The sequence below is a fragment of the Lolium perenne genome, chromosome 5 (genome assembly GCF_019359855.2).
Source record: "Lolium perenne isolate Kyuss_39 chromosome 5, Kyuss_2.0, whole genome shotgun sequence".
NCBI lineage: Eukaryota > Viridiplantae > Streptophyta > Magnoliopsida > Poales > Poaceae > Lolium > Lolium perenne.
Window position 1 is genome coordinate 58,856,263 of NC_067248.2, and position 69,208 is coordinate 58,925,470.

General features: G+C 46.2%; 7 protein-coding genes and 1 long non-coding RNA gene across 9 annotated transcripts; 4 read left to right on the top strand and 4 right to left on the bottom strand.

The window, feature by feature from the left end:
* Nucleotides 1-12,964: 12,964 nt before the first annotated feature.
* Nucleotides 12,965-18,266, top strand: LOC127299264 (DNA replication licensing factor MCM7). Its single transcript, XM_051329210.2, has 15 exons — nucleotides 12,965-13,063; nucleotides 13,188-13,255; nucleotides 13,380-13,439; nucleotides 13,528-13,757; nucleotides 14,405-14,582; nucleotides 14,842-14,964; nucleotides 15,088-15,177; nucleotides 15,673-15,815; nucleotides 15,900-16,077; nucleotides 16,160-16,351; nucleotides 16,580-16,752; nucleotides 16,838-17,041; nucleotides 17,275-17,440; nucleotides 17,530-17,751; nucleotides 17,841-18,266. The coding sequence occupies exons 1-15, from the start codon at nucleotides 13,021-13,023 to the stop codon at nucleotides 17,943-17,945; spliced, it is 2,175 nt and encodes a 724-aa protein (XP_051185170.1). The 5' UTR covers nucleotides 12,965-13,020; the 3' UTR covers nucleotides 17,946-18,266.
* Nucleotides 18,267-21,229: 2,963 nt separating this feature from the next.
* On the bottom strand, nucleotides 21,230-24,671 carry LOC127299265 (uncharacterized). The gene is made up of 2 exons (XR_011744804.1): nucleotides 24,359-24,671; nucleotides 21,230-22,482 (listed from the first exon to the last, which is right to left on the bottom strand). It is a non-coding gene; the product is annotated as an uncharacterized lncRNA (long non-coding RNA).
* A 710-nt stretch (nucleotides 24,672-25,381) lies between these two features.
* LOC127304659 (putative cyclin-dependent kinase F-2) lies at nucleotides 25,382-26,563 on the top strand. Its single transcript, XM_051335279.2, has one exon. It carries the CDS (start codon nucleotides 25,409-25,411, stop codon nucleotides 26,498-26,500), a length of 1,092 nt encoding a protein of 363 aa, XP_051191239.1. The 5' UTR covers nucleotides 25,382-25,408; the 3' UTR covers nucleotides 26,501-26,563.
* Nucleotides 26,564-40,464: 13,901 nt separating this feature from the next.
* LOC127303359 (putative cyclin-dependent kinase F-2) lies at nucleotides 40,465-41,586 on the top strand. Its single transcript, XM_071820779.1, has 2 exons — nucleotides 40,465-41,277; nucleotides 41,320-41,586. Exons 1-2 carry the CDS (start codon nucleotides 40,465-40,467, stop codon nucleotides 41,584-41,586), a joined length of 1,080 nt encoding a protein of 359 aa, XP_071676880.1.
* Nucleotides 41,587-43,067: 1,481 nt separating this feature from the next.
* On the bottom strand, nucleotides 43,068-45,043 carry LOC127299268 (uncharacterized). Its single transcript, XM_051329214.2, has 3 exons — nucleotides 44,764-45,043; nucleotides 44,188-44,303; nucleotides 43,068-43,666 (listed from the first exon to the last, which is right to left on the bottom strand). Exons 1-3 carry the CDS (start codon nucleotides 44,872-44,874, stop codon nucleotides 43,342-43,344), a joined length of 552 nt encoding a protein of 183 aa, XP_051185174.1. The 5' UTR covers nucleotides 44,875-45,043; the 3' UTR covers nucleotides 43,068-43,341.
* An 82-nt stretch (nucleotides 45,044-45,125) lies between these two features.
* Nucleotides 45,126-48,113, top strand: LOC127299267 (RNA pseudouridine synthase 1). Of its 2 annotated transcripts, none has more exons than XM_051329212.1 (2): nucleotides 45,126-45,468; nucleotides 47,149-48,113. In XM_051329212.1, the coding sequence occupies exons 1-2, from the start codon at nucleotides 45,126-45,128 to the stop codon at nucleotides 47,829-47,831; spliced, it is 1,026 nt and encodes a 341-aa protein (XP_051185172.1). In that variant the 3' UTR covers nucleotides 47,832-48,113. The 2 variants fall into 2 exon arrangements, with proteins under 2 accessions (XP_051185172.1, XP_051185173.1); XM_051329213.1 differs by having other exon boundaries at nucleotides 45,338-45,468; nucleotides 47,189-48,113.
* Nucleotides 48,114-49,085: 972 nt separating this feature from the next.
* On the bottom strand, nucleotides 49,086-50,420 carry LOC127299269 (DNA-directed RNA polymerases II, IV and V subunit 9B). Its single transcript, XM_051329215.2, has 4 exons — nucleotides 50,347-50,420; nucleotides 50,184-50,259; nucleotides 49,552-49,710; nucleotides 49,086-49,462 (listed from the first exon to the last, which is right to left on the bottom strand). The coding sequence occupies exons 1-4, from the start codon at nucleotides 50,373-50,375 to the stop codon at nucleotides 49,382-49,384; spliced, it is 345 nt and encodes a 114-aa protein (XP_051185175.1). The 5' UTR covers nucleotides 50,376-50,420; the 3' UTR covers nucleotides 49,086-49,381.
* Nucleotides 50,421-56,881: 6,461 nt separating this feature from the next.
* LOC127299270 (aspartyl protease family protein 1) lies at nucleotides 56,882-59,265 on the bottom strand. Its single transcript, XM_051329217.2, has 5 exons — nucleotides 58,858-59,265; nucleotides 58,158-58,766; nucleotides 57,644-58,032; nucleotides 57,491-57,562; nucleotides 56,882-57,359 (listed from the first exon to the last, which is right to left on the bottom strand). The coding sequence occupies exons 1-5, from the start codon at nucleotides 59,163-59,165 to the stop codon at nucleotides 57,157-57,159; spliced, it is 1,581 nt and encodes a 526-aa protein (XP_051185177.1). The 5' UTR covers nucleotides 59,166-59,265; the 3' UTR covers nucleotides 56,882-57,156.
* Between the last annotated feature and the right edge of the window lie 9,943 nt (nucleotides 59,266-69,208).

Here is a 69,208-nt window from a genome sequence, read left to right on the forward strand (position 1 = left end):
TCTTTTTGCAAAATTATTGGATAAGCGGATGTGCCACTAGTCCATATGAGAGTCCGTCAAAAGTAAATGACAAGGTCGAAAGCTAAACACCACATACTTCCTCATGAGCTATGAAACATTAACACAAATTGAGAAGCATTTTGAAGGTTTTAAAGGTAGCGCATGAGAATTTACTTGGAATGGTTTGAAATGCCATGCATAGGTATTTATGGTGGACACTTTTGGAACAACTTGGTTTTCAGGTGTTTGGAAGCACGAGCGGCGTCACCGCTCAGTACAAGTGAAGGCTAGCAAAAGACTAGGGAGCGACAAATCAAGAGAGCAGTAACTGTCATAATCATGCTTGCGGCAAAATAAATTAACGTAAGCATAAAAGTGATACAAGAACTCTGAAGCAATATAAATCATCGAGGCTTAATTGACTTTTTGTTCAGTCATATGCATGCGTGAGCATGTGCCAAGTCGATATAAATGAATTATTCAGAGGAGGATACCACAATGCCATACTTACTTATGAATAAAACAATGCAAGCAAACATCCATGACATGCTACTCATATTAATAAATTGAAACTAAACATGAGAGATCATGAGCTACTAGACTTTCTCAAATAACATATACCTCACATGAACCAACTAAGCATGCTCATATGGATGAATATATGTACAAAAATGAAAGCAAATAGAGTTCATACCAGCCTCTCACCACAATCAGATTGTCGTAGATCGTCATTATTGCCCTTTTCACTTGTGTAGCTTGGATAATATGAAATGAAAACCACGCTCCAGCCACCGAAGACCATTGAACTCATAATGAACTTTACAAACCAAAGAAGAACAGCAAATATTTTTGGTGTTTTTGAATTAGAAACAAGCACGAAAGAAAACAAGCAAACAAAGCAAAATCTTTTTGGGTTTTCTTATAGCAAACTAATGATAGCAAATAAAGCAAACTAAGCGCAAGGTACCAAATAAACAAATGGTGAAGAGAAACAACAGAAATATTTTTGGTCTTTTTGTGTTTTAGGAAAGAAACAAAGCGAAAACAAAAGAATGCAAACTAACAGAAACACAGAAAAGCAGGATGACAGAAATCTGCCAAATCCTGACAGCAGTACAGAAATCGAAAATAACAAAAATCTTCCATTGCTCAGACCAAAAAGTGTTCAACTAATGAAAGTTAGATAACAACCTGGGGAACATGCTCAAAAATTGGCAACTCAAAATAACGTTCTGGCTGTGCGTACGATTTTTTTTGGTAACAGCACAGAATCTGTTTTTGGACAGCACTTCCCCAAATATCATCTCCCTCTCATTAGAAAACCACTTTAAGAGACTAAACAAGTATGTACAAGTATCCAGCAACCATAATATGCAAAGAATGAGTGATGCCGGTATACCTCCCCCCAAGCTTAGGCTTTTGGCTCTTCTTGATCATATATCATCCTCCTCTCTTGACCCTTGAAAACTTCCTTTACACCAAACTTCTCATAAACTTCATTAGAGGGGTTAGTACTCAAAAAAAACATTAATCCACCTTGGCCCTGTAGTGACACATTGCAATAACTCAATAAAACATTAGTTACAGCTCTCCACGTCTAGAAAGCCTCACTTAAAGTCCACAAGAGACAATGCAAAAAAAACAGAGACAGAATCTGCCAAAACAGAACAGCCAGTAAAGACGAATTTTAAAATGGTACTTCCGTTGCTCAAATCAGAAAACTCAAAACTAATGAAAGTTGCGTACATATCTGAGGATCACGCACGTAAATTGGCAGATTTTTCTGAGTTACCTACAGAGAAATATGCCCAGATTCGTGACAGATAGAAATCTGTTTCTGCGCAGAAATCCAAATCTAGCATCAACCTTCTACTAGAGACTTTACTTGGCACAACAATGCAATAAAATAAAGATAAGGAGAGGTTGCTACAGTAGTAAAACAAATGGAGGGAGAAAGAAAGAAAGAAATGTTGTTTAGCTCTTTTATGCAATAAAAATATACTTGTTAACAAGGTTGATCAAGTCTTGCTACCAAATAAATTTTATATGACATAAGAAGAAATAAACCTCAAATCAATCATGTTACCTTATATTGAATTGATATGGATCCAATCGCAAGAGTTTGATATTCTTCTTTAGGCTCATATATAGGACAATCAATGGATCCCACTTTGATAGTTTTCACATTAAAAATTGTATTGACTCCACATACTTTATCAATCCTCTTGGGAAAATAGACAGTGTGTTCCTTATCATCAACATTGAAAGTAACCATGCCTTTATTGCAATCAATAACAGCCCCTGCAGTATTAAGAAAGGGTCTTCCAAGAATAATGGACATATTATCATCTTCAGGCATTTCCAACACAACAAAATCAGTTAATATCAAGCAATGCTGAGTAACTTGAACAGGAACATTTTCACATAAACCAACAGGAATAGCAGTAGATTTATCAGCCATTTGCAAAGATATATCAGTTGGTATCAATTTATCTAAATCAAGTCTCTTATAAAGAGAAAAAGGCATTACACTCACACCTGCTCCCAAATCACATAGAGCAGTTCTAACATAATTATTCTTGATGGAACAAGGAATAGTCGGTATACCTGGGTCGCCCAACTTCTTTGGAATCTTACCATTGAAGGAGTAATTAGCAAGCATAGTTGAAATTTCCTCATTGGGGACTTTCCTTTTGTTAGTAACAATATCTTTCATATACTTTGAATAAGGAGGCAATTTAATAGCATCAGTCAAAGGAATTTGCAAAAATAAAGGTTTCATCCAATCACAAAATTTATTATAATGTTCCTCTTCCTTTGATTTTAGTTTCTTAGCAGGAAAAGGCATTTGCTTTTGAACCCAAGGTTCTCTTTCATTACCATGCTTCTCAGTAATAAAGTCTTCTTTAGTGTACTTTTTATTTTTAGCAGGCTTTTCAGGTTCCTTTTCAATTTCTTCTTTATCAGGAGTATCATTCTTATCATTATCTTCCTCATGTTCATTACCACTTTTAGTTTCAGCATCAGAAATAGAAATACTATTAGGATCATTAACAGGTTCAGAGGATTCTACAACATTCTTATGTTTCTTTTTCTTTTTCTTAGATGGAGCACTAGTTTTAATTAGTTGAGAATCTTGTTCAACTATTTTGGGATGCCCTTCAGGATATAGAGGATCCTGGGTAGAAGCACCGCCTCTAGTTGTTACCTCACAAGCATGTTTTTCTTTAGAATTATTTCCCAACAAGTCATTTTGCACTTTAGTAAGTTGATCAATTTGAGTTTGAACCATTTGAAAATGTTTAACAAGTATCTTAACATCATTGGAGGTTCTCTCCACAATACCATGCAATTCACTAATAGCTCGAGAATTTTCCATTAAATGATTCTCTACTCTCATATTAAAGTTTTCTTGTTTAACAATATAATTATCAAATTCATCTAAGCATTGAGCAGGAGATTTTGAATACGGAATATCTTCCCTAGTAAAGTGTTGAAGCGAGTGTACCTCAATCATGGATGAAGGGGGAATTGTCTCACATATATCTTCTATAGGAGGTAAATTCTTCACATCTTCAGGTTTAATACCCTTCTCCTTAAGAGACTTCTTGGCTTCCCTCATATCTTCATCATTTAATTTAATCATACCCCTCTTCTTCACTATCGGTGTCGGGGTTGGTTCAGGTGTAGACCAATCATCATGATTCCGGCCTATTTTAGCCAATAATTCTTCAGCGTCATCTGGAGTTCTTTTCCTGAAAACACAACCAGCACAACTATCCAGGTATGCCCTAGACTCAATAGTTAGTCCACTATAAAATATATCAAGTAAATCATGCTTTTCCAAATCATGGTCGCTGAGCTCTAATAAGAGAGCAAAATCTCGCCCAAGCCTCGTGCAATTTCTCTCCATCTTCCTGGTCAAAATTATAAATTCTCTGCAAAGCGACATGTTGAGCACTAGCAGAAAGTATTTTCGAAAGAAAACATCACGCAAGTCGGTTGGACTTTTAATAGAACCAGGAGGCAAATTATTATACCAAGTTTTAGCATCATCCTTTAATGAGAACGGAAAAATTTTAGCGACAAAATAAGTACGCATCTTGACATCATCGTAAAACACGCCACTAAGAGTAGATAACTCGCCAAGTGTTCAACAAAGACTTTCTTTTTCAACACCACAAAAGGGTGTTTTCTCAACAATAGCTATATGAGATAGATCAAGAGAAAAATCATAATCTTTATCTCTAATGTTTATAGGAGATGTGGCAAATTTAGGATCGGAGATGGTTTATATCTAACAAAGATGTTCTCGCAAGCAACTTTTTAATTTTTCTTGCATCAGTAGTAGCCTTGCATTTTTCAATAAAATCATTATCAAGCTCTACATAATCTTCATCAAGATCATCACTAGAATATTCAACAGACTCAGGTGAATTAACAGGTGTAGCAGCATTTTCATTAGGAGTTTCAGTATTTTCAATTTGTCTAGACCTAGCAATCGTAGCATCTAGAAAAGATCCCAATGAACCACTATCATCAAGCACCGCAGAAACATTATCAATATTATGAGAATTTTCAGATTCAGCGAAGTACCAAGACGCGAAGCATGTGGCGGTGAAACAAGTTTATCAATCACAGTATGGTGAATCAAGAGCAAACAGAGGTACTCATAGTTGTACCTTTTCTTGTAGTGGATGGTAATATGGCGATCTTAGTATCGCGAGTTTTACCCATGATGGAGAATTTGCAGCAAACAATATCAATCCAAGTGAACTTCCAAATAAAGCTATGCTCCCCGGCAACGGCGCCAGAAAATAGTCTTGATGACCCACAAGTATAGGGGATCGCAATGTCTTCGAGGGAAGTATTACCCAATTTATTGATTCGACACAAGGGGAGACAAAGAATACTTGTAAGCCTTAACAAATGAATTGTCAATTCAGCTGCACTGAAACAGACTTGCTCGCAAGAGTTTATCAATAGTAACAGTTTTATGGCAAAGGAAATAGCGAAATAACAATGGCAAATAAATAAAGACAAAGCAGTAGTGATTATAGTAAATAGCAGATTAAAATACCGTAGGCACAGGGACGGATTTAACGGGCGTTGCATGGATGAGAGAAACTCATGTAACAATCAAAGCATGGGCATTTGCAGATAATAATAAAACGGTATCCAAGTACTAATCAATCAATAGGCATGTGTTCCATATTTAGTCGTACGTGCTCGCAATGAGAAACTTGCACAACATCTTCTGTCCTACCAGCCTGGCAGCCAGGCCTCTAGGGAAACTATCGGATATTAAGGTACTCCTTTTAATAGAGTACCGGAGCAAAGCATTAACACTCCGTGAACACATGTGATCCTCACATCACCGCCATCCTCCCGGTTGTCCCGATTTGTCACTTCGGGGCCATTGGTTCCGACAATGACATGTGTATACAACTTGCAGGTAAGATCATAAACAACGAATATCTTCATGAATCAATAACATGTTCAGATCTGAGATCGTGGCACTCGGGCCCTAGTGACAAGCATTAAGCATAACAAGTTGCAACAATATCATAAAAGTGACATCTACGGATACTAGGCACTATGCCCTAACAATCTTATGACTATTACATGACCAATCTCATCCAATCCCTACCATCCCCTTCAGCCTACAGCGGGGGAATTACTCACACATGGATGGGGGAAACATTGCTGGTTGATGGAGAGGCGTTGGCGGTGATGGCGGTGAAGATCTCCTCCAATTCCCCGTCCCGGCGGAGTGCCAGAACGGAGACTTCTGGCTCCCGCGACGGAGTTTCGCGATGTGGCGGCTCTCTGGAGGGTTTCTGGCGACTTCGACTTCTCCCTGTGCGTTTTTAGGTCGAACCCGATAAGTAGTCCGAAGGGGGGCGTCGGAGGCCGGCCGAGGGGGCCAGACCACATGGCCGCGCGGCCCCCCCTGGGCCGCGCCGCCATGTGGTGTGGGGCCCTCGGGCCTCCACCTCCTTTGCCCTTCTGGCTCCGTCAATATTTTGGTAAAATAGGGCCATCTGAAGAAATTCCGAGGATTTTCCCGAAAGTTGGATTTCTGCACAAAAACGAGACACCAGAGCAGTTCTGCTGAAAACAGCGTTAGTCCGTGTTAGTTGTATCCAAAATACACAAATTAGAGGCAAAACAATAGCAAAAGTGTTCGGGAAAGTAGATACGTTTTGGACGTATCACCCACTTGCTTTAAGGTGGACCCCACCCACTACTGGGCCGGCCCACTAATTAGTTGGGCCAGCCGATTTGCTTTTGTGGTGGACCCCACATACTAAACGGGCCGGCCCATCAAGAGAAAAGTGGGACCCACCTGTGTTTTTGGCCCGGCCCACTATCTTGTTGGGCCGGCCCACTTGCAATATTGTGGACCCCACATACTTATTGGGCCGGCCCTTTAACAAGAAAGTGGGGCCCACCGGTGCTTTTGGCCCGGCCCACTATCTTGTTGGGCCAGCCCACTTGCTATATGGTGGCCCCACATGGTAAATGGGCCGACCCTTTAATAGGAAGGTGGGACCCCCCTGTGTTTTTGGCCCGGACCACTAGCTTGTTGGGCCGGCCCACTTTCTATATGGTGGACCCCACATACCAAATGGGCCGGCCCATTAACAGGATAATGGGACCCACCTGTGTTTTTGGCCCGGCCCACTATTTTGTTGGGCCGGCCCACTTGCTATATGGTGGACCCCACGTACTAAATGGGCCGGCCCTTTAACAGGATAATGGGACCCACCTGTGTTTTTGGCCCGGCCCACTATTTTGTTGGGCCGGCCCACTTGCTATATGGTGGACCCCACAAACTAAACGGGCCGACCCTTTAACTGGAAAGTGGGACCCACCTGTGTTTTTGGCCCGGTCCACTTGCTTCTTGGACCGGCCCAGTTGCTGTACGGTGGACCCCACATGTTAAATGGGCCGGCCTTTTAACAGGAAAGTGGGACCCACCTGTGTTTTTGGCCCGGCCCACTTGCTTCTTGGGCCGGCCCAGTTGCTGTAAGGTGGACCCCACACGTTAAATGGGCCAGCCCATTTAAGTTTTGACCAGTCAACATTAGAGGTTAGGCCCGGCCCACGTAACTAATGGACCAGCCCAGCTATATAGTTGACCGGTCAAACTATGTCATCTGGCCCGGCCCGCTTAAGACGTGGCAGGCCTCGTGTGGGCCTACCATCTACCACGGGGTTTCAGCCGGTTAACGCCGTTAATCGCAAGCAATCTGCGTCTGCCACGTGTCAGTTTGCATGACGTCAGCAGTCAACGGGCTCCCGAAAACACTTCCGCAACGGTCCGATTTTCCGTGGCGGAAGGGCGCCCAAGCGCGACGGACCGAAAAAATCGTCGTTGGACTTTGCCTGACGTAGTTTCGACAACGGAACCCATATCGTCGGGTTAGGCCCATAGGCGACGAAAAATGCCCCTTAGTTGACGATTTTGGGACGTTGTCTATCAGAACTTTTCTTGTAGTGATCATAGATCTTGCCATATCCATAAGAGTCCGGTTCTTCCTCTCCGCAACACCATTTTGTTGAGGGGTGTAAGGAGCGAATATTGATGACGAATCCCCTCATCACTAAGAAAATCATTGAGTGTATAGTTCTTGAACTCGGAACCGTTGTCACTTCTTATTGCCATAATGAGGAGGTTGTGTTGGCGTTGCACCTCGGTAGCAAAGTCAATGAATATTTGTTGAGTCTCATCTTTCGTCTTGAGAAAGTAGACCCAAGTGTATCTTGAGTAATCATCAACAATCACCAAGCAATGTTTCTTCGCACCAAGACTTGCATGAGTCACGGGACCAAAGAGATCCACATGAAGGAGCTCCAAGATCCTCTTGGAAGAGATGATAGTCTTGCTTGGGTGCGGAGAGTCATGCATTTTGCCTTCAACACAAGCCCTACAAACACGATCTTTGGCAAAAGAAACATTTTCCATTAGTCCCACAATATGGTTCCCCTTGTGAAGACTTTGCAAAGTTCTCATGTTGACATGGGCTAGGCGGCGATGCCACAACCAACCCACATCCGCCTTTCCGAATAGGCACATCGCACTTGAAGTGGTGGTCCCCGAAAAGTCCACCACATACAAGTTATGTTCGCGATACCCAACGAAAGCGACTTTTAGAGTCTTGCTCCACAAGAGGACCACAATATCATTATCAATAAAGACGACGAAACCCATCTTGCCAAGGGTGGAAACGGAAAGCAAATTGTAACCAAGGGTTTTGACAAGCATGACATCCACAAGTGTTATGTTGTGTGCAACCACAACCTTGCCAAAACCCATTACCTCGGATGTAGAATTATCGCCAAAGGAGACGGTGATATTGTTTATGTTGGGCCTCAACTCCTTGACGAGGTTCTTGCCGCCGGTCATATGACTTGTACATCCACTATCAAGTACCCATTTTGAACCTCCGGCGGCATAGTCCTACATGAGATCAATTATTGGATTTAGGTACCCATTTCTCAATGGGTCCTCTTTTGTTAGCAACAAGGGTCTTTGGGACCCAAATAGACGAAGCAACATAACCATCATATGAGCCAACATATTTAGCATAGACATCACCATAGTAATCTTTAAATAGAACATAGTTAGGGTTAGCATTTCCCGCATCATCATTATTGATGGTGTTTTCCTTAGGAGCTTCACCATTGGTGATAGCTTTCTTGTTCTCTTGTGCGGGCTTGGCTTTTTGCTTGTTTGCCTTCTTTGCCTTGGCATTATAACCTAGGCCCTCCTTCCCATTGTTTGATCTTTGCTTACTCAAAAGATCATCCAAAGAAAGTTTACTTTGGGGAGGGGAGGCCTTAGCAAGTTCATCCTTCAACCTAGCATTTTCCTCAATAATATTTGCATGATCACATGAAGGGGTAGAGGAACTAGGCACATCATATGAAGCAAGCCTAATTTGAAGTTGCTCATTTGACTTGGATAGGAGAGAGTATTCACTCTTCAAAGCTTTGTGAGCTTTGTCTAGTTCATCTAGATCCTTCACAAGTTTCTCATGATCAACACCAAATTGGGCCATTTCCTTTTTAAGCAATTTAGTCTTAGCCCTAGCATGATCTCTAGCTTTAGTGAGCTTGTTAATTTCATCTTGAGGCTCTTCAAGATTTTCTAGCCTCTCCTCAAGAGAAGCTATAGTTTCTTGACTTTCCTCAAGGGCATTTTTAAGAGCATGGATTTCAAGAGAGTCTTCTCTCTCTATTTGACCCTTTTTCTCAAGCATATCATTTTGTTGAGCTAAACGAGCCATGAGATTTGAAACATGCTTTTTGTTGATACCTTGTAGGTTAAACATGAATTCATCAAATTCTAGCATTTCTTGTTTCACTTTTAGACTAGCATCATCAACCCCTAGATCACTTGATATGTTAGGCATAGAGGGGCTAGGAGATGATACCTCGGAGGATTTGGCCATGAGACAACTTTCTTCCTCCACATGAATGATCTCATTGGGGGATTCACTTGGTGATGAAGAGTTAGTGGAGAGGGAGGCAAGAGCGACCAATCCATTAGAGGTTGCATCTTCTTCATCATCAACATCATCATCTCCGGAGGAATATTCTTCTTGAGTTGATAGCACAATAGATGTGTCCAAGGAGGACGTTGCCATGAAGCAATGTGCATTCTTGATATGAGGATTCTCATTGGGGGATTCAAAGAGAGATGAAGAGGGAATGTTGGTAGTGACAATGGCGGCCACTTCCTTTGAGCTTTCTCCTTCATCATCACTAGAGCTTTCAACTTCATCGGAAGAATATTCTTCCCTAGTCACTAGCACAACTCTTGGGGGCCTCTTGCCCTTCTTGGTCTTGTTGTTGTAGAACTTCTTGTTGGGGGCTTTTGAATATTTGCCCTTTGATTCTTTGTTCTTGTCCTTGGGAATGAGCCTTCCATTATGAAGCTCTCTATTCTCATAGGGGCATTCGGCAATGAAGTGGCGCTTGTCATCACAATTGTAGCATGATCTAGTCTTTGGACCAAAGCTAGTGAACCCACTCTTGTGGTTCCTCTTGATGTTGTCTTCCTTGGCCTTGGAGGGATCAACCCAAAATGACTTTGCATGGAAGGCCATGTGATCATGATAGTGGCATTCCAAATCTTCCGGATAGGACATACTCCAAGATGCCCTATATTGTTCTTGAGGGTGCACTTCTTCTATGGAGTTGACCGTCAAGGTAAGATTGTTCCCTTTCGCCATACCAATGGCACGATTGCGAGAGTCATGGGAGTTTTGCTCGAGCACCTTGAGGGCTTGCATCTCGTGCACGACATCTTGAGATGAGAGAGAGGAATAGCATTCTCTCCCAACAAGGGTCTTGACATCAATGGGTACAAATGGCATCATGCATTCAATGTACTTCTCCTTGATCCAAGAGTCATTGATGTGGGTGGCACCACTAAGCCGGAAGGCATCGGCAACGATGAGAAGTCTTCCATACATGACTTGATGATCTTCATCCGGTAGCCTCATGAATCCTTCGGCTTGATTCCGAAGAGCATTATACTTGTTCCTTCTCGTGCTCTCACTTCCAATGCAACTAGCGGCCAACCCATCCCAAGCTTCCTTGGCGGTGGTGTAATTCCGAACACGAGGCAACTCTTGTGTCCCCACACTAGTTTGAATCATGTGCAAGGCGGTGTTGTTGAGTTGACTATCAACCGCTTCTCTTCTAGTCAACTTGTCGGGGTTGTAGGGCTTGAAGCCTTCCAAGATGATTCTCCAAAGTTCATTGGAGGCACTGCAAACATGAGAGCGAAACTCAAATTGCCAAGTATCGAAATTCTCAACGGAAAACTTAGGTGGGTCTCCACGAATGTTCAAATGGGGATGGGGAACCGGTATATCGGGAGATTGAAAAGGTGGGGCTACTCGATTGTAGCTCTCACCTCCACTAGTTCCACTAGGAGATGCAATGGGAGATTTGATAGTGTTTAAGTTATCACCTTCCACGGGTTTGGTAGAGGAGGGTAGTGCCGAAACACCTCCCTCTTCTAACACACCCGTGTCCTCTATGGCGGGAGCCCTAGGAGGGACCGGAGTCAAAAGCTCGAAAATCATTTTTCTCATGCTTTCCATTTGAGCGTCCATGGAGGATCTCAACGAATTGATTTCCTCCATGATGACCAACTTATCGGACTCTTTCAAAGGCGTCTCGTCCGGCATACTCTTAGGCGGTTAAGCCCGAAATAAGAGCCGAGGCTCTGATACCAATTGAAAGGATCGTATGCCGCACCTAGAGGGGGGGGGGTGAATAGGTGCTAACCAATTTTTAGTTCTTCTTCAATTTAGGTTTGACACAAAGGTAAATTCTCTAGATATGCAACTAAGTGAATTTACCTATATGACAAGGTTATCAACTAAGCAAGATATAGCTACGCAATATATAGGAGATAGAGTGGGATAGAGGTAACCGAGAGTGTAGCACACGTTGACACGGAGATGATTCCCGTAGTTCCCTTCCTTTGCAAGAAGGTACGTCTACGTTTGGAGGAGTGTGGTTGCTACGCAAGCCAAACCAACAGCCACAAAGGCTTCACTCAGATCTCCTGTGAGCAACGCCACGAAGGCCTAGCCCACTTCCACTAAGGGATTTCCTCGAGGCGGAAACCGGGCCTTTACAAGGTTCTTGGGGCACACATCCACAACTGAATTGGAGGCTCCCAAATCTGTAACAATACAACAATCAACAACAACACATCAACACAAATCAACTAGGGAACCAAATAGGAACACTAGCATGAGATCCCTCAAACAAATGAGGGGGAAATGAAAAACGCTTCGGTGAGGATGTAGATCGGTGGCTTCTCCTTCGAATCTCTAAAGATCAAGAGATTTGGTTGGGGGAGGAAGGAGATCTTGCAAATCTTGTGTTTCTTGAGGTGGCTCTAATGGTGGTGTAGCTTGGCAGAATTCTTGAGCAATGATTGAGCAAAGGGGTAAGGAAGAAGAAGAGGGGTATAAATACCCCTCTCCAAAATCCAACCGTTGAGCCTTCCGGGGGGCCGGATAATCCGACCTAAGTTAGGGCCGGATAATCCGCCCCCCCCGGATAATCCGGCCTCCAGGTACAAAACCATGACAATGTCCGGTCAAATGTCCGGCCCCATACCAGAGCCACTTTTCTTCAGGTCCTTAGCCGTTTTCGAGGGGGCCGGATATTCTTGAAATGTCCGGCCCGGATAATCCGGCCCTGGGACAAAACCAGGACAATATCCGGGCAAATGTCCGGCCCCCATACTGAGCTGATTTCCCTCAGGTCCTTAGCCGAAATCCTGGGGGCCGGATATTTTGGAAATATCCGGTCCGGATTATCCGGCCTGATGAACTTTTTCTGATTTTCTTTGACAGCACTGACCACATCCAACACACACACAAATGTATCTATATAATCCCTGTACCACTTAACCAAACATTAGTATATCACGTACATTGACATCAAACACTCAAAACATAATATGAGAGATGTTCTTTCAGATGTCCTCCTCACAAAATGACACCGTGCTCCGGAGCTGCAAAACACCAGGGCCATTTCATCAACATTTGCATGCTATGTGTCTGCAAATGCTTCGAGCAAGAGATGAAACGATATAATTGAAGCAAGAAAAACTCTTGTAAAAGGAAACATAATCACAACGTGTAATTCCCGCCACTAAACTACATCCACTTTTATGTAGGTTTCTATTCCTTTTTTTTTTCCAACGGAGAATAGGCTGAACGAAATAGCCAACTAACGGGCTGGTAGGCGGCCCAACCTATGCTCACCACACTTGCAACCAGAAAAAACCTAAATCCGAGCCCACCTAATCTAGGCCCACTTAATATTTCCCGCCACGCGACCCCTCGCTGTTCCCGCCAAACCCCCTCCTCTTATCCCCCTCTTCCCGCCATTCCCCGAAACCCTCCCCATTTCCCTCCCTCAGCCCGCCCGCGTCTCTATCCCGCCCGCCTGCCCGCCGCCGCCGCCGACGACGCCATGGCCCCCGGGGCGAAGACCGTCGACTACGCCGGCGAAAGAGGTACGTCTCCCCACGCCCCTCCATACCAGAATCTGGAACCCGAGCTCTTCACTCGCGTCACTTGAACTTCTAGAACGAGTTCTGACGGACGCGTCGGTTCCTTTCTTTGTTTCTCTCCCTGCAGCGCTCGCCAAGGACTTCCTCACCAACTTCGCCGGCCCGCACGGCGAGCCCAAGTACCAGAACATCCTGGTAAGTAATGACCTCTTGCCCCGTGTTCCAAGGCCTGGAAGATCTGAAAGTCTTTCTTAGTTTCTTCACACCCACCGATTTGCTGCTAATCCAAGTTTCGTCCACCTGCTCCCTCGAATTTCAGCAAGACATCGCGAACCGGAAGATCCGCGCGGTCCAGATCGAGCTGGACGACCTGTTCCATGTAAGAATTCCCCGCCCGCCTCGACGAGATCTAATTCTTTCGAGATACATGTCTAACTGTTCTGATTCTGGTCCTGCTGCGTGCGCAGTACAAGGATGTGGACGAGGAGTTCCTGCAGAGGGTCACCGAGAACACCAAGCGCTACATCGGCATTTTTGCGGAGGCCGTGGACGAGCTCATGCCGGAGCCCACGGAGGCGTTCACCGTCGACGAGGACAGGGACATCTTGATGACCCAGCGCGTGGACGAGGGGGCCGATGGAGGTTCTGACGGCACCGACCCTCTACAGAGGATGCCGCCGGAAATCAAACGCTTCTTGTGAGTATTAGTGTACTGACTGCCCCTACAAGTTTCTAATTCTAATGCAACTAGGTTTCAGTTAATTTGCCTTAACAAATTGGGATAGTATCCATGATTCCCATGGTATGAAGTTGGACAAGCACATTATTTGCTGATTTTGCAGAATTTAAACCACTTTGACCACATATGCTGTATTTGGGAGATGCCCTGAGCTGTTCAGGCATACTTTAGGAACAGATAGAAGTAATCTAGTTTCTCAGAACATGTTAACAATAAGCTGACCAATGCAAATAATCCAAACATGTCCAGAAAGAGTGTCTTCTTGCATGCCTATTGTTATATGTTGCATATTTAACTGTGCTTTGAACATTTTGCCATATTGCATTCTTACATTGCCTTCGTGATCTCATAGATATATGTAGGTATCCAGTAATTTCCTGGCTAATGAAATTGTTTTGTGCTAATTCAATAATATATCTAGGTAATTCAATACTGATTAGATATATGTAGGCATCCAGTAATTCCCTGACTAATGATTTTTTTGTGCTAATTCAGTTATATATCTAGATAATTCAATACCGATTACCCATTGGAACAAGTGTCTAATCTTTTGTTTCGTCCTATACAGTAAGTTCCTTACTAATGAAATTGTTTTCACATGGTAGTGAGGTATACATCAAGGCCTTCTCGAAGGTGACTCCACTCACCCTTAGGCAAGTGAAGGCATCCAACATTGGGCAGCTTGTGAAAATATCTGGAATTGTCACTCGCTGCTCAGATGTGAAGCCTCTGATGCAGGTGGCAGTTTATACATGTGAAGAATGTGGTTTTGAGATATACCAGGTACTTCATCTCGTTTTGGGTTTTCATTTATGGTATGTGTATATGTCAAACCCTTGTGGACAGACCTCTGATACTAGTTTAGTATGTGTTACTCCTGTGAATTTGGATAGTATTCTTTTGAAGTACATATAATGAAATGTACTACATAGTATCTCAATGTAGTATGTAGGTATTTTGTGGAGAGTGTTTATTTGTCGGAGGCTCCTAGAGGAAAATCGTTATAATGCTAATTCAAATTGCTATTTTGGTGATCTGACAGGAAGTGACTGCTAGAGTCTTTATGCCTCTCTTTGAATGCCCATCTCAACGATGCAAGCTGAACAAAGCTAAGGGAAATCTAATCCTTCAACTACGAGCATCAAAGTTTCTTAAATTTCAGGAGGTAATAATGTCCCTCTGCAATCTTGTGAACATAGCAAACTCTATTCAGTGGAGAAATGCTCGTCCATATTAAATCATATTTCAAAATCCCACTCAATCTCAAAACTGTAACCTTTTCTTGCAGGTAAAGCTCCAAGAACTAGCAGAGCATGTACCAAAAGGCCACATCCCACGTTCTCTAACTGCTCATCTCAGAGGAGAGCTGACTAGAAAGGTAAAGCAAGTCATAACTTTTCTCTCACTTCAAGCAGTTCTGTTTTTTTTACTTAAGGTCATGAAAGTCACTATTTTGATAGTTCCATGTTGATTTCACTTGATTTTTGTTTCTAAGTTACTGTATGTCCAGCAACTTATAGTTTTTACTCCTGCATGAGTATTAAAAGTTAAAACAGAAAACCTAACATGGAGTTCAGTTATCTTTCGTAGTACTCCCTCCGTCTAAAAAAAAAGCTGCTCAACTTTTTCTAGACACGGATAAGGAACTGCGCGGAGAATAGTGAAACCAAGTTTCCTGCTCCTTCTATCAAAAAATGCGGGTCCTTCCTCCTTTGGCCTTGTTTTTTTTCTAGATATGGATGTATCTATAACTAAAATGTGTCTATATACCTCTGTATCTAGACAAAAGTTGAGCAGCTTTTTTTTTTGCGATGGAGGGAGTACTAGTTTTTTGAAATCCTGTGATATTTACTAAGTACTGTGTCATTATCAGGTTGCACCTGGAGATGTGGTTGAGATGTCAGGTGTTTTCCTGCCTATGCCTTATCATGGATTCCGAGCCATGCGTGCTGGATTGGTTGCTGATACTTACTTGGAAGCAATGTCCATTACCCATTTCAAGAAAAAATACGAAGAGTAAAGCCTCTCGTCCTATTGCCACAAACCCTATTAAGCTAGCCTCCAGCACTATTTAATGATAGAAATTTGCTATAATTGCAGATATGAACTTAAGGGTGATGAACAAGAACAAATTGACCGATTGGCTGAGGATGGTGATATCTACAGTAAGCTGTCAAAATCACTGGCGCCTGAAATATTTGGACATGAAGATGTCAAGAAAGCACTGCTATTGCTACTTGTTGGTGCACCTCATCGAAAGCTTGCGGATGGCATGAAGGTACATTCTGTTGCCAGTTGGAATAACGTGCATTTACCAATAAGTTTTCCTCTTCTGGTTGCTCACGTGTTCAAAGTTGCAGATCAGAGGAGACCTGCACATCTGCCTGATGGGAGATCCTGGTGTTGCAAAGAGTCAACTTCTGAAGCATATTATCAATGTTGCTCCAAGAGGAGTATATACCACAGGACGTGGGAGCAGCGGTGTTGGTCTTACTGCTGCTGTCCAGAAAGATCCAATTACAAATGAGTTTGTCCTTGAGGGAGGGGCACTGGTAAGATTTTAATCTTATGATGATTATGTTTGGACTGTTTCTATTTTAGTTGTCAGTCAGCTGTTCAAAGTTCATATTATTGAAGTTTCTTAACAGTGAGCGTCTCCTTCCAACCATGCCTGAATTGCTTTCTAACACTAAAACTGCTAGGACAAACACTTTATTTTGGTGCATATCCATTATGCAGTTCTACTAGTGATTATCCTCATAATTGCTCTTGGGTTTCAGGTACTGGCTGATATGGGTATTTGTGCAATAGACGAGTTTGACAAGATGGAAGAGTCTGACAGGACAGCCATTCATGAGGTGATGGAGCAGCAAACAGTTAGCATTGCCAAGGCTGGCATCACCACCTCTCTTAATGCAAGAACTGCAGTTATTGCTGCTGCAAATCCAGCATGGTAAGAGTTGATCTGAACATTCTCTCGTCAAGAAAATAGCTTAGAAAACTATGATTGTAACGAGGCAATTGTTTTCAATATTCAGGGGAAGGTACGATATGAGGAGGACTCCAGCTGAGAACATAAATCTTCCTCCGGCACTTCTGTCACGTTTTGACCTCCTCTGGTTGATCCTGGATCGTGCAGACATGGAAACTGATCTTGAGATGGCAAGACATGTTGTTCATGTACATCAAAATCTTGAATCACCCGCACTTGGGTTCACAGCACTTGAACCATCTGTTCTTAGGCAAGTAGTCTTTCTAGAGCTCCTTTTGAGATTGAGTCTTCCTAGAGCTGTCACCTAAAATGTGCTAATCCAGAAAAAAATACACCCTAGTTACAGGAATCTTTACCTTCCTTGAATGTTGAAGTCAATGTACCATATTTCAGGAAACTATAAAATCTATCTAGCAAGCTAAAATAAAACATTACCATCTTTGCCTTCTGGTTCATGATTTAATGATCTTGATCTGATTACAGAGCATACATATCTGCTGCAAGAAGAGTCACTCCCTCTGTTCCTCGAGATCTTGAGGAATACATTGCAACTGCCTATTCAAGCATCCGCCAAGAGGAAGCCAAATCAAATGCACCACATTCTTACACAACCATCAGGACTCTTCTGAGCATAGTTCGTATTTCAATTGTAAGTGAACTTTAAACTATGCTCCTGTGTACTGCACACACCACGTTACCAAAAGCTCTATTTTTAAACACGACTCTTGCTTGTTTCAGGCCTTGGCAAGACTTCGGTTCTCAGAAACTGTTGCTCAGAGCGATGTCGATGAAGCACTGCGTCTGATGCAGATGTCAAAGTACTCGCTCTACTCTGATGATCGCCAGCGGTCTGGCCTCGATGCGATCTCGGACATATACTCCATCCTGAGGGACGAAGCAGCCAGGACAAGCAGCATGGATGTGAAATTTGCTCATGCTCTTAACCTGATCTCCAGAAAGGTACAATCTCTACCAACATTAACTAGTGCCACCAGTGCTGGGCCCTGATTCCTAACAGAAAACCCTCTCCTGCTTCTATGTAAAAACAGGGTTATAGCGAGGCTCAGCTGAAGGAATGCCTGGAGGAGTATGCATCCTTGAATGTGTGGCAGATCCACCAAAGCACCTTCGACATCCACTTCATCGATGCCTAATCTGAACGCAAACATTACATCACATTCAGATGATGGAGAAGATCACTTATTTGATGCATTAGTAGGGTCTGACACCACTATTTGGGACCTAACAAGATTGAAAGTTGAATGTGAGCAATGTACTAGTCTAGCAGAGCCATTGTTATTTGTTCCTGTGCACCTTGGAGGAGGTTTTCTCCCTTTTCTGCAATCTCATTGGTTGGCACTGGATTGTATATGTAACTCTGTTCTGTTTCTTTACCCATTATTCACAAGTTTCCTGAACTTATGAATTTCTGCTGTTTTCTCAGTGCTGAAAGACTATTAAACCTGATTCTTAAATTGTTTTGTGGTAGGATTTTTAGTTTGTCATCAGCATTTTGAGTTAAAAGTTATAGGCTTCTTGTGGAAATTTCCGAGTCTTTGCTCTTGCCAGCTACAGGCATCATTACATATATACTATACACTGTATCACCTTTCCTTCATCACTTGCAACAAACAAATGCTAGAGCAGTTTCCTGGTCCCAAACCTCCTTTGACTTGTCCCCTCCTCAATTTTATAATTGTATCGGTTAACAATTACTTGACAATCAATATTGTGAAGAAACGAGAGAAGCGAGAGAGTGTGAAGTGAAAATGGATGATCTCATTGATGTACTGTTCAGGCCTTATATAGTATCTGAACAGGTGTCTTTTACAATGTTGGTTACAGTACGCGTCCCTTCCGAATAGGCATAGCAACCCTTCGGAGAAGTTGGCGTTTGGACAACGCTAGAATAAGGCAACTGCTGGCAGTTATTACTAACACAATCCTAACTGCTCACTTAGCCTAAATATGACGCTAACTTATTCCTAACACTCCCCCTTGGACAAACGCTGTCCATTATAATCTTGAGAGCTGGAATTCCCTTGTCTGATCTTGATGTTCTCCGATCTTGAAATCTTGAGAATCTTTGATCTTGTATAGTCTTATATCTTCCTAAATCCTGTGGGAAAATATAAGAAGAAAATATAGAAATTTTGATATACCATGGGTATATTATTGTCTCATTAAAACCTATATGAGTAATCCGTTGGAAAACTCATAAGGAAGAGAGTACAATATTTTTTTATATCAGATGATAATTAATAAGTTCAGTTATAGGAGTTTTCTCCCCCTGAACTTTGCATTCATTTTCAATATTGTTCTATATAGAGATCATATGCATTTGAGTAATACAAATGCTATTATCTTGATAGATAATGGTAGATGATTCTGTTGAATCTGAACTACATAATATCCGTCTAGATATGATTGCGAACACATTATGTATTGAATAGACTCTGATGATAAAATCATCGGCATATACATAGGTCATGTAGAATCCAGGGAGGGATTTTCTTAACAACTAAATGTATGCAATCTTATCCGAGTATCCTTTTGAATAGGGAACTCTCATAGTCGATTGTACCACACAATCTTCGACTTTCTTAATTCATGGAGTGACTTTTGAATTTTTTTTTTACACAATATATGTTGTGATTGTTCTTGGACATTCATATAGATATCCAAGATGAGTGATCCATATGAGTATGAAATCACCGCGTCTATCAACTGCATGGATAGTTTATTTGAACTGCCAATAATATTGATATCGAAACGTAATTCCACTTATACCAAGAGGGTATGTTACATCATAATCGATGTCGGGTCTCTGTGTGAACCCTTTGTGCTACAAGCCTCGCTTTCTCACCACCTCATTGTTTTCGTTATGAACGAAAAGTCACTTGTCTTCCAAGAGGGAAGATGACTATGAGGAGAGTCTATTACTGTGGTAAATACCTCTCTCTTGTTGAGCGAGTGCTATTCTTATTTAATTGCCTCCTTCTAGTTGAACCAATATATGAGTGCATGAGGCACTCTACCATGGATTTTGGTTCAGGGCCCTAAAGGTTTAGCAATCTAAGAATAAATATTTGTCGACAAATGTAGTCTTTATGTTATATGATTCTGTTGAATCAAGAAAAATTGTGGAAATAATATTTACATCTTTTTAACTCCGCGTGATTTCCCATAACAATGGAGTCAAGGTGTTTCGATTTTCCAACATTTCAAATAGTGTGCACATTTATGTTGGGTTTGGATGATGAGCATCCGTTATGTTTTATTTAACTTGAGGTTGAACTACATTTACTAGTTGAGGAGATAATTTCCTCTATTTCCGCGGATACATATGAGAACTCATTTCTCATGTGACCATGTTTCTCCCCCTAATGCTCTCATTTGGGGATAATAGTGGTGGTACGAGATACTTCCACTATTTTATGGCACATTGCATGCATGCATAATGTAATTTCATGACGTCTTTGTCATAAGTAAATGTATGTGGCAAATTTGCAATGTGTTGCAAATATATTGAACTTTTTATGTTCAGTTTTTAAGTACGTGAATATGAGGACTGAATGTCTGATGGCATTTGTAATTTAACGGCATTCTTTGTGGTACGAATCTCCCCCTAATGCTGAAAATGTCCTTATATTAAGTGTAATCAGCGTACGGGTTATAAGCTATTCTCCTGATAGGAGCTTGAGATATTCATGATTGACGGATAATAAATAAATAATAATATCTCACATAGATCCTATACGCTGGAGTGGTGATATTGGTAAGAACCAAAATATCGCAGATAGGAAATACTTGTTTCATTTCCACGTACTTACTGCAAGGGGAAGCAGTATGATATGCAGTTGGAATGATCTAGAATAGATCTGCGCATGTAATACCGCAGGTCTACAACAAGATGTTGGTATATTAAGAATATGTATAAGTGGCCATTGTAATTTTAAGGTGAGAGAGCTTTAAAATTATTTTTCTCATGGCACATGTGGTGCACATAAAGTCTGATGACTTGAGATTTGCAACTTTTAAGTTGTGACCAACATAATTGTTAATAATTTTCTTATCATACCTATTCCAGGATGATCAAGGCAATCTTGCCAAGTCTTGAATTTATCAAGGTTTTGAAAATTATCTTGTAACATAAGGTACGGGTTTTATGTATGTATAACATAATCCGAATAAAGGTATAATCAGAACACAAGAGTGCATTCTGAACTACAATAATAGTACATATAGGGAGTATGAATATGGTTCTTTAGGAACCAATAATTGTTCTGTTATGCCTATTTACGGTCATAACATCGTCCTTACTCTTAGTAAGAGTTTGGAAATGTTTTGTTTCCCTTAAAAATGATAGTAGTGGTGGTACCACTCACTTAAATAGGATTTTTTTTATCGGATTGTTACCCGTAAATAAAATAGAATGTATAGAATATATATTTATTCATATTCATCAACATAGTATTTATGTTACAAATATCAAATATAAATACATTACAGTATTATGTCTGATTCACATAATACAATATACATAGTCTGATAGACTTTTTACATAGTCTGATAGACTTTATTCTACTTATTGTTATACAATATAACATTTTGTAGTAATTTAATGGCTAAATGACATCAAGTGTTTATGGAGTTTAATTGAGGTCTCCAAAAACATCTTGGGTGTAGTCCACAAGCATGTCTTCATCGAGGATGATATCGTCCTTTGGCTTGAATTCTTCAATAGAACTTTGAGATGGACCAACTTGAGAGTTGTCTTGTATGTCGTTGAAGTGAGCTTCAGCTTTGTTTCCATAAACTTGTTTGACTTCTTTGCCATACTTCATGTATAGTTCCACGAGGTGTTCGGGCATACTGCATTCATTAGTACGATGATTCGTACATCCACACCTTTGACAAGTTTGAGAGTTGTCATTTTGATTATTTTTATTGAAATGACCATTCCCCTTAGATGGACCGTTGGTCTTTTGACCATTGTTCAGTTTCCACTTTCCCTTAAATTTTCGGAAGTTCCTTTTATGGTTTCCAAATTTACTAGTAAAATGAGCATTAGCATGTGCTTCAGGGATTGGCATGGCGCCCGTTGGGCGAGCATTGTGATTTTCCATGAGAAGTTCATCATGCTTCTCAGCCTGAAGTAATGTGTATATAAGCTCAGAATACTTTGTGTATTTCTGTTGACGATACTGCTGTTGCAATATCCTCATCGAGGGGTGGAAAGTGCATAAGGTTTTCTCTATTAAGTCCTCGTCTGAAACTTGCTTATTGCAAAATCTCAGTTTGGAATTAATCTTATGCACTGCAGAATTATATGCAGCCACAGACTTAAAGTCCTGGAACCTTATGAGAGACCATTCTCTCTGGGCTTCCGGCAACATTACTGCTCTTTGTTGGTCATATCTCTCCTTTAGGGAGTTCCATAAAGCTAGTGGGTCCTCTTCCATCAGATATTCAGTTTTTAAATCAGGATGGAGGTGGTGCCTTATGAAATGCAATGCCACATACTTTACCACTTGTGGTATTTCTGGAGCATTTTCAGGGGGTGTGGCAATGCAAGGGCCAAGGTTACGTCCAGTCAAATTTATTTTCATATCCATGGCCCATGATAAATAGTTACTTCCATCAACTTGTAGTTCTTCAAATTCTTTCTTATTGATGCCAGCCATTTTTCTGCATTTGTGACCATGTATTTTATTAATTTTACTTGATAGTAAAATTATTTTGGTAAACAACAATTTTGTTCTAGAGGAACAATTTTAAGCTGATGCTTTAGAAACAAATATGTGTAGATCTTCGAATTTCAAGTTAACACATTGTAGATAATCTCCATTTTATGGAGTACATCTCTCAGTACTAGGAAGCATAATCTGACGTATGTCAGTAGACGCCAATCTAGTACCCTATGTTATACTTTGACTTCAATATATTTGGAAGAGCACTTTGGAGATAATCATTCATCGTAATGACAAATGAATATACCTCACAGTAATGGATAATCTGTATTTGTACAGTAGATGCCATTACCTTGTGATTCGCAAATATGATTCTAGATAGTCACTTTTTTTTTAGTCTCATATTTTATTAATGAGAATTTTGCACAAAATTGAATTTCAAATGCAAAAAAAAAATGAAATTGTTGTACCGAATAGACATGTTAGAATATGCTACAGGCATATATATCAATAACATGTCATATTTCATATTCGAGTAGACATGAGGTCTAGAATATAAATTTACTGTGCGACATGAGGTCTAGAATATAAATTTACTGCAGACGAACTGAGGTTCCTAAAGTACTACGCACGAATACGGATACGTGGCAGATATGGAGCTTTCCTAGATTAGAAGGACTACTCTACACAACGCCTAATAATTAGTAATTAATCAGCATGTTATTTATTAACATGAGCGTGGCATGTAAGGCCTTTGGCCCACAGCCTGTGTCGGCACCGCTTTGAAGCCTTGGACCAGCAGGTCAAAAGGGAATCGAAGAGTGGATAACGCCCAGTTCGAGCATCTTCTTCTTCCACCGCTCCCCTGCTCCATGCGAGTGCCCACGGGCCACGGCCACAGGTAGTTCCATCAGCGGCGGCGGCAGGGACCATCCGCGGAGGATGACGCGCGCTTCCAGTGAGGGCGTCGGGAGTTGGGGTACCGGCTCGTCTTCCTCTTTCTCCGGCGCTGGGAGATTGAGGTCGGGGACGGGGAGAGCCCGAGGGGAGCGTGCGGGAGCCGCGGCGACTACCTCCTCCTTCTTCACCAGTGGCGGGTGCGCGTCCACGAGAGCCGCAGCCGACGACGAGGAGAACTCCGGCACAGGCACTGGTTCATAGCCCGGCGGAGCGAAGTGCTGCATGTCCTCGTCGGATGGCGTCGGGGACTGGAGGCACGGTCCGAAGCCGTGGCGCATGCAATAGTACATCGTCGGAGGCGATGCCGGTGGTGGCGGTGGTGCCAGGAGTTCCTCGTCGCCGAAGTCGCGCTCGGGGTCGTCCACGAGCCAACCGGCGCTTGGTCCGCCCAGCAGCCACTCCATGGGCGGGACGGCGAACTCCGGCGGCACCGGAATCAGTTCGTCGGCGTCCGCGCTGATATTTGAGGCTGAGGCCTCGTCTTCATACACTGCGTCCACCACTTCTTCCGCGGCGACCTCCGGCGCTGCGACCTCCGGCGCGGCGACGACGGCCGGCTCTGCAGCGGCCACCGGGGTTTGTTCCCGGCGCACAATAGCCGTGGTGCTTGGCCTCGGTGCTCCAGGGGAGCGGTGGCATTGCAGCAGGCGGTTGTCGTGACGGTTGTGCTGCTGGGGCGCCCAGCGGTTGCCACGAACGGGGCGGCGGAGGCCACCGCCAAGGCCGAAGCGGCGACAGGACACCCAGCGGTTACCGTGGTGGCGGCGGCGAAGGCCACCGTTCCACTCTGGGCGACGCTGATGGCGACGGTCAGAGTTCCAACGGCGAGCGGCAGCGCGAGTGAAAGTCCGGCGAGAATAGTTGGAGCGACGGTATTCCCTAGCCACAAATTGAGCGAAGCCATCTTTACTCACCTTTCTCTGTTCTTCTACTATTGCCTATTGCTTTGGCAGAGACAAGTGCATGATAACGTGTGAAGAAACGAGAGAAGCGAGAGAGTGTGAAGTGAAAATGGATGATCTCATTGATGTACTGTTCAGGCCTTATATAGTATCTGAACAGGCGTCTTTTACAATGTTGGTTACAGTACGCGTCCCTTCCGAATAGGCATAGCAACCCTTCGGAGAAGTTGGCGTTTGGACAACGCTAGAATAAGGCAACTGCTGGCAGTTATTACTAACACAATCCTAACTGCTCACTTAGCCTAAATATGACGCTAACTTATTCCTAACAAATATCATCAACCAAGGAGCTCATGGACACCAAACTAATGGAAATGATGGAACATATAAGACCGAAGATAATAGGGGAGCATTTCAGCATAGCTACTCCTTTGACAGGTTTTTCAGTCCTGAATCATTCGGAGTAGAAGTGTGATTTGAGATACCTTTCTCAGGTTGAGCAAGATTGAGAAAGTTGCCAAGAAATATTGTTTTTCCGCTTTGTTCGAGCCTTCCTCTTTGATCGTCTCAATTTCTCCAACTCCTTGCCGGAGATTTGAAGCACCTCATTTGATGTCAGAGTTAAATTTTCTTTACTTTCATCAATTAATGCATTTTTTGGAGCAACTTTCTCAGTCCCTTTGATTTCGTCCCTGTTTTGCTATACCAAATTTGTGACTCTGAATCTGCGCTCGCACATCTCTCTTGCTGTGCATCGGAGGCAAAATCTTTCTCTTGACTCTTGTGCAACGCACACTCTGTGCAGGAACACTCACGCAGCAAGGAAAGAAAAGAAAAACAAGGAAAGTAAAATCTACGACGCGTTGTTTCACAGCTACGGGCAACTGGAATCCGATCGAGCACAACATTTTCGACCCAAATTACGAATCCGACTAGAGTTCCTTCCCGCCCCTCGTTATTAGTAGCCTCACCCTTCGCCAGTCCTGTCTGATCGATCCCATCACCACCTCCCCTTCGCAGTCTGAATCTGATCATCTCAGCAGTCCAACCCAAGCCCTAGCTATGGCAATCTGCAAGCGTCCAGCCGCCGCCGTCGCCATGGGCGGCCAGGCCGTCAAGAAGAGGAGAGTCAAGGAGCCCGCCGTCATCAAGAAGGCCGCCGTCATCAAGAAGCCCGCCGCCTACGCCACCACCGCCGACTACGAGGAGGAGAAGACCTGCCTCGGCGAGGGCGCCTTCGGCGTCGTCTTCAAGGCTCGCCACCGCGCCACGGGCCAGACCGTCGCCATCAAGCACCTCTCCTCGCCGCCGCCGGAAGTCGCCTCCGACGCCCCCGATCCCAGCGAGCAGCTGCTGCGCGAGGCCCGCTTCCTCGAGGCGTGCAACGGGGACCCCAACATCGTCGGCTTCCACTGCGTCGTCCGCGACCCCGACACCACCGAGCTGGGCCTCGTCATGGAATACATCGCGGGCCAGAGCCTCCGCGACATCCTCGAGGACCAACGCAACGGCACCGCGCCGCCGTTCCCGGAGGCCACCGTGCGCGCCTTCATGCGGCAGCTGCTGACGGGCGCCAAGGGGATGCAAGAACGCAGCATCGTCCACCGCGACATCAAACCGGCCAACGTCCTGGTCGCGGAAGGAGCGGAAGTCCTCAAGATCTGCGATTTCGGCCTCGCCATCTCCACGTCCGACCCAACGCCGCACGGCGAGGTCGGCACGGTGCTGTACACGGCGCCGGAGTTGCTGCTGGGAAAACCGGATGCCGACTCGCTCGCCGACACGTGGTCGCTCGGCTGCATCATGGCGGAGCTCGTCGACGGCGAGATCCTGCTGCTGCGGGCACAACGCCTGTGCGATGAGGGGTTGGCCTACCTCTGGACTATCTTCTGGCTGCTCGGCACGCCCGACGACGTCATGTGGCCCGGGTTCGCGTCCCTGCCGCGCGCCGCCGAGATGCCACCGCTCAAGCCGGGACAGCGCAGCAGGCTGCGCGAGCTGTACCCGGAGTGGACCCTGTCCGACGAAGGATTTGAGGTCATGAGCGGACTGCTCACGTGCAACCCCGAGAAGAGGTTGACGGCTGCGGAAGCGCTCAAGCTCCCGTGGTTCGCCGAAGACGATGAAGACTACATGACGAGATCCTACTGCTGATGCTGAAAAGGTCCTCCTGCAGATGCTGACGAAGTGGCGGCATGAGATCAGTTGCTGAAGATCGTTTCACCGGTGGGAAGAACCAGCCGACCTGCAACATGAAGGAGCTAGGGCGCTGCTTGCGTACTTTGTGAAACACGTATTGTAATTAGTGCAATTGGAATCTTCCCTTAGCTAATGTATTTCGGTATTTGTGAAACACACATTGTAAATTGTAATATATACAATTGTTGCAATTGCATGCTTTTGAATCTGAAGTAACAGTTGCGTATCTGTTGCAATTTGTAATTTGCCATCACAGTCTATTTCATGTTTTGTGATGCACAACTGCTGTCTGTTTGTAGCTGAAAATAATATTTGTTGCAATGACAAAGGTTGATAAAACTGAGATTTTTTAAAGAAACATAAGGCACAAGTGTCCAACTTTAAACTAATAAAATCCCAAATGATCAAGGTTTGATACAAGGTGCTAACCCCCTTACAATACACCGACACTAATAGCACAAGATAAACCAAGAAACAACACGTCGATGGGAAAAGAAATGCACAAGCATTACAACATCAGATGCAATTGCAAACTTCCCTTAATTGCTTTGTAAAATGTGTCCTTTTTGTATTCCGAAGCAAAAACTGCGTATCTGTTGCGATTTGGAATTTTCTATCACAGTTTGAACTTTGATTCATGTTTTGTAATGTACTCCGTACAACTGTTGTCTGTCTGAGTCTGAAAATAAGATTTGTTGCATTGGCAAATGTTCCTGATAAAAATGAGATAGTAGTGCAAAATATCTTATACCTCCATTCCAATGAATAAGCCTTATCATTTTATAAGCAAGAAAAAATAGCAGAATGAAACTGGAGCATCATTTTGGAGGCTATAAGTAGAATGAAAATATTATAAATATTAGAATGATTGGAAGATGAAGTATAATGTATGCCAAATCAAATTAGACCCATTCAAAGGCACGATATTTCCTCGCCCTTCTCTCCTTCCTCTATAGGCATGTTTCTGTTGCCCCATGTCTCTTTATATGTTGGTGTGTTGGCAGCCAAACCTCATTTCATGTAGTCCAACATGTGGCAATTGTTCATCACATTTCGCATTCAACGACTGAGGCGTTGTTATCACCGGATTTTGGCCAAATCAGGAGATGGGCCGTAAGTGAAGATGGGCTTGAAGGACGTACACGTGGAGCATCTTCGAAGCGGCCTTGCGCTAAGAGTTTGGGCTAAATGGCCCGTATATCTGTAATTTTATTAGATCGTATCGTGTTTAGAATTAACAGAAAGAGTCTGGCCCGTGCACGGTTAGGTGCACGCCTCAATTAGAAAGTCCCTTGGACTATAAATATGTATCTAGGGTTATCGGAAAAGAAGGACAATCACGTTCACAACAAACACAAATCAGCCGCATCACCACCCCTTTCTTCGAGGGTTTCTTCCGGGTAAGCACCATGCTGCCTAGATCGCATCTCGCGATCTAGGCAGTATACGTTTATTCGTCTACATTGTACTGCTCGTGCTGAAGCGTTGTTGATGGCGAGCAGTACTGCTTATCATTAGGTGTTTAGGGGCTTGCATTGATGCTTTCTCGTGCATATCTGCGTGGCAATGCCGTCCCTCGACACCTAGCTGCCCTTACACCTATGTGGGTGTAAGGGCAACATCTTGCTTGTTCGTTACTTAGTAGATCCGATCTGTTATAGTTGCTCCTTGCTCTGCAGGGATTAGTTTAATATCTGCATAGTTAGGCCTTATGCTGGGGTCGGACGATCCGGTAGTGCGTTAGGCGTTGTTTACCGTCCCTGCGAGGGATGTTCCGGGAATCAACGTTATGTTGGTTTTTAGGCCTCTTGTAGGGATAGTTTGCATCATCTTCCGTAGCTGCTAGGCCCGATCACACGTAGGATGTTCCGGTTATGCGGTGAAAACCCTAAACTGTCGTAGATCGCTTTAGCTTTGTTTTGATCAAGCAGGATCCCCATGTCATTGTAAATCCAACGTGAACCATGGGGCGATCGGCTCTTTGAGCCGATCCACAGGGCAACCTGAGAGCCGATAGGGCTCGTATTTAATGTTTACGTGTCTACCATGCAGGAACAATCGAAGCACTCTAACACCTTCCTGATCGGGTCTAGGTCAGGTGGCACGCCCTAGCAACCGCCAGGACGTGGCTGGAAGATTTGCGGGACGACGCGAGGTGCCAGGGTCCACTAAGCGGCCTTGGGAGCCTCCCGGCTCTTCGTGTTGCTTAACCATTGCCCGTCGGTGGGTTTTGGAGGGTAACACATTCTGGCACGCTCGGTGGGACATCTTCTGCAACATCCACGTCAACACCGACATCCGAGATGGCAGAGGAACAGATCACATATGAGGATCTTCCTGCTGAACACAAGAGGAGGTACGATGAGCTGAAGGCCATCGTTGAAGCCAAACTCATCGGCTCCTTTGAGAAGACCCGTTCGCACGGCGTCAGGTTCAAAGGATTCACGCCACAAGGCGTCCTCGAAGGGTTAGATCTGTCTCTCCCTTCGGAGGAACGTACTAGAGCCCTGCGACAGGAAATCAACTACGTGGTGGCTCATTCGCTACATCAGCATTCTGAGAGCCTGGTGAATACTTTGGAGCGCGTCGCGCTCCGTGTGGTGCAAGAGATCATGGAGCGTCGGTACTCCCCTTCAGGACCTGTTCTAGGAACTCACCAGGGAGAGGTGCAACTCCACACCAGGCCACCATTGCCGTACGCGATGGCAGCTCCACAGCAACAAGGTTCACCGGCATACGTTGTCTACAAGGTTGGAGGTGATCCGGGCGACTACCAGTTCTTGTATGAACCGCCCAACGAGATCCCACACGGATACGTGTGCACGTTTGTGCCGGACTGCAACAACTGGACGCAGGCGATCCAGGCTCCAACAGGAGGGATGGCCGGAGCAGGAGCAATTGTTCCGGCAGGAGGGACGACTGCAGCGGCGGGGAGTTTGGGAGCAGATGCTGAGAAACAGGCGTGGCTAGCCAAGTATGCCACTGCACCAATCCATGAAAGCTCAGCTGCTACTACCTCCACCGCGGATCAGATCAGTGCAGTCTTGAGAGACCAGTTCGGCATCCTGCTGAAGAAGAAGATAATCGGCTATTCCAAGCCGTACCCCAATGAGTTCGACCTGATCCCACTACCACCTAAGTACCGGCTTCCGGACTTCACCAAATTCAGTGGGTCAGAAGGATCTAGCTCCATCGAGCACGTGAGCCGATACTTGGCCCAGTTGGGCATGGTTTCGGCATCGGATCAGCTACGGGTGAGGTTTTTTTCGCAATTCCTCACCGGTCTAGCTTTTGGATGGTACACCTCGTTGCAGCCAAATTCAGTGCGATCATGGAAGCAGCTAGAGGAACAGTTTCACACACAATACCATTCAGAAGCTACTGAAGCTGGTATTGCCGAACTAGCACAGGTTCGGCAAAGGCGAGGAGAGACAGTGTCTGAGTACATCCAACGTTTCAGAACTGTCAAGAACCGATGCTATTCGGTTCACTTAACTGAGAAAGAAGCAGTCGAGCTGGCCGTGGCAGGCCTTGCAGCGTCATTCAAGGATCTGACGTTCCAAGTGGAGTACAACTCGCTGGCGCACATGGTCCAGAGACTGACCTTATATGAACAGCGCCATCCAGAACTGTACCAGGACAAGTTCAAGCGCGCGATAACCCTGGTCAACGCTGATGAGGATGAGGATTTCGCGGAAGATCAGGAAGTCGCAGTAGCTGAATGGACTCGGACGCCAGTACCCGTGTCCTGCAAATGGGTGAACCCACCAGGGCCTCCAAGAGGGTTGGACTTTGATGTGAGCAAAACTGAACAGATCTTCGATCTGCTACTGAAAGAGAAACAATTGAAGCTACCTGAAGGCCACAAGATCCCTACGGCACAAGAGATGAACAAAAGGCCATACTGCAAATGGCATCATACGTTCACGCACGCCACCAACGACTGCAAAGTATTGCGCGCACAAATTCAGATGGCGATAGAATCAGGCCGATTAACTTTCGGACAGTTTGCCATGAAGGTAGACATGCGTCCGTTTCCGGACGTCAACATGGTGGACCTAAGCCACTCCATAAGGGAGCCAGGGTTCTCTTTCGATGTCAATATGGCAGGGCTCGTGAGCCGCCATGGCAAAGATAAAGCAGAGAGCAGCCACTCCCGTGGCAAAGATAAAGAGGAGGCCGTTCCACGCGACCGGCCCCAAGATGATGATAGACGGTACCTAACCGAGGAGGAGGTGAGAAGCATACGGTATCAGCGCCCACTCTCCGTGCATCTCCTCAACAAATACGAGCAGCAGTACGACCGACGTCGACGCCACGACGAAGACGACGAAAGATATCGTCGGTCAGATGCGGCTGACAGAAGGTATCGTCAGCACGACAGAAACAACGACGGGTACGAGCCTCACGCTAGAGGGAGGTCAAGGGAGCAAGATGACGTGGACAAGCACTGGGACTGTCCTTTCTTCAAACATTGCTGGGACTCAGGAATGAGCCGATTGCCAACAATCGAGAACTGCCCAGAATGCAAGCAGCAAAGGAGGAAGACAAATGGAGTCTCAGTGTTCGAGCGTCTAGGGCCTCTCCCACCTCATAACAAGCAAGCTGAGTCATCTCAAGAAGAAGACTTTGAGGAGGCAGATGGAGAAGAAGATAGGTATCACCGGCCAAGGTGGTGCCCTGATGGACTCAGCCATTCTCAGAAGCGTAGGGTGCAGCGGCTGCGGAACTTGGAAGAAGCCGAGGCACAATACCTATACACGTTGAGAAGAGCACGGCCCGATCTGGCCGTGAAAATTCAGCAAACATTGGAGACGAAGGCGCGCCCGCCAAAGAAAGTATGGCGCCCCAAACAGGCGAAAGCCGATGCAGAGGCATCGGCTGATGCCGATGCAGAGGCATCGGCTGATACAAACATGGTATCCGTGATCCGGACGGAGTAGCAGGTCCAAGACATTGGACGTACGTGGCAAGGCCGATCCCTGAGATCGGCCCTCAAAAAAAATGAAAAGCAAAGGATCTTATCTCCAGCATGCCACGTAGCTACAGTAGAAATCCGAGAAGTTGCAAACCATCGTCAAGCATTGCAATGAAGAGGGAGGCCGATTCTGGCAATCGGCCAAAATTATCCTCGACATACGTTTTGTCTATGTTCAGCATTGATCCGACAGATGCCTGAAGAGCCGATACCATCAAGTACTTGACAGAATCGGCTCGGGGGGCACATAGATGGACAAAAACACGAGGATACGAAGCTGGGAGTGAATGTCAAATGCCCAGCAGAACAGCTCAAATGTGGGGGCCGATACGTACAAATCGGCCGTAAAAAAAAAGGAAAATTTTTGGGCACAGCCGATGCGTAGACATCGACTTAAGAATTCAAAGCCGATGCACGGCCATCGACTCAAGGGATACGACTGTTACAAGCAGAAGCCTAATGGAGCAGTTACCAAGGTACGTAGCGAGGTTCTACTGAAGGAGTCCCTCAGTGGAATGGTTGGTGGCTCCGTTGGCAAATCTTCAAGATCAGCAGCGTCTGCGTAAGCATGCAGATCAGGTTAGGATCATGAGAACAGCCGATGACCATTCAATTGGCTGTGACGTTTCCTCCTGGGGCTTGGCTAAGGTGACGACTTCATCAAATATCTTCACCAGAAGCTGCATCAGTCTGCCCGAGGTAATGAGCCAATCTGAGCAGCAAGACGCAACAATGGAGTTGGGAAGAGTTCAAGGGCCACTACGTTTGAGGCTTCTTAGTTCAAGAGAGCTGCTGGTCCTTCTAGAGCCATCCTAATGCATGGTCTCCTTGGGCGTAAGTTTTCCTGCCCTGTTTTGATGAAGAGCTGGAGTGGCTCGGGGGGCTGCTCGCCTTGAAGGTTCTCTGCTATTGAAAGCCGATTTGGTCAGAATCGGCTGACGCTGCACTACAGTTAGGAAGCCGATGGTGGCCCATGCGGCTGGTACACTTTCATTCTCGCCTTGACTGAGGCTCGGGGGGCAGCTGGCCTTGAGAATTCTTCGCTCTGAAAAGCCGATGGTGTTGAAATCGGCTGTCTCTGCATCATAACCATGTTGAAGGGTGGTGGGCTCTTGCAGAAGAAGATTACCGGGTTGACGGGAGGAGTTTGAAGAAGGAGCCATCATCGTTGATCAGGCTCTAGACCAGTTTGTCGCTACAAGGAAACAGAGCATCACAAGGGAAGTTGTGAGCAAATGGTACCTGTTATACAGGTGTATCAGCTTTGACGTCAAGGTATTTCAGCCATGGTCTTAGAAGCTTTCCTGGAGGCGTTAATTAAGGAGTTTTGCCATCAGGACAAACATCACGATCGGATGATTTTGAAGTCTAAAGATCTGGGGGTCCCAAGGCTGCACGCTGGACCCGTTCGATTGGAAGTTTGGATCTGAATTTCATGGATTGCAAGTTAACATCTGAGAAGGCGATTAGATCGGTCTGTCTTGCAATTTGTTATAAAAGCTGATGCATTACCATCGGCTCATTGAGCATCAACAAAGGGGAGAATCGGCTAATCTGATATGGAAGAGATCGACAAAGTCAGATTGGAGAAATTTCTTCATTGATAACCAGATTTCTTACATAGAAGGAGCCGATTGCTCTCAAAAGAGATTGCTAGGGGATACATTGCCCCGTCTACTATTCCTAGCTCTACCCTATCTAGGGGCCGCTGCTGCCCTCGTCGTCATCGCCGCTGTCGGTGCTACTCCCGGCCGGCTCGTCGTCGCTGCTGTAGCGGCCGCCGGCAGGACCTTCATTGTCCTCGTCTTCTTCATCAGCGTCGTCGTCATCGCTGTCGAAGTTGCTGAGATTCCCGGGCCAGGGGCAGTGGCGTTTGGCCGGCGGCTCGTCGGAGGAGCTATCGTCATCCTCCTCCTCCTCCTCCACCTCCTTGGAGGAGGTGGCTCCCTCCCAGGGAAGGTCGTCATCGTCGCTCTCCGTCTCCGCTGCCCCATTGACGAGGCCACGGAGGACGCTCTCCCCATCGGCCAGGGACTGGTCGTCCTCTGATCAGATGGAGAAGTTGTGGCTCGGCTCGTCCCCGGCCTCGATGGCGCGGCGGATGTTGGCCGCATGGGCTTCTTCCGGGTTCCACTCCGGTGTCGGCTCGCGGAAGGGGGAGGACTGCGTGGAAAGACCCGATGAGGAGGAAGAAGAAGACATGACGGCAGAGGAGGGTTTTTGGAAGTGCTAGTGCGAAGGGGATGAAGAAGGGAAACTACAGGAAGTGGCCAAATAAAAAGGGGATATAGCGATTTAATGCTTAAGCAGTTTCCGAGGACGTGGTGCCAGAACTGTCAAATCGTGCAGAGAAGTTGTGAAGGCAAGACGTCATGATGAAGAATACTGCGACGGTTCTGCTCTGCCACGACACGACCCCTCGAAGGAAAAACAGATGGTTTTGATATTATCATTACCAAAACCAGGGGGGCATATGTTATCACCGGATTTTGGCCAAATCAGGAGATGGGCCGTAAGTGAAGATGGGCTTGAAGGACGTACACGTGGAGCATCTTCGAAGCGGCCTTGCGCTAAGAGTTTGGGCTAAATGGCCCGTATATCTGTAATTTTATTAGATCGTATCGTGTTTAGAATTAACAGATAGAGTCTGGCCCGTGCACGGTTAGGTGCACGCCTCAATTAGAAAGTCCCTTGGACTATAAATATGTATCTAGGGTTATCGAAAAAGAAGGACAATCACGTTCACAACAAACACAAATCAGGCGCATCGCCACCCCTTTCTTCGAGGGTTTCTTCCGGGTAAGCACCATGCTGCCTAGATCGCATCTCGCGATCTAGGCAGTATACGTTTATTCGTCTACCTTGTACTGCTCGTGCTGAAGCGTTGTTGATGGCGAGCAAGATCGCTATCATTAGGTGTTTAGGGGCTTGCATTGATGCTTTCTCGTGCATATCTGCGTGGCAATGCCGTCCCTCGACACCTAGCTGCCCTTACACCTATGTGGGTGTAAGGGCAGCATCTTGCTTGTTCGTTACTTAGTAGATCCGATCTGTTATAGTTGCTCCTTACTCCGCAGGGATTAGTTTAATATCTGCATAGTTAGGCCTTATGCTGGGGTCGGACGATCCGGTAGTGCGTTAGGCGTTGTTTACCGTCCCTGCGAGGGATGTTCCGGGAATCAACGTTATGTTGGTTTTTAGGCCTCTTGTAGGGATAGTTTGCATCATCTTCCGTAGCTGCTAGGCCCGATCACACGTAGGACGTTCCGGTTATGCGGTGAAAACCCTAAACTGTCGTAGATTGCTTTAGCTTTGTTTTGATCAAGCAGGATCCCCATGTCATTGTAAATCCAACGTGAACCATGGGGCGATCGACTCTTTGAGCCGATCCACAGGGCAACCTGAGAGCCGATAGGGCTCGTATTTAATGTTTACGTGTCTATCATGCAGGAACAATCGAAGCACTCTAACACCTTCCTGATCGGGTCTAGGTCAGGTGGCACGCCCTAGCAACCGCCAGGACGTGGCTGGAAGATTTGCGGGACGACGCGAGGTGCCAGGGTCCACTAAGCGGCCTTGGGAGCCTCCCGGCTCTTCGTGTTGCTTAACCATTGCCCGTCGGTGGGTTTTGGAGGGTAACAGGCGTCTCCTTGAGAAACAAGAGTAAAAGAAACCTTAGCCACCCTTAGTGGTTGTGAGAGAGGTCAGAATGTGACTACCATTGTGAGGCGGAGTGAGAACACACAAGAAGAAGGTGGATAGGCTCTTGACCCAGTGGTGACAGTGCAATTTTTCGATAAAGAGTATATATTAATATCGCGAAGATACCAATTACACCCAGCCTCTGCAACAACGCATTGCCCTAGCGGCACTACGGAGGCACACAACCCGAAAAGAAAGAAGAATTACAAAAAAGAAAAGTCCCGCCTTCAGGAATCTATTCCTAGAAACAACGGCACTAACACCAGCAAGACAACACCAGAAGTTCAGCTTCTCCAAAAGCGACGCCTCCAAGAAGGAAACAGTGCACCAGCGCCGTCATCGCCCGATCATAGATCTTAGGTTTTCACCCTGAAGAAAAATCCTCACTCTCAAAACAATGCCTTCAACAAGGACATTGCCAGGCACAACCAATTAAAGCCAGACCTTAGATTTTCACCTTGAGAGGTAAGACTTTGAAATTCTCTTGTGAAGTCGCGAATCACCAAGCCAATTCCTCATCACCACCCAGACTCGAACCACCATAGCTAGTCCCTAGATCTCGACTTTCAAGTCATTCTCTGCCAGCATCATAGAACGAAAACATGCTCCATGATATTAACGGCCAACAGAGCTTCGAAGCGCTCCCTCTAAAACCAAACGGCCAGAGAAAAACACGGGCGCGCACAACCGAATTCCACCCGATCCTGCAATCTCCAAGCATGTCGTCCATTTGGAGTTCGCCGGCGGAGCTTTCCGGAACCCGACAGTCTAGCCAGATCATTGAAGACACACAACGAGTGGATCAACATCTTCGCGCGAATTGGAATCCTAGGACAGCCACCTTTATGCGGCCGGACCAGCAGCCCCCTCGCCGTCGGCCGGCTTCCGGCGAGAATGTGCGCCGCAGCAGGGCAATGGACGGGGTAGAGAGAGGGACAACCGCCCCGAACCCCCAAACCACCACCACCGCCGACCGCCGCCACAAACCGCTCCACAGAGAGGCGCCCTATCCGGCCGAAGCTGGCTCAGATCGGACCCGCCACCCCACAGCGCCCGCCGCGCCACACCACCCACCCGCCAGGACCACCGCCATCCCAGGTCTCTACACCGCTGCCGCAGCAACAACGCCGCCGTGCCCCGACCCAGCGATATCGGCCAGCGTCGAGCTCACCGCGCGAGGGAGAGGAAGGGCCCCGCCGCCCGCAACCAGCCTTTGGCCGGCGGCGCCATCCGGCGGCGGCGAGGAGAGGGAGGGGGTGGTGGATGGACGAGGGGCCGGCGGCTAGGGTTTCTCTCCTGTCGCCCGCGGGAGCGACGAGGAGAGACGGGATTACCGTGTAGTTCTGCACCTGCTCTGGTGACAGTGCAATGGCAGCGTGGATACGAACCCTAGGTTCAAAGTGTGTGTCACATACCTTCTTTCTTAATAAAATGCCACATGTCTCCTCTCCCTGGTGGTCTGGTTTTTTTAGAACACACAAGAAGGGTGGTGGACAGTCGGATGTGACTAACGGTGGTAGTTGTTTATATGGACTTCTTTATGTAAGGAGAGGAACAAACATGATTAAGGGTTGAGGTTGCATCATAATAATGAACAGAAAGGAGAACGAGCTGATAGCTCGTTGGCTAGTGGTAGCAGTGGCTACCCAGCCCGCCCGGGATCGATCCCCACTGGGGACGATTTTCGCGGGTGTCTCACAGGGGCGTTGATCCCTTTTAATAATCCTCTCACATGCATGTACGCCGCAATTACTAGCTCCTTTGGGACACTGGGTACCCTTGCGTGCTGTGTGTATAGTTCTAGGCTCTAACTTGTGCACTAGGGGTGTGCGTGAGTGTGGTGTGAGTGTGGTGTCGAGTTAGTGCATAAGTTCAGATACTACAACTGTAACACAGATCGAGAGGTCTCAAAAAAAAAAAAAAATGAACAGAAAGTGTGAACCAAACATATCCATAGTGCTTACATTAATCCCCGCTGAAGAACGTCAAACAAATCCGTCTTAGTATTTTTCTTAGCTCTATGAGTACATATCCACAACTTTGCTTTGCTCCACCATCAACATATTATTTTTCTTTAGATTCTGCTGAAATCCAATATAAAAAGGTTTGATCATATGTGCCAATAAACTATAAACACTAATCAAGCCAATCTCACAATAAACTATTACACTAATCAAGCCAATCTCACATCAAGCAATGGAAAGAAATTTGATGAAAAATACATGTCTACAGCATAAGTACCAGGCAAAATTTAACAACATATATGCTACGTTGTGTAGAAATATCCTGCCACACGAAAAATTCAGGTGAACAAGGCACCGCAACCAAAAAAAAATGCTTCTGCATTAAGAAGTGATTTTTACGCACAACGGTTGTACTAATGTTTGAAAGAACCCATACCCATAGCCATGTCGACTCCTATACTATTCTCTACTCTGGCTACCTCACAATGAGCGATTTCACCACAAGGGACCTCGCTCTTACCGGGCCACCGAAAGCAAGATCTCAAGCACACGGGAGAAGGAAATTTATAAGAGAAAGGATATGGCAGAGAAGGTGGAAGCAGCCCTTGGCCTTAAGTTGGACAATGATCTTCATAAGGAGCGCGTCGGACACTCGTAGTAGATTAGCAGCATTTTTCCGTTGGCAGTAGGTGTTGGCAACTTGGCATGTTGCAAATCTCTTCTGTGCTTGAACCATGATCTTCACACTGAACTAAGTAGTATTTTTACTCCAATTCAGATAATGAACCGAAAGTGCGAACCAAATATGTTCCTACTGCTTACTCCAATTCCTGCCGAGGAGTGTCAAACAAGCCCTCTTTGTATTTTTCTTAGCTCTACGAGTACGCCTTCAGAACATTGCTTTGCACCACCATCATCATAGTATTTTTCTTTATATTCTCCTCAAATCCAATATAAAAAAGGTTTAGATCCGATGTGCCAATAAATTATTCTGTTAATCAAGCCAATCTCACATTAAAGCAATGAAAGGGAATTTGTTGAAAATTACGAGTCTACAACATAAGTACTGTATGGAATTGAACAACATATGTGTTACATTGTTGACAAATATTGTGCCAAACACGAAAAAAAATCCATGGCAATCAGGTGAACAAGGCATCACAATCATAAAATGCTTCTGCATGAAGTATTCTTTTACGCACTATGGTACAAAATGTTCGAAACAATCCATACCCAAAGCCATTGTGACTCATGTACTATTCTCTAGCCAGCCACCTCACAATTACCCATTTCACCACAAGGGACATCGTCGTACACTTGTACTGGGCCACCGAGAGCAAGATTGCAAGCATGCGGAAGAAGGAAATTTATAAGAGAAAGGATTTGCCATAGAAGCTGGAAGCATCTGTTGGCCTTGAGCTGGACAATGCTCTTCATAAGGAGCGCATCGGAAACTGGTAGTGGAGTAGCAACATTTTTCCATTGGTATTATATGTTGCAAATCTCCGTCATGCTTGACCCATGATTTTGAGCTAAATAGCTTTTTTTTTTTGCTCAACACATAAGAGGTTGTTAAATAATAAAACATTGATCCAAAGGGAAAGGAACTTTCCTAGAATCCCCAATCACATATTTGGACATACCCAATTTTTTCTGAAAAGTTTAATTTTAGTTTAAAATTTAAGTCAATATTGTACCTTCCATCTATAATGGCCTTCGTTGACAAGCTCAAAGACCACCAATGCAATTAACTCTTTCTCAATATCTAATATAAAAATGGAATTGCTAAGTTTCAGCTAGCTGAGAATAGCTTATGTCTCAGTCACATGCTTCGCCGTTGGATTTTGTTTCTGCTTAAAGATTCGTGTTTGCACTTTGTCTAAGCCCGCATTGATACATTCTGATGTAATTCGACTGAGACATAACTTAAGTCTAAGTCGACCGAGCGTTAGAGACACCCATATAAAAAGGTTTAGACCCAATGTGCCAACTTACTATTTCAATCGTTAAGGCAATCTCCATATTAAGGCAATGCGATGAAACTATGATGAAAATTACATGATGTAGGTACTGGGATAAAACTGGAGGTGGCGTTTTGGCTCATAGGAGCAAATGCTCCCATTATACAAAATAATTAAAAAACAATTTTAAAAATGTCAAAAAATTCTGACATAAATTTGTTGGTGTACATCGTGGCATTCTATGTTACTGCACAAGTTTTCGTGGAGAAACAACATTTTATGTGGCGTGTGCAAAAAAGACAAAAAAAATGTCCTGTACGTAGTCGTATTATATCATCAAAATTTGTCTTTTCTACGGGAGCCACATAATTTTTTAGTTTTTTTTTCAAAACTTATGTACGAACATAAAATGTGTAGATGTACATGGAAAATTTTATTTTAGAATTTTTTGACACTTCAAAATGTACATTCACACAACGGGAGCAAATGCTCCTATGAGCCAAAGTGAATATCCCGATAAAACTCAATAATATGCTACATTATTGACAAATATCTTGCAACACAAAAAATCTCCCTAGACTAGGTGAAGAAGGCATTGCAACAAAAAGATATTATTGCGGGAACAAGTGTAGCACAAAATGTTCGGGAAAAAATCCATACTGTAGCCATGGTGACTCATCTACTATTCTCTACTCTGGCGGCCACCTCTCAATCAGCGACCTCGCCACAAGTCCACGAGGGACCTCACCGCTACGGCGCTACCAAGCCACCTAGAGGCAATTTGAACCCTCTTTTAGCTGAAAACATGAAATGCTATTTAATGACAAAACAATTGATCTAAATGGAGCAAAACTTTCCTAGAATCCTCAATCACGTATTCAGACTTACCTGGTTTTTCTTCAATTGTTTCTAAATTTTTAATTGCAGTTCGATATTTAAGTCCAGCTTGTACGTTCCGTTTGTAATGTTTGGCAAATGAGCGTGGTGAAGTCGGTCGGTGGCCTGAACTGACTACATTGTTTCACAACAAGGAAAGTCCCAAGCCCCAACTGACTACATTGTTTCACAACAAGGAAAGTCCAACTGTAGTTCGAATCCGACTGAACACAACGTATTCCTCAAGTTGTCATCGACTCCAATCGAGGTTCAGTACGCGTTTTCGCCCCAAATTACGAATCCGGCTCGAGTTCCTCCTTCCCGCCCGGCCTCGTTATTAGCCTCGCCCTAGAGTTCAGATCCATTTGAGCTTCCTTCCTGTTTGATCGATCCCACCTCCTCCTCCACCTTCTACTCCTGTCCACCCTCGCCCTAGCTATGGCCATCTGCAAGCGACCAGCCGCCGCCGTCGCCATGGGCGGACAGGCCGTCAACAAGAAGAGGAAGGTCGTCGTCGCGAAAAGAACATGGCCTGGCCCCAGCGGCATCAAGAAGGCCGCCGCCATCAAGAAGCCCGCCGCCTACGCCACCACCGCCGACTACGAGGAAGAGAAGACCTGCCTCGGCGAGGGCGCCTTCGGCGTCGTCTTCAAGGCTCGCCACCGCGCCACGGGCCAGACCGTCGCGATCAAGCACCTAGTCTCGCCGCCGCCGGAAGTCGACGCCGCCGAATGCCCCGATCCCCGCGAGCAGCTTCTGCGGGAGGCCCGGTTCCTCGAGGCGTGCAGCGGGAACCCGCACGTCGTCGGCTTCCACGGCGTCGTCCTCAACCCGAGCACCACCAAGCTCGGCCTGGTCATGGACTTCGTACCCGGCCAGAGCCTCCGCGACATCCTCGACGAGCGGCAGGGTTGCGGCGCGCAGCCGCCCCCGGAGGCCACCGTGCGCGCCTTCATGCGCCAGCTCCTGACGGGCGCCAAGGGGGTGCATGAACGCAACGTCGTCCACCGCGACATCAAGCCGGCCAACCTCCTGCTCACGGAAGGCGAGGAGGTCCTCAAGATCTGCGATTTCGGGCTGGCCATCTCGGCCTCCGACCCGCCGCCGCACAGCGAGGCCGGCACGATGCTGTACGCCGCTCCGGAGGTGCTCCTGGGGAAACCGGATATCGACTCGCTCGTGGACTCCTGGTCGATCGGCTGCGTCATGGCAGAGCTCGTCGGCGGCGAGATGCTTCTGCTGCGTGCCGGCGTGGAGGAAGCCCTGCTCGAAATGCAGCGTCTCTACGCTGAGGAGATACCCTACCTATGGACCATCTTCCAGCTGCTAGGCACGCCGGACGACGTCGAGTGGCCCGGGTTCGCGTCCCTGCCCCGCGCCGCCAAGATTCCAACGCTGAAGCCAGGACAGCGCAGCAGGCTGCGCGAGCTGTTCCCCGAGGAGACCCTGTCTGAGGAAGGATTCGAGGTCATGGCGGGGCTGCTTACATGCAACCCTGAGAAGAGATTGACAGCGGCCGACGCGCTCAAGCTCCCGTGGTTCGCCGGCGACGAAGACTAGCTGAGGACATCCTCCTTCCGATGCTGAAAAGTTCCTCCTGTGGATGCTGACGAAGTGGCGCCAAGAGATCAGTTGCTCAAGATCGTTTCACCGGTGGCAAGAACCGGCCGACCAGCGACATGAAAGAGCTAGCGCACAGCTCGTGTACTTGTGAAACACACATTGTAATACAATTACTGTAATTGCAACTTTGTATGTCCCTTAGTTGCTTTCAACATTGTAATGAAATTGTAGTACTATTGTAATTGCAACTTTGTATGTCCCTCAGTTGCTTTCTAATAGAATGTACTACTGTAGTATCCTTTTGCATCATAAGTAACATCGTCTATCTGCTGCAATTTGGAATTTGCCATCACAGTTTGATTCATGTTTTTGTTATGGACAACTGTTCTGTTTGCGCCTGAAAATAATATTTGTTGCAATGGCAAAGGTTCCTGATAAAAATGAGATGAGCGGGAAATATCTCAAGTCATAACGCACAGTATGGGGAAAGAAATGCACAGGCACAATAGCATCAGATAAGAATATAAGATCAAATCAAACTTTTTCAGAGACAAGAAGATGTTGACCGTACTTTAGGCTTCACACCTGGCACCAAATGCAAATATGTTCTGCAGTTTACCAACTCATGTTTATTTAAGAACAGAGAGACTATGGCACCGGAGAGAACAAGAACGAAGACGGCATACGAGAACCAACCTGAGGTTGGGTGGCTAGGAGGGTAGTTGTACCCCCAGCCCACCAGAGTTCAAACCCCAGGTTTGACATTTGTGTGTCTCATAAAGGCGGAATATTCATTCAGTGGGAGGCGACGTTCCCGTCGACAAATGGAGGCTTCTCGTGGTGACTTCGTCAATTTCAAGATCCAATCCGCCAGCTCAGTCTTTCGGAGGTGCTCATAGGGGTAGGGTGTGCGTGTGTGCGTTCATAGGGGTGAGTGTATGCGCGTGTATGTGAGCGTCTACGTTTGTACTGTGTTTCTCAAAAAAAAAAAAAAAAAAGAACGAAGACGGCATACAGTCTCATACAGAACACAACAGTTTGAACTGATGCAGTTGCTCCTTGCCGATCAGAAGTATCCCACCTCAACTTAATACTATGAAGTAGTATAAAACAATAGATATAGATTAAACAAGAAACAAGTCTAATGTATGCAACATGAAATTAGAGTAATTCAGAGGCAACAAGAACAAAAATTGGATCTTAACCAAAACGTTGACAATTTGACATGATAAGTTTTGGTCACAGACCCAGCATAGATGATAAAACCAGAAGGAAATAGTGCAACACTGCAAGTAGGAATTCCACATTTTGCTGTAGCCTCAGTAACCAAAACGTTGACAATTTGACATGATAAGTTTTGGTCACAGACCCAGTATAGATGATAAAACCAGAAGGAAATAGTGCAACACTGCAAGTAGGAATTCCACATTTTACTGTAGCCTCAGTAAACGGAAAGAAGCCAAGAATGTCATCCACTATTTGTAACCAAGAGGCAAGTTTATTCTCAGGAAGTACTCAGAAAACTTGTTCTACATTCAGGATAGACAGTTAGCGCTCCTCTAAAGCTGAAACCATCCTATATCAGTCACTTACATAACTTGATTAGTATAAACAGAGAAGCCACAAGCATCTACAATTCAAACATAGATTATGAAACTACATAGCTGTCGGTGAACTAAGCAACTTTTGGCCATCAGGCCATGGAAACACAACAGCTGATTTAGCCCGCAACAGTTGAAACAATGACATCTTCTAGTTGCCCTCCTCATGCTCGTCATGCTGGTATGTAGCATGGCCATTTGGCATAGCAGCTGCTCCTTTCGCACTGATGTCACCAAACGGCCTCTTCCTTGAGGATGACGACCGTTCAGAGGCATCCTTCTCACTCTCATCTACAGCCATGTATGCTTGTTTCTCTTGAGGAGCCCGGGATGTTGAAGCTGGGGGTGGCATCGCATCAATTCCGCTGAGCCGGCAGAAGACTTTCTCGACTGTCTCGGTGATCTCTTTCCCCAGTCCACCATTGTCGAGAATCAACTCCCAGACCGCCTTTGAGGCTTTCTCCAGGACTGGAGTTCTGCATTCCAAAAAATGAGTTAACACTGCTTTACAGGTTTTTTCTGCTTCAGGCCAAGTTATAAAACAAAACTACCTAAGTTGGAAAGAAAAGCTCAAAACAACAGTAAGGTGCAGAGCTGCAAAGTTACAACTGTGTCCAAACTAAATGAACCACTCTATCATATCACTGGGATATACTACCTCCGTTCCTTAATATAAGCCGTTCTAGCAAAATAAAATAGTTTGCTAAAACGGCATATATTATGGAACAGAGCGATAGATCACAAGTACTTTTAAACAAGCAGAGACCAGAGGTTAGCAAATAGATAAGATAAGCAAAAATCTATTGTCATGGAGTATCTGTGTGCTCACAAAATCAAAGTCAAACTCACAATAGTTCAGCTTAAAAATAATGTACAGCATAAAGCAGTAAATATGGTAAAACCAAATCCAAACCAAAAAAAAAAATGCTGGGAAATTAATTATTGAGCACGCCCTGTTTGCTCTATGTGATACCGAAGCAGAAAATCTAGTGCTTACTCCAACTCCTGCCGAAGGGCGTCAAACAGCTCCCTCTTGGTCTTTTTCTCAGCGCCAGGAGTCTTCAGAACTTTGCTTTGCTCCACCATCATCATAGTATTTTTCTTCATATCCTCCTGGAATACAATATACAAAGGTTTTGTCCTGATGTGCCAACTAACCATTCTATTAATCAAGCCAATCTCACATAAAAGCAATGTGAGGAAAATGTGATGAAAAATACATTGCATAACATAGCCTACTGGGCGAAAGTCAAAATTTATATGCTAGTACATTAGTACATTGTGCAGAATAATCCTGCCACACGAAATTTCCTGTTGATCACATGAGGAAGGCACAAAAAGAATGCTTCCAAATGATTAGGTGATTTTTTACGCTCAGCAGTAGCACAAAATGCTCGAAAGAATCCATAGCCATGGCCATGGTGGCTTCTCTACTAATCTATACTCCATCTGCCAGCTTGAAGTCAGCGACCTCACAAAGAGGGACCTCGGCACCGAGAGCAAGATCGCAAGCAGGCGGGGGGAGAAGGGGATTAGAAAGAGGAAGGATGTGGTAGAAGGGCCGGAAGCATACGTTGGCCTTGAGCTGGGCGATGATCTTCATGCGGAGCGCGTCGACGGTGCCGTCGTTCTTGAGCGACTCCAGCACCTCCTCCGGCTGCACCACCTTCGACGACGACCCCATCCTGCTCCACTCCCCAAATCCGTAAATCACCCGCCGTCACCTCCCGCTCCTCAGCCCTCGAGCTTCAGATTCGCAGCGGAATCGCTTCAGGGGAGCGCAGGACGCCCAGGGCAGGTGGTCGGCGCGGCTCGCCGGAGTAGGCGGGGACGGAGGAGGTTAGGGTTGGTTTTCTTGCGCTGGGGAGACGAGAAGAGAGCGGGGAGCAAGAAGACTCTTTTTTTTTATTGGATCCGGTCTCCTCTGTGGATGAAATGACGAGACTGCCCCTCCTCCTCCCTCTCCTCTCGCCTCGCGTCGCCTCCCCGCCGCCACCCGCGCGTCGCATCGCCGTAGCCGCCGCGGTAGCAGGCGTCGAGGACGCGGCCATGTCGGCGGCGTCTACCGGGGAGTACCCGTGCCCAGTGTCCCCTCCCTACCCGGCAGCCTCCAAGGACGTGGAGCTCCGGCGCGCCATGACCGCCTCCGCCCGCTCCGGCGCCTACTCCTCCGCCACCATCGTGTTCGAGGACGAGTGGCTCTCCGTAGTCGACAAGCCCGCCGGCGTGTACTGCGAGGCCCTCCTCTCCGCCCTCCCCTGCTCCACCGCAGCTGCAGGTACATCAAAATGCTCTAGAATATAGACAGATCGCTCAGTTAGTAGGCAGTGGCACTGCGATGCTGCTCGTGCGTGGCAATTTCAAGAGTTGTTCTTGCTGATGAAATTCAGATTTGGTTGCTTTCTGCCTACTGCAGACATGTATTTAGCAATGCCAGAGGATTGCACATTTAACTGGTCTAATTTAAACATTACAACCAACAGTATTGACAATTCAGGCAGAGGAAGACCAGAAATCCACTTTATATTTGTGGATTCTAAGAGCGAATGCTTGCAGATTAGTTATGATTTATGAAGCGGCAATGTACGACTAGTTTGTTGGACAGAATTTGAACTTCATTTTTTAACAGCATGCCACCTTTTTTGTTAGTTATATTACCTCTAGGAGCTCTCTTGTTGCTGGTCAGGACTTGGTTCAACTCATTCATAGGATTTACTCTTATATCAGTTCATCTAGAGTTGGGTTTCTGCAAGTAGTAGTTGATATTGATATGTCTCCTTTTACTTCCATAGACTTAAAATGCAATATGGATGTAATGCACAGTTGCATATATACGTGTGGTGATGGACTGATGGCAAAGGTTACAGTAGTCTGCAATGTATGCAAACTAAGCTTGTAGATTGCCTAAATCTCTCTAGTTCGAAGCAGATAAGAATGAGCTATGCAGTGAACTCACTACAAGTTCAATCCCACCAGCTGAATGCTGAAACTTATGACTTCAGCTAGTAAGACATGACGCTATGATGTTAACATCATATCAGATGTGCATGATGCCACAAGCGCACATCTGAAAACCTTTTGAATCTATTCACCATTTCACACGTGTCTACAGTAAGTTTGAGCTTCATACAGCAACAGATATGAACCTGCGCAGATGAAGAAGCATAAGGGTTTTCAGAGTTCTGTAATACTCTAAAAGACTGGAAGGTATGAGTACCTTTGCAGTGTGAGACAGTTAGTTAATTGATTTTCCAAATAGAACCAACCGAAACAAATGGCTATAGGATCGAATTCATCATTTTTCTATTGGATGTAAATTGGATAGATGGGCCATATTGTGGGACTATATGTTCTATTTTTTCCCATTGGGGAATCGTATGCGCAACCGTGTTCTAGTATTCTTGCACGAAATAATCTTGAAAAGTTTGTTGAGATGATCAAATGAGTTCCCTCACTTGTTAGCAAGTTCTTCTGACAGCAATTTTCTTTAGAGCAAGCTTTTGATAGCAACTGATGCCAGGCTAGGAGTTGTAACCTGAGAATTCTTTTCTGAAATGTGTACAATTTAACTGCAAATAAACATTCAATATTTTAATACCTGATACTCCTTCCATTCCTATGAATAAGGCGTACAAGCTGCAATACACAACTTTGCCAAAAAAAAAAAATTATCAACCATACCTTGATTGTGTTATATAAATTTGATATCGTCGGATTCGTATTGAAAAACTCTTTCTAATGATACCAATTTTATATTAAATAGATAATTTCATATATTTGGACTAATTCTTGGTCAAATAGAAATCTTGGAAAACGCATGCACCTTATTCATGGGAAAGGAGGGAGTATAGTGTAGGCGTTTAGAATATTATGGTACAGTTAAAGTGGCCTTCACAATTTAAGGTTGTGACCTGATTTTTCTATTTCTAACTAAATGAAACTCTTTCATTACCCACAGGGAATCCTTCAAATAGACCTAACCTTCACCTTGCCAACAGGCTGGATCGTGATACTAGTGGTCTCATGGTCATCACCAAATGCAACAAGGTTGCAGGTAAGCTGGTGAAGGCCTTTACTGAGCACAAAGTCAAGAAAACATATCTTGCTCTTTGCATAGGTTACCCACCGTCGTGGGACAAGATTAAGATATGTTCTGGCCATGGGCGATCGAAACACGGTGCTTGGCGTGTGTATGCAATGTCTGATGTTGGCCGAACACTGCCAGGGGGGCCCTCTGTAAGGGACATGAGCACAAAATTTGAATTGTTAGGAACCAATGGTAAAGGACAGTTTCGAGAACCATCTAATGTTGATAGTGATGATATAGAGTTGATTACTGTGCAAGAGAAGGCCGCTGACCATACTTCAAACGGTGATGTGAAGAACGACATGATTTTTGTTAGAGCCTATCCTCAAAGTGGTCGGACACATCAGATTCGTCTGCACTGTCAGTACCTTGGGTTCCCTATCAGAGGGGATGTAAAGTACGGAGGAGTGATCGAGTGGAACGATGTGGCTTGTGATGGTCATGCGTTGCATGCAGAGAGTTTGTCATTTGTACACCCAGTCACTGAATTGCCCATCACGTTCCGAGCACCTCTCCCTTCATGGGCAAATGAAGTTATTTCAACAATGGGATGAAATACCCTGGAGCCTATTTGTGATGCATGGCTCTCCAGTTTTACTGAAAGTTTCGACAATGTTTAACTGACAGAAGCACCTCTTGGATGTCCTCACAGAGGCAATACTCGTCAGTGATCATGGGAAAGAGAATTCTAACACTTTTTTGTGGCTCGATAGTAGCTTTATGGGTGAACAATCCTGGACATATGTAATTAACGATTCGAGCACAATTTTGAATTTGGTTTTTGCTGTACAATATCGAGATTGCTCTTGTAGTATAATTATGAGATACATTGTGTAGTCTGTAGCAAGTGAGATGGTTGTTAAAGCATTATTATAGTACTGAGGTTGTAAGCGTGCATGTTGTACCATAGGGTAATCCAGTTATCCTTTTCTGCTAGACCCAACAAATTTAAGATTCAGATATGTATTTGCTCTATAAAAAAATGGTACTCCTATAATTAGATTGTTTTGGCATCTCAAATAAGATTCTGGACAGACCTGCTTCAAAAAAAGGGGTGGCCAAATTGCAATAATTGTCCGCTTTGCAACCAAATTCAAGAATCGGTGGATCACCTCCGATTTAGAATTTGGAAGGAAATTTTAGCTTGGACCGGTTTCCATGACACCCACCCATCCACTTTTGCAAACGAGGCAATTATTAAAGATTGGTGGACAAAGCTAGCTCTGGAGAAAAGAAAAGAGAGAAGGTTATTATGGCCTCCTTGATTGTCCTTATGTCTTGGGAGATTTGGAAGAAGTGAAATGCAAAGGTTTTCCGGCATCATGCAACAGCCACACGTGGTTTCTTGAGTAATGTAATATCAAGAGAGTAGTTTCTTTAAATACAAAGTCCTAACATGTGTCCTACGCTTTAAACCGCAAAACTCAACTATTCTTCTTATTTAATGAAAATGGCAAGTCTTTTGCCTTGTTTAAAAAAAAGCCAATCTAAATCATCGTTAGCTTGAATAATTCCGCAGTAGCTTCAGCAGTTAATCTCGAGTACAAATAATTCCACCACTATGAATATGATGAAAACTGCGTGTGTCAAGCTTGTATTTGACCTGGATGAACACAGCTTAAGATCTGGATTCAGCAATGTAAGAATGTTTCAATATTTCAGCACCTCAAATGCAATTCTGCACAGACCAGTTTGTTGCTTGGTTTTAATGGTCATTTCAGTGATCACTGGAAAACTGTTACCTGTCCATTCAAATTTTCAAACAGCTGCATAAGAGTATACCAGTTAATCTAAAACAGAACAGCCAATGCAAATCAAAATAATTAAGTCCTCTGATCATTGTTTGCTTGAATGAATGAAAATTCAGAACATGCTCTGTTCTCAAGATGTACTGCTTAAGCTACTGCAAAAATTGCAGAAGGGAACACAACACCAGCGAAATTGTCCTCATCCCATCCTTTGATTTGATTGCATTCCCCTCCAGATGTATTTGAAACATACCAATCAATTTATGCTACTTTGGGGAAACAATCTCTTGGGAAGAAAAAAAGCATCTCTCAGAATGTTGCATGAGTTGAATTTCACTGGTTGGCTGATCAAAATCTCATTCTCTCCATCGATGGCCGCAGCTTGGGTTGCAGCAGACGAAGAACAGCGTCATCCCTTCTTCCCCCCTCGCGGTGGCCTACAGAACAGCAGAATCAAGGTTCAGAAACTTTGTACCTAAACCTCTGAATAAGATCAACGATTTGCGTTTGGCTTGAATTTACTTACCTGGAAGAAGACGGCTTCGCCGTGGCCACAGACGGCGCACCGGACCTCCTTGGTGCGGGGCAGAGTCGGGTCGCCGGCGACGTCCTGGAGCACCTGGGTGAACTCTCCGGCGCTGTGGTGCACGATGTTCCTGTAGACACAGTTGTTGTCTGCGACCTCCTGCAATTCCAGAGCATTTCCAGTGACGCAACAGAAGTTAAAGAGTACAAATTGTGCAAGTGAAGGAACAAGACTGTCTACAACAGTAGACTAATCTAACGAGCTCTACTTCAGTAGGAGTATGTCACAAGTTTTTTGGCAGCACTGTGCACTTCCATTTCAACTCAATCTGCTCAATCTCAGAGCACTCCTAAGAATAGCACTCAGAGCACTCCTCAATTAATCTACCACAGCTTGTACAGTAGAGAGGCACCCGGTCTCATCTATGAAATTTTCCCATTAACTCATCCTTTTCCCCCCTATTGGAATGATTATGCCCCTTTGTTCAGCTTTACCCAAGGATTGCTGCTCTTCTCATCTTGTTCCACAGACATACAGACAGTAGAGTAGTTTCCAGAAACAGAGTGATATAAGACTTAAAAGGTGAAGAAGAAATCTTTGGATGGGCTGAGGAGAGAAAGAGAAATAGAAACCTGGTGGTCGCAGTTCCTGCAGGCGAAGAGGAGCGCCTTCTGGTCCCTGTCCTCCTTGGGATACAGTATGTTGTTGCTGCCCCCACGAAAAAAGAAGAAGATCTGCTGACCAAATCCACCACCCAAACAAGGAAACAACAAGGAAAGCCTGGCCGCCGCTTACCATTCACGGCAAAACTTCATGGCACTCATGGCTGCTGCTGGTTCGGGACCGAGCTGACGCCTGTATACTCCTGCTCGCCTCTCTCGGAGCTCAGATCTTTCTGTTTTAGGTGTTTCTCCGGCGGCGGGGAGCTGAGTGGGATGCTGTTCTGAACTAGATTTGGTGGAGGTCGGCGGAGAGGAAGGAGAAGCTCTTCAAGGGAGTGTTGTGGGAAGATTGAAGTCAAAGAGGCTGGCGACGACAAGAGGGGGTAAAATAGGCAACGTGCTGCAGGAGAATGTCCTTTTCCGATGCAAGTTGTCGCCTGGTGTTTCTTCTCCTCTTGCGATGCTGCCTGCATGTAGGGACACCATATGAGATCTAGAGGGAAATCGAGAGAGAGTGGGAGCAAACGGCACACTTTCGGACCAACCTCGACTACCTCATCCTTATTTTCAGGCCCGTACCGGACACAGCCACACAGGTGCACAGTGTACGATCGCACAGGGCCTCTATGGCCTTTAATTTTCTGTTTACGTACTACGTTTAATGGCATGCTTAATTGAGCCTAATTAATAAATGCATTGATCCACTCCACCGTTTGAAAAACTGACCACGAAATTAACACCACAATCCCAAACTCACGCACGCCTCCTCGTCTCTCTCGTCTCCTTCTCTTTCTGTTTACTTATTTCTTCTCAAGCACAAGCATCGACGAGTTCTTCTCAGAGGACAGCTCTACTGCGAACTTAAGAGAAAATTGCCAATTTAGTCTATAAAGTTGCCCGGATGTACACTTTGGTTATGAATTTACACATCGCGAATTGTGGGTCAAGAAGTTCCCCCGTGCGAGCGTTTTGGTCATTCCCTCGCGACCAATGTTAGTTTGCTGATGTGGTTAACTATTTTTTTGCAAATTGCCCCCTAAAAAGTCAAATCAAATACTAAAAAAATTAGAAAAACAAATTTTAGGGGGCAATTTGAATTTTTTTTACCATGTCAGCAAACTAACGGTCACCGTGACGGAGTGACCAAAACGCTCACGTGGGGCAACTTCTTGACCCACGGTTCACGATTTGCAAGTTCGTGACCAAAATGCACATCCGGGGCAACTTCATAGACCAAATTGGGGGTTTTGTCCGAATTTAATTCCTTCCTAATTTGGTATTTTCGTCTGTTCATTGATACAAGGTAGTATGTGTGCATGATGCATTTACAGCACATCATCTATTTATTCGGTGTTTTCATCTCAATTTATCACACTTGAGGGCTTCATTCCCCCCCCCCCCTCCCCTCTCTCCCGCAGCTACATTACCTTGAGGGTCGACCTCTGCCGGCCAGGCTGATCCGAGGCCCTCTCCGTCGGAATAGCCGACCGGAGTTGGTCAAGGATGGGTGCCGGAGTAGATAGGATTAGATTTAGCCTCGGATCTAGTCTAGTTTTAGTTTTTTCCCTTGTGGAGTATGGTGTTATGCCATGGGGGCTTGGCCACGGTGGAGCTCGAGCTGCTCCTAGTGGCTTGTGTGGTGTGGTGGCTGGGCGCGGTGCTCCGATGGTGGGAGCCGGAGGCGGACGGAGGCGGCGCTTCCAAGACCCCTTCCCCCAAATAAAGCTCTCCTGCCTTTCTCTCGATCTGGGCGGAGCTGGCACAAATCTTCTTCTTCCTGGTCACTATGGTGGTGGAAAAGAAGAAGAGATCCTCGTCGGCGTTGTGTTTGGCAGATCGACGGATTGCCGTCCTGGAGCAGGTTTTCTTCCCCGAGCACAACACACAGCGACCGAGCTCATCGCCGTGATCTTCGGTCAGCAAGGTGACCCATCTTCAACCTCTGGTTTAGAGGCCCTCTGATCCATCTGCTGGTGCTCGATGCTTCCAAAAGGCCAAGTGATGCGTCCCCGGTCTCCTGGTGGTTGCCAGTGGCCGGATCTTCTCGCCGGAGAAGGGTATTCGAGCATGCAGCTCTCTGAGCTCGGCGGAGACACCTGGAGCTTGCCGGCGTGTGGTGGCAGAGGCACCAAGGCCCTCGATTGCTTTTCCTCTTCTTTTTCTAGGGTGCTTTCTGTAATTTGTAGGGTCTCTTCTTCAAATAGTCAGTTCTTTAGGGCAAGAGATGACAAGGGACCTTACTGTAAATTGTACTGGCCATGTGTGCTTTAATGCAAGTTGCTCTGCTGGGGTCGTTGACCCCGTCTTGTGTTAAAAAAACAATTTATCACACTTGGATCTCTGGATCTGTGTGCTCTGCTTCTTCCGATCGGACGATCTCCTTGCTGTTTCTTTCTGCTTGTGCAATCCGGGTCCATCAATTCAAGTTGGAGGCCTAGTTGCTTCGTAATTCATTTTCTGTAATGTCTTCTAAATAAGGAGACACCCTTCAGGTTATGAAAAATATCAGAAAACACAAAAGATTAAAGAACTTACTCGATCTCAAAGGGGTGCTATTGATCACTTTTTTTTAGCAAAAGAATCAAACGTGTCTCATGAAGAACTAATTGAAGATTTTATCTCAAGAAATGCTAGAAGGATGTCACATTTCCGCTAAAGAATGGAGTACTTTTGAATTTTATAGGGTCACTTACCCATAAGATGTAATTCATGTAAAAATTGTATCACCAACTTGATAATAAATACTCCCTCTATTGCTAGATATAAGGTGTATAGTTTTTGGCACGGAAATTAAGAAACACGCATGGAGAGAAAACTACACAAGGTTTTGACGGGATTGATCCTGGAAAATTAACATGATAAAATAGAGGAGTTTTCAAAAGATAAGGAAACACAAGCAAATCTATAAAAAAAAATTCACACAAGTTGTCCAACGCAATATACCATATATTTTGGAGACATTTCTCAAAAAACTATACACCTTGTATCTAGGAATGGAGGGAGTATTATATAAAACCCTATTTTTCTAATTGCGAATGGTTACGTGGGGGCGCTAATTTTTGTTTCGCATGGGGCCTCCGTTTTCTCAGATACGGCCCTCCTTATTTTGGTTTAATTATTAATTGCTCTCTCCTTTCTAAAATATATTGTGATTTTATCAAAGTTAACTGAGTTTGACTAAATATATAGAAAAAGATCAACACTTACAAAGTTTGATATTACTAATTTAACATTGACAAAAAATGTCAGCTAACAAGTGAGATACACACTTCGGTTGCAATGTCGGCTAAGAACCCATGGCATGAGGACACTTCCACGCGAGTGTGTGCCCTCCCCTTTGTCGCTTTATATAGAGAGTTATCGAGAGAGGGGAAGCTAGCAGCACACTTTCAGACCAGCCTCGGCTTCTCGATCCTTATTTTGCAAAGAGGATTGAACTAATTGCTCTATCCTTTCTAAAATGTACTCATAGAGATTTTATTACAACTATTTTACAAAATTTGACTAAATCTACAGGAAAAAAATCAACATCCAAAGTATAATATTGTACGGTAGTAGGAAAAACGTTATAGGGGACCCTTATTGGCAGCGCACCCATCTAAACGCACGCAATCGGTATTAGTAGTCGCGTGCAAAAAACGCGCAATGGTATGCGCATAATGGCAGCATATCGAAGGGTAGCGCACACGACTAGTATGTGGGGCCTGGCTATACTCGGGTCTAGAAAGTACCCGCAACACGCGCCCATACCGGTCGCGTGTGCCTTTACGTGCTACTATCAACTTAGGATTAGCTTCCCCCCTCCCCCGTCGTCGTGGATTGATATCACATTTTCATTTTTTAAAATAAATTGTAGAAAATTTTAAAAAATAAAATCTTATGTCATCAGGTTATAAGGAAAGTTAACAATTTAATACATTATGCAAAATATGGTTATGTCTCGGTAAAACGGTTTTTCTGGTTGCATACGACCTCCGATGAAAAAAAAATTATATAAAAATGTATCTACGTAAAATTTTACATCTGATTTCTATTCTCTCTGGGCGTTTAGACAATTTTTTGATTGCCAGAAATCGAAAAAGGAAAACATGGGTTTTCAGGTTTTAGATTTCGGCTCAAAAAAAATTTCAAATCTGAAAAATTTCAAAAAATCCTTCTCTCCAGTTTCAAACTTTTTCCTCCTCATCGACCCCTTCTCGGCCTTATCCCCACCTCCACTTCCTCTGCTCCACCTTCACCCCACCTACTCTTCCACTTCTCCACCTTCTTCTCTCCTCCTCTTCCACTTCTTTAGAGCATCCCCACTCGTTGGCGCTCCCCACGCCCAAATTCGGCGAATTTTTCGTCCGGATTGGAGGAAGATTTGGTGTGGGGAGTAGTAGTTTCCCAGCCGCGTGCCCAGGCGAAGTCGACGAGGCGAATTTAAAAAACGGAAACTTGACAAAATACGGCTAAAAAGGGTGAATATAGACTAAATTTAATGATATTTATTACATAACGGGCGGAGTTCATACATAGAGGCCGAATTCGACTATATTTCGAATTCGGCTAGGGGAATTGAAATGCTAATTTTAAAACACGGCGCTCTACATGCCGAAATGGCGGTAGAACACCGTGTAGTCGCCGCCGTCGTCGTCGTCGGAGCCATCGTCCTTCGGCTGCGCGGCCTGGCTGCTGCTGCCCTGGCCGGCGTCTCCCCACCACCCCGGGATGGCTTGTACATATCGTCGTCGGAGGACTCGAGGTCGACGACGCGGACAGCGACGCCGGAAGGAGGTGTCGCAGGACGGCGGAAGCGCGCGGCATCGTCGTTGGCGGTTGTAGCGGCGCGGGCGGCGCGTTGGCGTGCGGCGGCCATGTCCAGCAGCCGCCGCTGCTGCTCCGCCTCCTGCCGCTCCCAGTCGCGCCTGGCCCAGGCCAGTGCGGCGTCGTCCGCGCGCTTCTCCTCCTCCATGTCCTTCAGCGACCTGGCGATCGCCTCCGCCATCGCGGCGTCCTCCGCGCGCTTCGCCTCCTCCTCGGCGAGCTGGATTGCGGCTGCCTCTTTCTTCGTCCTCTTCCGGCCGCTCTGCGGCGCGGAAGGCTGGTCGCGGATGACGAGGGCGCCGCTGCTGCGCCCTCTGGTCGGTGGCGGAGACGCCGGCTCCTTCTTGACGCGCACCGGCATCGAAGGCGACGTCGTCTCCTCCCTCTTCACCGGCGCCAAGGATGACCTCGGCGCCGATCCGGAAGACGACGAGCTGGCAGCCATGCGCCGTGGCTGCCAGACGTTTCCCCGGCGGCGGCTCACCGTTGCCCTCGATGGAGCGGGCATCGTGAGCACCGGGAAGTTGCCGCCCTCGATGTGCTCGAGGACGGCCTCGAGATTCCGGCCCGGCGCGCTCCACCAACGTTTGCGGCCGGCGGAGTTGTTGCGCGGAGGTGGAGGCGGCGGGCCGTCGTACGAGGCGAGCTCCTGCTCCCACCGCCGCAGGAAATAGGAGTTCCACGCCCTGCAGTTGTCGGGGTGGTGGGGTGGCTCGGCGCGCTCCTCATCCGTCATGGTCATCCGCGCCTCCTCGATGGCGGCGTCGAGGGCGGCGCCCCGAGGCGGCGGCGGGATTGGTACGCCGCCACGGCTTAGCCGCCACCCGCCGCCGGGAGGCCTCGTGTCCGGCGGGCAGGGGTACCCCGCCTGGTGGAGGAGGTGCCCCTCCCACTGGTGGAGCGACCGGCGGGGGAAGCCATTGGAGGCTGCGCCGTCGTCGTCGGAGAACGCCATCGTCGGAGAGGGAGGGTGGAGGGAGAGTGGAGGGAGAGTGGAGCACGGGGTACGCCTTGCGGCGAGCGGAGAGGCGTATATAGGTGCGGATGGCGCGGGGGGTTAATTCCGCGTGCAGTGCGACGCGTCCGCGGCGAGCTGACCGGCGACAGCCTTTATTGCACGCGGAAGACGATGCGTGCGCGGAAGACGACGACATTAACTCGCCGCGTGGCCGGCGAATGCAGACCGGCGGCAGGCTTTTACAGCGCGCGGAAGACGATGCGATGAGGACGACGATCGGTTTCTCTCGCCGACAATTTGGGGCCACCAGACGCGCGGGAAGTTTTCTCGGTATTTCCCGCGCTTTCGTTTCGTCCGGAGTCCCCGAGCGCTCCCCGGGGGGCCGGGGATGGCGTGGGATCGCCGGATGAATTCAGGCCCAAATCCGGACGAAAACGAGGAACCGGGGGCGCGACTGGGCCGAATTACGCCATCCGGATGGAAAAAGGCTCGTCGGGGGCCTCGTCGGGGGGACGAGTGGAGATGCTCTTAGCTTCCCCCTCTCCTCCTCTTCCTCCTTCTCCTCTCCTCCTCTTCCACTTTTGCTCCTTCTCCCCAAAGACGAGCACCACCTCCGGCCACGGTGACAGCCTCCTCCATCCACATTTGGCGCCCTGCTCCGCCTACCCTATCATGTAAGGAGATTGGTTAGAGAAACAGAATCAACATGTGGTTGGATAGTTGGGAGGGTAGTGGCACCCTCAATCCACTAGAGTTTAAACCCTATGTTGGCACTTTGGTGTCTCATAAAAATAAAATGTTTTTTGTGGGAGTCAACGTTTTCGTCGATAGCGAGGAGCATGTGGTGACTTTATCAGTCTTAAAACTCACCGAATTAGTTTTCTTGGACTCGGTCTCTCAGAGATGTTCGGTAGGGTGTGCGTGGGTACATTTATTTATGGGAGCGTATATACATATTTACAAACCTATGTGTGTATAGAAATCTTTAGCAAGACAAAGTCGCGCAAAAATTAAATACACGGCACATGAGCCTCACCACTGGGATCCTGGTACAGCCGTAGAAACACTTACAATTCAATCAGTAAAACTCATTCTATAAATGAAACATCTACAGTATGTGGTATGAATCTATACCAAAATTCAAGCCCAACTTTTAAATATGTACACCGGTTCTCCCCATCAGACGACGGCCAGGAGGGGAAGCAGCAGCATGAGGGCAGAAGCGAGGCGGCCTCCTAGTGCACGGCGGCTGCCTCCTGACCCGGGCTGCCTCGGGGACACCGGCGCCGCGCCGGGGTATTCGCTCCGCCGCGGCTGTATTTGAGTCGCCGACGTTGGCCCGGGGGCCACGCCGTCGTTCTCCATCGTCACGTTCTTGTAACCTGCAGTTGGTCAGTCGGTTGCAACAATTAATCAATCAAGCACTGGTCGATCATACTGCAGTTGATCAATCAGTTACAAACATTCCTCTCTTTCTTGCTGGGATTAATGCGATGATGATCGATGAACTTACAGTCGAACTCGTGCCAGCCCAGGACGGACCTCTCCCTGTCGAACACCACCTTGAGGCCGGTCATGAAGTTCTCTGCATGTATCAGCAGCAGCCAAACAGTCAGCAACGGAAAGATGGAAGAAAGCAAAGACAGCATTGTGCGTGCGCGCGTACGGCCAATGATGTCGACGGTGATGTCGTTCTTGAGCACGGCGAGGCAGTAGCCGAGGACGACGACCCGGCCGTCGCTAGTTTGGCCGCCGATGATGACGAAGGGCTCCTTAACCGGAAACACGGCTCCGCCACCGGTCGTGAGGGTCACCACCGGCGTGGACAGCTCCGTTTGGCCGCTGGTCACCTCGTAGCAGTACTCGAAGGGGATGGAGGCGCTGAGGTTGGCCCTCTTCTCGCGGACCTGGGAGTTGAAGCTGGTGGCCAGGTCCGTGTAGGCCGGGTCGTTGAGGTAGGTGTAGGACGTGCCGGAGTCCACCACGGCGGTGAACTCCGCCGCCACCGCCTCCCCCGCCACGCTCATCCCCGTCACGCTGATGTTGTACGTCGGGCTGCACCAAGCAAGAAACTAGCTCAGACTTTAAAACATGGACTGGAATGCGGGCCCATCTTACTCGACAGTTTGTGCCGTGCGGTTTGTTAGTGGCAAGGCACGACTGACGGACTGAGTACTTACTGTCTGTTGCTGACGATGAAGGGCGTCTCCGCCTGGCCACGGAGGCCGGCGTCACCGAAGTTGATGCGGCCGAGGCCGTCCGGGCTGAAGCACATGGAGAAGCTGTCGGAGGCGACTAGTCCGGCGGCAGCCAGCACGCTCGGCACCGAAACCTTCTCTATGCCGAGGCCCAGCAGGCCGTCCACGGCGGCGCCGTCCAGGAACGCGCCCGTCTGCACCTGCCCGCACCCCAACACCACCGGCGCCTCCACCGGCTCGCCGCCGACGACGCTCTCCCGTTCCCGGCTGAAGTGGATCACGTCTTCCACGAGCACCCCGGAGGAGGAGGTGTTGGCGGAGACGTACCTGACGGTGTACGGGCAGCTGCTGTTGACGGCGTTGCAGGCGTTGGGCCGGTCGCAGAGCGCGTGGCCGCAGCCCACCGGCTTGCTGGTCGACGACTGCCCCGGGCTGTACGGCCGGAGCGCAACACCTGGCGTTGACGCGTTGTTGTCCATGGGCGCGCAATGCTTGCAGTCACAGGGCACCCAGAAGAGGTCGCTGCCGGTGTCCAGCGCCACCAGGAACGTCGCGCTCGGCGTGCCCACGGCCACCTCCGCGTAGTGGATCCTGCAAACCAATGAGTCGATCGATCGATCAGCGGCGGGAACTATGGAACACGGTCAATGAATGGATTGGCTGGTCCGGCGCGCGCGCGTACGATCCGTCGAGTTGGTAGGTGATGTTGCCGTCGGCGAAGGTGAGGAGGCCCTTCCCGCTGTCGGCGAGGCCGCGGCGGGCTATGTGGGCGCGGTCGTGGTGGTACAGCGCGGAGTAGTACTCCGGCGAGCCGTGCTCCTCGGCCCACCACGCGGCCGCCGGGTGGCCCCGCGCCTCGGCCCAGCGCTTGACCACGGGGGAGGACCGGTGGTGGAGGTCGAACCCGATCCCTGCCGCCTCACCGAGAGCGGCGAGCACCGTGGCGACGGCGACGAGGTGCAGGCAGGCAGTGGTGGTGGAGCGAGCCATGGTGGGCAGGTGAGGCGTGCTGGGACGGCAAGAGGAGCGCGGTTAGTGCACGCGGCGGCAGCATCGAGCTTAAAGACGCGTACGGGACGGCGAGGAAGTCAAAGTCTTGTGTGGCTGTGCTCTTGTCACGACGTCAACCGCGGGTGGTGAGAGTGAGACTGGGCAGGCTTCGTCGAAGGATGGCCGGAGGAGGAAGGGACGGCGACTGGTTGGACCGACGTGGCCGAGTCGAGTGAGCTTCGTGTTGGTAAGGCAGGGGATGGACCTTCTTGCGGTTATGTCCCTGTTGTTTCTGCGATTTCCTATGTGTGCCATGTCCCTCCATGTGTTCAACAATAGTTTGACGGTTTTGCTCATTCTCCGCTAGCTAGCTGAGAAATAGATTAATGCTTAGTCACCTTTTTTACCGTTAGGTCATTGCGCTAAGATTCGTGCAAGTGGGTGCTGGTTGTCCACACCAGAGGAGAAGAGAACCTCTTAGAGGTACGGTCGAGGTGGTAGTGGAACGGCGAAGGAGGAGCTCGGGGTAGGGTGGGGCGGCGAGGGGTCGCGGCAGGGCTCCTACCGCAAGCGGGGTGGCCGGTGGTGGTTGCAAGGGAGGCGTAGCTTACTGGAAGGTGGAGAGGAGCAGTGCCTCGACGAAGGTAGAGAACAAGACCATAGAGAAGGAGAGGTCGTGATGCCAGTCAACTTAGTTTTCGGTCGACTGGGAGTTAGGAAGACCCATATTTTGATGCTGAAATTGCACAAGATTATTAATTTCTAAAGAGATTATGGTTTGGCAGTCGTCCAATGTCCAAACCAAGGTCAAGTTTTTTGATTATGGCAGGTTGTTTTGAGATGATATTAACTTACCAAACTGAATGATTCCTAGGAGAAAAAGAATACCATACTTCTCGACATGAAATAACTTTGACTTTGTGGCAGGCAGTTGGAGGCTTCATGGCCATGCACCACCAAGCGGATGCACGGGACACCTCCATGCCTGACTCTGCGCCGTCCCACGAGTCGCGACGGACGCCATAGCCGAGCAAAGCAGAAGGGCCACCGCCCCTGATCTAAGACATCCAGCGTCACACGGGAGGAGCGGCGCACCGCCGGTGCCCTCTACACGGGTGTTGCCCGATGGCTTTCTTCGGCGGTGGCGAGGCAATGGAGGGGTGGGGAAGGCGTGGCTGTGGTGATTTTAGGGTTTCCCCATGCCACCCGTGAGGTGGACCACCCGTTAATTTTAAGAGGAGGACCGCCATAAGTGCCTTGCCCTCTCCATGTGTTCATAACAACATTTTTATGCTAAAATTACACACGATCATTATGTTTTCTAGATATTATGGTTTGGCAATCGTTGATGTGGTCTAAGACCCCGATTGTGGCCCGATCTCGCGAATGACCCAAGGAATCAAGGGGGAAAGAGGGGGAGAGGTGGAAGAACACGAATAACGCTAAGAACACACGAAGAACCACGCACACCAACCCGATACAATCGATGCTTACCCTCACGGCTCGATGGACCGTGCCAATAGAATCCGCCCGGAAGAGACTTGAGGTAGAATTTCGAGAGGAGAGACCGGTGGGGAGGACGAATCAAGGAGTGGGAGAGAGAGTGTAAACACTAGAATCTCTCACTACCAAATCCATACATCCACAAGGGTTGCCTTGATTACAGAGGGATGATACCCAAGGGAGACTAAGCTCAAAGTTAGGTTTGAGTTCTAAACAAGTCTAAGGGGAAAAAGGGGTGTCCAAGGTGCTTATATAGCGGTACAAGGCGACACGGGCCGAAAAGGCACAAAGGAAAACGTTTCGGGCCGAAAAAGCGTCTTTAGTCGTGCAAGCCGGTCAGGAGGCCGGTTGGACCGGACCTGGGACCGGGTCGTCCGGTCGGTGACCGGATCCTGGATCGGGCAGTAACCGGGCGAGGTTCTGGAGCCCCGGGAAGTCGTCCGGATGGCACCGGTTGGTGGCCCGGTTGGGGACCGGGTGGCCCGGTCAGGCGGCCGGTCGACCGGATTCTGAGCCGGGTGGCCCGGTCAGGAGGCCGGTCAGACCGGATTCTGGACTTGCCGCTCATCGTCTCTTCCTTGCGTTCTTGGGGCGACTTCGGGTCCAGCTCCGTGTACATCTTCTCGATCAGCTGCTCCTCTCCTTCCCTTGACCATGACGTAGCGTCCTCTCCGTGGTCTTGATGCTCCACGTACCTAATGACACAAAGGGTTTCGGCATGAGGTAGCATTCCATCCAATGGGGTATCTAGGTCGAGGGAAGTGAGGAGCGAGTTCACCTTGTCGTGTATAGCTTTAACTCGAGCCCTTGTCATTGGTCCACTTGGGGGACTTGTTGGCCTTGATGTAGTGTCGTTGGTGAGCGGGGCTACATCATCTCCCCCCCCCCCTTGGGAGAGAGTCGTCCTCGACTCTTGTTCCTCCTCATCTCCATGATGTGGGGAGAGGTCCGAGATGTTGAAAGTGTTGCTCACCAAGTACTTGGATGTTGGTATGTCGATGACGTAGGCGTTGTTGTTGATGCGCTTGAGTACCTTGAAAGGCCCATCTCCTCTTGGCTTGAGCTTGGAGTTGCGTTCTTGAGGGAACCTTTCTTTCCTTAGGTGAACCCAAATGAGGTCTCCTTCAAACACTCGTTCTTTCTTCTTGGCGTTGAGGCGGGTGGCTTGGCGAAGGACATGGTCTTGTATGGTTGCTCTTGTTTCTTCATGTAGTTTCTTCATGGCGGTGGTGCGCTCGTCGAAGTCCATGTTGGTCCGTTGATGAAGAGGGAGTGGGAGGATGTCGAGTGCCATTGGAGGTTCGAATCCATAGACGATCATGAAGGGACTCCGTAATGTTGTGGAGTGTTTGGCTCTATTGTAGGCGAACTCCGCGTGGGGGAGGCAATCTTCCCATGACTTCAAGTTTTTCTTCACAAGTGTGCGGAGGAGTGTGGAGAGGCTTCGATTGACTACTTCGGTTTGTCCATCGGTTTGAGGGTGCGAGGACGATGAGAACAAGAGCTTGACTCCAAACTTTGCCATAAGCGACTTCCATAGATAACTCATGAACTTGACGTCTCGATCCGACACAATGCTTGCCGGTATTCCATGTAGGCGAACCACTTCCCTGAAAAACAATGAAGCAATGTGTGAAGCATCATCGCTCTTATGACATGGTATGAAATGAGCCATTCTTGAGAACCTATCCACTACCACAAAGATTGAATCATGCTCATGCTTTGTTCTTGGTAAGCCTAACACAAAGTCCATGCTTATATCCGACCAAGGTGCATATGGAATGGGTAAAGGTATGTAAAGACCATGGGGATTGGATGTTGACTTAGCTTGTAAACAAGTGGTGCAACGGTTGCAAAGGCGCTTGATGGCGTGTAACTCACACGTTCGTTGGGAACCCCAAGAGGAAGGTATGATGCGCACAGTAGCAAGTTTTCCCTCAGAAAGAAACCAAGGTTTAATCGAACCAGTAGGAGCCAAGAAGCACGTTGAAGGTTGATGGTGGCGAAATGTGATGCGGCGCAACAACAGGGATTCCGGCGCCAACGTGGAATCTGCACAACAAAATCAAAGTACTTTGCCCCAACGAAACAGTGAGGTTGTCAATCTCACCGGCTTGCTGTAACAAAGGATTAAACGTATCGAGTGGAAGATGATTGTTTGCAAGAAAATAGTAAAACACAATTGCAGTAGATTGTATGCTATGTAAAGAATAGGACCGGGGTCCACAGTTCACTAGAGGTGTCTCTCCCATAAGATAAAAGCATGTTGGGTGAACAAATTACAGTCGGGCAATTGACAAATAGAGAAAGGCATAACAATGCATATACATGATATGATAAATATAGTGAGATTTAATTGGGCATTACGACAAAGTACATAGACCGCCATCCAACTGCATCTATGCCTAAAAAGTCCACCTTCAGGTTATCATCCGAACCCCATTCAGTATTAAGTTGCTAAGCAAATGCACAATTGCATTAAGTATGGTGCGTAATGTAATCGACAACTACATCCTTAGACATAGAATCAATGTTTTATCCCTAGTGGCAACAGCACATCACAACCTTAGAACTTTCTGTCACTGTCCCAGGTGTCAATGAAGGCATGAACCCACTATCGAGCATAAGTACTCCCTCTTGGAGTTAAGAGTACAAACTTGGCCAGAGCCTCTACTAATAATGGAGAGCATGCAAGATCATAAACAACACATAAACAATAGATTGATAATCACCATAACATAGTATTCTCTATCCATCGGATCCCGACAAACACAACATATAGTATTATAGATAGATGATCTTGATCATGTTAGGCAGCTCACAAGATCCAACAATGAAGCACAACAAGGAGAAGACGACCATCTAGCTACTGCTATGGACCCATGGTCCAGGGGTGAACTACTCACTCATCACTCCGGAGGCGATCATGGCGATGAAGAGTCCTCCGGGAGATGAATCCCCTCTCCGGCAGGGTGCCGGAGGCGATCTCCTGAATCCCCTGATACGTCTCCAACGTATCGATAATTTCTTATGTTCCATGCTACTTTATTGATGATACCTACATGTTTTATGCACATTATATGTCGTATTTACGCATTTTCTGGAACTAACCTATTAACAAGATGCCGAAGTGCCAGTTCCTGTTTTCTGCTGTTTTTGGTTTCAGAAATCCTAGTAACGAAATATTCTCGGAATTGGACGAAACCAACGCCCAGGTTCCTATTTTTCCACGAAGCTTCCAGAACACCCGGGAAGGACCAGAGGGGGGCCACAGGCCCACCAGACCATAGGCCGGCGCGGCCTGGGGGTGGCCCGCGCCCCCCTATGGTGTCGCCGCCTCGTCAGCCCTCCTGCGCCGCCTCTTCGCCTATTTAAAGCCCCTGCATCGAAAACCCTTACAGAGGAAGCCACGATACGAGAAAAGTTCCAGAGCCGCCGCCATCGCGAAGCCAAGATCTGGGGGACAGGAGTCTCTGTTCCGGCACCCTGCCGGAGCGGGGAAGTGCCCCCGGAAGGCTTCTCCATCGACACCGCTGCCATCTCCACCGCCATCTTCATCACCGCTGCTGCTCCCATGAGGAGGGAGTAGTTCTACATCGAGGCTCGGGGCTGTACCGGTAGCTATGTGGTTCATCTCTCTCCTATGTGCTTCAATACAATAATCTCATGAGCTGCCTTACATGATTGAGATTCATATGATGATGCTTGTAATCTAGATGTCATTATGCTAGTCAAGTGAGTTTTACTTATGTGATCTCCGGAGACTCCTTGTCCCACGTGTGTAAAGGTGACAGTGTGTGCACCGTGTGGGTCTCTTAGGCTATATTTCACAGAATACTTATTCACTGTTATGAATGGCATAGTGAAGTGCTTATTTATATCTCTTTATGATTGCAATGTATTTTGTATCACAATTTATCTATGTGCTACTCTAGCAATGTTATTAAAGTAGTTTTATTCCTCCTACACGATGTAATGGTGACAGTGTGTGCATCCGTGTTAGTACTTGGTTTATGCTATGATCATGATCTCTTGTAGATTGCGAAGTTAACTATTGCTATGATAATATTGATGTGATCTATTCCTCCTACATATGCATGAAGGTGACAGTGTGCATGCTATGCTAGTACTTGGTTTAGTCTTTTGATCTATCTTACACTAAAGGTTACTAAAATATGAGCATTATTGTGGAGCTTGTTAACTCCGGCATTGAGGGTTCGTGTAATCCTACGCAATGTGTTCATCATCCAACAAAAGTGTAGAGTATGCATCTATCTATTCTGTTATGTGATCAATGTTGAGAATGTCCACTAGTGAAAGTCTAATCCCTAGGCCTTGTTCCTAAATACTGCTATCGCTGCTTGTTACTGTTTTACTGCGTTACTACTGCTCTTACTGTTTTCTTTGCAAACATCTTCCACTCGATACGTTTAATCCTTTGTTACAGCAAGCCGGTGAGATTGACAACCTCACTGTTTCGTTGGGGCAAAGTACTTTGGTTTTGTTGTGCAGATTCCACGTTGGCGCCGGAATCCCTGGTGTTGCGCCGCATCACATTTCGCGACCATCAACCTTCAACGTGCTTCTTGGCTCCTACTGGTTCGATTAAACCTTGGTTTCATACTGAGGGAAACTTGCTTCTATACGCATCATACCTTCCACTTGGGGTTCCCAACGGACGTGTGCATCTACGCGTATCAAGCTAAATTTCTGGCGCCGTTGCCGGGGAGATCAAGACACGCTGCAAGGGGAGTCTCCACTTCTCAATCTCTTTACTTTGTTTTTGTCTTGCTTTATTTTATTTATTACTTTGTTTGCTGCACCTAAATAAAACACAAAAAAATTAGTTGCTAGTTTTACTTTATTTACTGTCTTGCTCTCTATATCAAAAACACAAAAAAATTAGTTACTTGCATTTAATTTATTTTGTTATCATGTCTAGTCCTGTACTTGTTTTTATTTTCACTAGTTAGGCATAATGGAAAACAACAAAAATATGAGAGATCTTTATGAACTTTATCTTGAATTAGGACATGATGTGTTTGAAGAAAGAATTAAGAAACCCATGGAACTTTATATGCATGCTAATGGGAATGTTATTACTATGAATGCTTTGAACACCATTGTTGCTAATGCTATGGAAAATTCTAAGCTTGGGGAAGCTGGTTTTGATGAGCATGATATTTTTAGTCCCCCAAGCATTGAGGAGAAAATTTACTTTGATGATACTATGCCTCCTATATTTGATGATGAGAATAATAATTATAGCTACTTTGTTGAATTTGCTCCCACTACAACTAATAAAATTGATTATGCCTATGTGGAGAGTAATAATTTTATGCATGAGACTCATGATAAGAATGCTTTATGTGATAGTTATATTGTTGAGTTTGCTCATGTTGCTACTGAAAGTTATTATGAGAGAGGAAAATATGGTTGTAAAAATTTTCATGTTACTAAAACACCTTTCTATGTGCTGAAATTTTTGAAGCTACACTTGTTTTATCTTCCTATGCTTGTTACTTTGCTCTTCATGGACTTGTTTATTTACAAGATTCCTATGCATAGGAAGCATGTTAGACTTAAATGTGTTTTGAATTTGCCTCTTGATGCTCTCTTTTGCTTCAAATACTATTTCTTGCGAGTGCATCATTAAAACTGCTGAGCCCATCTTAATGGCTATAAAGAAAGAACTTCTTGGGAGATAACCCATGTGTTTTTTTTACTACAGTACTTTATTTTATATTTGTGTCTTGGAAGTTGTTTACTACTGTAGCAACCTCTCCTTATCATGTTTTTGTGCCAAGTAAAGTTTCTATGTAAAAGTTGATGTTATATTTGGGATCGCTGCGCAGAAACAGCATTGCTGTCTGTCACGAATCTGGGCACAGTTCTCTGTAGAAAATTCGAAAAAATCTGCCAATTTACGAGCGTGATCCTCAGATATGTACACAACTTTCATTAGTTTTGAGTTTTTCCATTTGAGCAAGTCTGGTGCCAGCTTTAAATTCGTCTTTACGGACTGTTCTGTTTTTGACAGATTCTGCCTTTTATTTCGCATTGCCTCTTTTGCTATGTTGGATTCATTTCTTTGATCCATTAATGTCCAGTAGCTTTATGCAATGTCCAGAAGTGAAAAGAATGTTTGTGTCACCTCTGAACATGTGAATTATTAATTGTGCACTAACCCTCTAATGAGTTTGCTTGAAGTTTGGTGTGAAGGAAGTTTTCAAGGGTCAAGAGAGGAGAATGATATACTATGATCAAGAGGAGTGAAAGCTCTAAGCTTGGGGATGCCCCCGTGGTTCATCCCTGCATATTTCAAGAAGACTCAAGCATCTAAGCTTGGGGATGCCCAAGGCATCCCCTTCTTCATCGACAAAGTATCAGGTTCCTTCTCTTGAAACTATATTTTTATTCGGTCACATCTTATGTATTTTACTTGGAGCGTCTGTGTGCTTTTATTTTTGTTTTTGTTTTGTTATCTTAGTTCTCTGAATAAGTTCATCCTTGTGTGGGAGAGAGACACGCTCCGCTGGTTCGTATGAACACATGTGTTCTTAGCTCATAATATTCATGGCGAAGTTTCCTCTTCGTTAAATTGTTATATGGTTGGAATTGGAAAAATGCTACATGTAGTAATTGGTAAAATGTCTTGGGTAATGTGATACTTGACAATTGTTGTGCTCATGTTTAAGCTCTTGCATCATATGCTTTGCACCCATTAATGAAGAAATACATAGAGCTTGCTAAAATTTGATTTGCATATTTGGTCTCTCTAAAGTCTAGATAATTCTAGTATTGAGTTTTGAACAACAAGGAAGACGGTGTAGAGTCTTATAATGTTTACAATATGTCTTTTATGTGAGTTTTGCTGCACCGGTTCATCCTTGTGTTTGTTTCAAATAAACCTTGCTAGCCTAAACCTTGTATCGAGAGGGAATACTTCTCATGCATCCAAAATCCTTGAGCCAATATTCATGCCATTTGTGTCCACCATACCTACCTACTACATGGTATTTCTCCGCCATTCCAAAGTAAATTGCTTGAGTGCTACCTTTAAACAATTCAAAATTTATCACCTCTTATTTGTGTCAATGTTTTATAGCTCATGAGGAAGTATGTGGTGTTTTATCTTTCGATCTTGTCATTTACTTTTGACAGACTTTCACAATGGACTAGTGGCTTCATCCGCTTATCCAATATTTTTGCAAAAAGAGCTGGCAATGAGGTTCCCAGCCTCAATTAATTAACTTGCATTAATAATTCTCTTCACATGTTTTGCTCTGATTTATCAGTAAGCAACTTAAATTTGCAAATAGACACTCCTCCATGGTATGTGAATGTTGGAAGGCACCCGAGGATTCGGTTAGCCATGGCTTGTGTAAGCAAAAGGTTGGGAGGAGTGTCATCCATAAATAAAGAAAAACTAAACTAAAGTACATGTGTAAACAAAAGAGAAGAGGGATGATCTACCTTGCTGGTAGAGATAACGTCCTTCATGGGAGCCGCTCTTGAAAGTCTGGTTGATGAGGTAGTTAGAGTACCCGCTACCATTCGTTGACAACAACAAACACCTCTCAAAATTTTACTTTTATGCTCTCTTTATGTTTTCAAAACCAAAGCTCTAGCACAAATATAGCAATCGATGCTTTCCTCTTTGAAGGACCATTCTTTTACCTTTATTGTTGAGTCAGTTTACCTATCTCTCTCCACCTTAAGAAGCAAACACTTGTGTGAACTGTGCATTGATTCCTACATACTTGCATATTGCACTTATTATATTACTCTATGTTGACAACTATCCATGAGATATACATGTTACAAGTTGAAAGCAACCGCTGAAACTTAATCTTCCATTGTGTTGCTTAAATGCCTTTACTTTGAATTATTGCTTTATGAGTTAACTCTTATGCAAGACTTATTGATGCTTGTCTTGAAGTACTATTCATGAAAAGTCTTTGCTTTATGATTCAATTGTTTACTCATGTCATTACCATTGTTTTGATCGCTGCATTCATTACATATGTTTACAATATGATCAAGGTTATGATGGCATGTCACTTAAGAAATTATCTTTGTTATCGTTTTACCTGCTCGGGACGAGCAGAACTAAGCTTGGGGATGCTGATACGTCTCCAACGTATCGATAATTTCTTATGTTCCATGCTACTTTATTGATGATACCTACATGTTTTATGCACATTATATGTCGTATTTACGCATTTTCTGGAACTAACCTATTAACAAGATGCCGAAGTGCCATTTCCTGTTTTCTGCTGTTTTTGGTTTCAGAAATCCTAGTAACGAAATATTCTCGGAATTGGACGAAACCAACGCCCAGGTTCCTATTTTTCCACGAAGCTTCCAGAACACCCGGGAAGGACCAGAGGGGGGCCACAGGCCCACCAGACCATAGGCCGGCGCGGCCTGGGGGTGGCCCGCGCCCCCCTATGGTGTCGCCGCCTCGTCAGCCCTCCTGCGCCGCCTCTTCGCCTATTTAAAGCCCCTGCATCGAAAACCCTTACAGAGGAAGCCAC

Excerpts from the sequence above, each read along its gene's own strand:
- LOC127303359 (XM_071820779.1), top strand. The coding sequence starts at position 40,465 with ATGGCCATCTGCAAGCGACCAGCCGCCGCCGTCGCCATGGGCGGACAG. Across the intron at positions 41,278-41,319 it reads TGCTTCTGCTGCGTGCCGGC|GAGATACCCTACCTATGGAC; the intron begins GTGGAGGAAGCC and ends CTCTACGCTGAG.
- LOC127299270 (XM_051329217.2), bottom strand. The coding sequence starts at position 59,165 with ATGGCTCGCTCCACCACCACTGCCTGCCTGCACCTCGTCGCCGTCGCC. Across the intron at positions 58,033-58,157 it reads TTCATCGTCAGCAACAGACA|CCCGACGTACAACATCAGCG; the intron begins GTAAGTACTCAG and ends TGCTTGGTGCAG. Across the intron at positions 57,360-57,490 it reads GGGCTGGCACGAGTTCGACT|GTTACAAGAACGTGACGATG; the intron begins GTAAGTTCATCG and ends GACCAACTGCAG.
- LOC127299269 (XM_051329215.2), bottom strand. The coding sequence starts at position 50,375 with ATGAGTGCCATGAAGTTTTGCCGTGAATG. Across the intron at positions 50,260-50,346 it reads ATGAAGTTTTGCCGTGAATG|CAACAACATACTGTATCCCA; the intron begins GTAAGCGGCGGC and ends TCGTGGGGGCAG. Across the intron at positions 49,711-50,183 it reads GCAGGAACTGCGACCACCAG|GAGGTCGCAGACAACAACTG; the intron begins GTTTCTATTTCT and ends CTGGAATTGCAG.
- LOC127304659 (XM_051335279.2), top strand. The coding sequence starts at position 25,409 with ATGGCAATCTGCAAGCGTCCAGCCGCCGCCGTCGCCATGGGCGGCCAG.
- LOC127299267 (XM_051329212.1), top strand. The coding sequence starts at position 45,126 with ATGACGAGACTGCCCCTCCTCCTCCCTCTCCTCTCGCCTCGCGTCGCC. Across the intron at positions 45,469-47,148 it reads CTGCTCCACCGCAGCTGCAG|GGAATCCTTCAAATAGACCT; the intron begins GTACATCAAAAT and ends CATTACCCACAG.
- LOC127299268 (XM_051329214.2), bottom strand. The coding sequence starts at position 44,874 with ATGGGGTCGTCGTCGAAGGTGGTGCAGCCGGAGGAGGTGCTGGAGTCG. Across the intron at positions 44,304-44,763 it reads TCGCCCAGCTCAAGGCCAAC|GAGGATATGAAGAAAAATAC; the intron begins GTATGCTTCCGG and ends ATTGTATTCCAG. Across the intron at positions 43,667-44,187 it reads GCCCTTCGGCAGGAGTTGGA|AACTCCAGTCCTGGAGAAAG; the intron begins GTAAGCACTAGA and ends TTTGGAATGCAG.
- LOC127299264 (XM_051329210.2), top strand. The coding sequence starts at position 13,021 with ATGGCCCCCGGGGCGAAGACCGTCGACTACGCCGGCGAAAGAG. Across the intron at positions 14,583-14,841 it reads GTGGTTTTGAGATATACCAG|GAAGTGACTGCTAGAGTCTT; the intron begins GTACTTCATCTC and ends GTGATCTGACAG. Across the intron at positions 15,816-15,899 it reads TTCAAGAAAAAATACGAAGA|ATATGAACTTAAGGGTGATG; the intron begins GTAAAGCCTCTC and ends CTATAATTGCAG.